The following is a 72089-nucleotide window of genomic DNA, read 5'->3' on the forward strand; positions in this document are numbered from 1 at the left end:
CTTAGTTCACCCAAAGACTCAGACAGGGTGGTGGAATGGTCACCCCCACAGAGGCAGCATGGATCTCTCCCCCAAAAATTTAGTTCAGATGTCAAGTCTGATGACTCCACGCATGCAACTGAGAGGGTATGAAAGGTTTATTATCCATAAATAAAAACTTTCTGAGGAGAGCACTACAGGCTCCCAAACTGGTCTGAAAATAGCCTGAGAGAGAGGAGAGGGGTCCCTAGCTTGGGTTTATGATGGGTGGGATTGGACTGGAATGAGGGTTCCTGCGTGTGAGCCAGGGATTGTGTGGTTTGAACACCGTCCACCCAAAACACCAAGGGAGGGAGCACCCAGGCTTGCTTATTTAGCTTGCCCAGGTAGGAAGGGTAAAGGGGATGGCTTGAAACAGATTCTTCATTACAAGTGGTTTTTTGCATGAAGGGTCAAGAACCTCATGGAAAATAACTCATCCTAAGGGAAGTGAAGGTGGCTATGTTCCAGGTGTCAATAGCTGACGTGAAGGATGATTGTGAGTACCGCATGCTGACTGATATTTGTACAATCTTTCTCAGCTGTTTGAACTGTAGAGAGAGCAAGTAAAAATTTTCAGAGCTCTTTCTTCAAAAAATCTCCATTAGCCCCAAAAGGCAAAGGGGATAGTATCTCTGCTTTGTAAAATAGCTCTTTAAGCCCCCTTAGCTCACCTACACACTGTTTATTCATGAGCCCTGTGTCCCTCTATTTTCTCAGTCCCTTCCTAGTTTCATTTCCTAGTCTCTCCAGACTAGATGCTATAACTTACCTAGGGACTTGGGCCATGATTACTTTCCCCTAAAAGAATAAGAGCATTACAATGAACATTGACCTTTCTCCTCTCTTATAATGTATTTGTCCTACTTAACCTTCAACAAGTTTCTCAATTATAAATACTAATTGAGTGCCCAGCATTTGAGGTAGTGTGCCTAGGGGGTTGTGCCTTCCTCTGTCTTTCTTCTTCCTCTTTACTGTAAGATTAAAGAGCCCAGGTTCTGTGGTCACTATCCTTGATTCAAAACGTTCCCAAACTATCAAATCCACTTTCTCATTTGCATTTGTCACAGTGAGACAATTCACAAGAAAATGCATCAGACTCTGAAAACAATTCTTCAAATAATTCTGGCATCTCTTCTAGAATATTTCCTTCACCTTCTTGCTCTTCTTCCCTTGCATCTCTCTTACGTAAGCAGACATAACTGGGTCTGGATGTGAGGTAGGTGTCCTTCTTGCTCCTCATTGCCACTTGCAGTCTTTTTCTGCCTCCTCCCAAGGACGCCCCCAGCTCCACTGAGACATCAGCCATCAAACTAGACCACTCACTACTCCTTTTCTACTGGTCCCAAATCACTCCCTCACTCACTGGAGATAATAGCACCTGCCTCACTTGCCATGACTGCTCAGATCGTTACAGTACTTGGTGATTTTAATATGTATATAGTCGATCCATCCAGTGACCCAGGCTACCAGATCTTTGGCTTCCTCTCCTCCAATGATCCAGTTCTCTCTTCCTCCTCAGACATCTACACCCACAGTCACACAGTATATCTTGTGTCATTACCAGTAAGTACAGTCCTCCAAACCTCAATTTCAAGCATCCCACTTCCTGACTACCATCTTCTATCTTTTCAACATCCTCCCTATCTAGTATTGCATTTTAATTTTTTTCAATCGAAACAAAACCTAAAATAGTAAGACCTGTGGACTTATTTTTGCTTCCCTCACTCCCATCCTGCCTCCCCCTACCCCACTTTAGCCTTTACTTTCATTTCCTCCCAGCTTAAATTTCACAGGATGTTATTAAAATTTGGCTCTCACAAACACCCTTGCTCTCTTACTCCTCTCTCTTGGGTGATATACTCCTTAAAAAATCCTGGTTAAGTCCAATGATCAGCTTATTCCATTGCCACCTCCAGTTTTCACCTTCAGTTTTGCAGCTGAACACAGCTAAAGAAAGCTCAAAGATGATGATTGGTCTCGTTTAAAACTCATGGCCAAATACCTCAAAGGGACTGTCAGTGCTGCCTTCCAATCTTGTCTTTCCTTAGTCAATTCATTCTCCTGCTCTGTAGGAAGTAACTATTCTATGCCTTGTCTGCTCTCATTAAACTTCTAACAGCTCTTCACAATTTCTCATTCTCAGCTGATGACCCATTTTCTACGAAAAAAATAGAAGCAATCAGAAGTGAACTTCCACATCCATCCTCCACCAACCTACCTGCAACCACAGCCAAATACTCTATGTTCCCTCCTGTTTTAACAGCCATACCATTTGTACTCCTATTTCAAGGTCAACCCTTCCACGTGTGCACTGAAGCTCACTACATCTTGGTCTCTAAAGGCTCAGTCTTGGACATGGAAACATCCAAAGATACATATGAAAATACTAGAGTTTTTTGGTAAATAGTAGGAAATTCTTTGCCTCATCAAGAACTTTCTGGCTTTATTGGTTATTTCTGAGATCCTTTTATTTCTGAACAGTTTCACAATGGCTGTTAAACCTCTAAGATAAACTGAATCCTTTTGCTATTCTTCTGGACTAATTATAACCTCAAGGAAAAACCTATTAACTTCTAACTTGCAATTCTCCCCTTTAAATTTTAATTTTGCTCTACTCTTTCAGTATGATAAATGTTAAGGAAGTAATGTTAGTGTTATACTAACATTAGGTATTATACTAACATAGGCGTTTATGGCATATAAATGACAAAATTAAGAGAAAAAAAAACTAAGAAACTTAAAATAACTTTCTCTCTCTGCTCTTAAAGTAGGGGTAAGAAGGGAAGGTAAGTACATAGCTAAGAGACATGTCACGTGATAAAGGACAAAACCTTAGATCACCACAGTGTATAAGTAGATTGGTACATCTGAGAAAGAACAGCAATTGCAAATCCATCTACTCTGAGAAAACTCTGGGATAGCTAGCAGAGATGTTTCTGAGCTACTCAAAAAGTAGTTATAGAAACCAAGATCATGCTAAGTTCTGGAACATCACCACCTATCCCTTCTCCAGGCCTGTATTATTTGGGAGTGGTTAGCACACATCCAAAGTCTGGGAATATAAAGAAAATAAAATGAAAAATCAGATTTTTTTTTTAATAAAAGAGGAATTAAGTTAGGCAGTGATCACACATTCTTGGTGCTCTGGGTTTGATCTGACAGTGTCTATGAACAGATCAAATTAATAGAGCAAAGTAGGATCTTCCAGAGTTAATGGCAAATTCCCAAATAAATTCTGTTCCCTCATACAGGAATCATAATGGCAAAAGGACAAGAGTCTTCTCGTCCATTCCAGACAGACTCTGGTGTTTTCTATTTTGGGAATCTCCTTTGAAACAGGAGGACCCTTCATCTGGATATAGAAACTTCATTTCCTTATACTGTGGGAGTAGTTCAGATTCCAACCAAAGCATATCCTATAACCTGAGATCCATTCCTCTCTGCTAGTGTCCACCTCTCTGCTATGGGATAAATAAAATTCCTATGTAATGGAAGCCTTAGAAATTAAGAAATACCAACAGGAGTATTGATATTTCTTCATAGATGTTTTATAACTACTTACAACAGAAAAATGTCCTGAGATTTAAATGGCTACTTTATTTCCTGAATTCTGTTCTTCACTGTCTGGCATCTTCATTTAAGGAGGTGACAAAATTCTGGTTTAGGTCACTGGCACTTATATAAGCAAAAGTGACTGCAGTTTTTTCACTTGAAGAAAGCTGCAGTACCCACTCCCACAAAACTCCTTTGTGGGAGGAGTCTAGAACCCCTTTTATGTGAATAACGGTCAACTTCTGTGCTACCTTCTGTTCTCAGAGCTCTCCATTCTCAAGGCCAGGCTAGGAAATTGTCAATTGCTCTTTAAAGAGCTGACTTGATAATTAGACTGTATCTGGAGAAAATATAAGGGCCCATCTCCTTATGGGTAGATCCATATTTATTTCTGGCTCAAATGTTATCTTTTTTTTTCTTTTAAAGGTGGTTTTTTTTTGGGGGGGGGGGGGATGTGGAACATTTTTTAAAGTCTTTATTGAATTTGTTACAATATTGCTTCTGTTTTATGTTCTGTTTTTTTGGCCACGAGGCATGTGGGATCTTAGCTCCCCAACCAGGGATCAAACCCACACACCCTGCATTGGAAGGTGAAGTCTTAACCACTGGAGCACCAAGGAAGTCCCTCAAATGTTACCTTGACCAGGGTGGCCAAAAATGGCTGTGCATGCTGTTGGCTGCCCATCTTCAGGGGTGTCATTCACAATGTTATCTGCTTATGATATCAGGTGGCCAAGGAAAAGCAAGTAAAATGACCATTATTTCATACAGCTGTTTAATTTCTGCACTTTGGTAAGGAAATAAATTTGACCTTACCTCTCAAAGTTTATGAGAAACCAATTTACAAAACAAGGTAACAGTCAAAATTACATTATGTGTACTGGACAGCTAATCTATGAGCTTTTAGGAGGAGCCACAAGAAGTTACTCAGGAAGTGAGTACTGACATCTAATCCAGTTGTTCTCTACTAATGTACTAATAGACATTAGTAGTTTATAAAAAGATACTGAAGCCTGGATTCCACTCCCTAGGCCAATTAGTCACTGGGAGTAGGGTCTTGGCAATAGAAATTTATAAAGTTCCTGAAGTGATTCCACTATGTAACTAGGGTTAAATAACACAGGTTTAAGCTTCAGTAAAAGATCTATGCAGTTGTGATAAACTTCTAGAATGTTAAAACATACTAGAAGAGAAAATAATAGGAAGGCTCAATACTTGTGCTGACTTAAGCCACTATATGCTACTGAATTATTAATTTCAGGGTATTTTACAATTCTTTTTATTAGAAACCAGTTACTTAAAGAACTTAAACGTGTTAGAACAGGAGCACAATAGATCTCCAGTCTAGTTGCTGAAACATAAATGCTTTCTATTGGCAAAACATGCATAAATACATACACTCTAAATGCAACACAGCAAAATGCTGATGTATAATAATCCTATTCAAGAATATACTGTGAATATACAAAACTGAATATAAAACTCCAAACGACCTTTGAAATTACCTACTCCAAATCCCTCATTTCACAGAGGAAACTGAAGCTTACAATGGCTGAATTTGCCAAGGTCACAAAGTTGCTTAACAACATAATTGAATTACTTCAGCCCAATGTACTTTCCATTCCACAACATGACAGTGAAAAGTAAAAATATTTTCAGCCATTTCTCAATCCACCCTGATTCTTCTGTACTTAACAAAAGGACAAACTAGAGTAAATGCATCCCCTATGCTTACGATGTTCCTCGAAGAGTCATATGTCAGGGTGCAGTCTCTGATGTTTGTTGAGAGCAGAACGATATCTGAAGGCTTTTCCACAATCATTACATCCAAAAGGCTTCTCTCCTGAATGAATTCTCTGATGCTGAATGAGGTAAGTGCTCTGGCTGAAAGTCTTCCTGCATTCATTACAGTTGTAAGGTTTCTCTCCAGTATGAGTATTCTGATGTTCAGTCAGGTGAGTGCTACGGCTAAAGGATTTGTCACATTCATTGCACTTATAGGGTTTCTCTCCAGTGTGAATTCGTTGATGCTGAGCCAGATGGGAGCTCTGGCTAAAAGCCTTTTCGCACTTATTACACTGGTAGGGTTTTTCTTCTGTATGAGTTTTTTGATGTTGAGCAAGAGATGAACAATGTCGAAAGGCTTTGCCACACTCGGCACACTCATAAGGCTTTGCTCCTGTGTGAATTCTCTTATGTTGTGTAAGGTGTATGTTCTGGTTGAAGGCTCGCCCACATTCACTACACTTGTAAGGTCTTTCTCCAGTATGTATCTTCCTATGCTGAATAAGGGATGAGCCATAACTGAAGGTTTTCCCACATTCGTGACACTGATAGGGTTTCTCACCAGTATGAATTCTTTCGTGTTTAGCAAGAGATGAACTCCGAATAAAGGCTTTCCCACATTCCTTACATTCATAAGCTTTCTCTTGGGTATGAGTTTTCTGATGTTGATTAAGGTTTGAGAGATAACTGAAAGCCTTTCCACATTCATTGCATTCAAAGGGCTTTTCTCTGGTGTGAATTCTCCGATGTTGAGTAAGGGATGAGCAGTAACTGAAGGCCTTTCCACATTCATTGCATTTGTAAGGTTTTTCTCCAGTATGAATTTTTAGATGTTGAGCAAGGGATGACCAGTAACTAAAGGATTTCCCACATTCAGCACAATCATAAGGTTTCTCCCCAGTATGTGTTTTCTGATGTTGAGTGAGGTTTGAGTGCTGACTGAAGGCTTTCCCACATTCATTGCATTCATATGGTTTTTCACCAGTATGAATCATATGATGACGAATAAATGTTGAGGGTCCATTGAAAGCCTTCCCACATTCATTACATTTATAGGTTTTCTCTCCAGTATGAATTTTTTGATGTTGAGTAAGATGTGTGCTCCTGGTAAAGGTTTTATCACATTCGTCACATTTAAAAGGTTTTTCTCCTGTATGAATTTTCTGATGTTCCATAAAGTGGCCTCTCTGGCTAAAGGCTTTTCCACACTCATTACAAGTATATGGTTTCTCACCAGTGTGAATTCTCTGATGCTGAACAAGATGGGTCCTCTGACTAAAGGCTTTCCCACATTCATCACATTTATAGGGTTTTTCTCCAGTGTGAATTCTCTGATGTTGAGTAAGAGATGGACCCTCAATGAAGCCTTTTCCACACTGATCACATTTATATGGTTTATCTCCAGTATGAATTCTTTGATGGTTTATAAGGTTTTCACTCCGGCTGAAGGCTTTTTCACATTCATTACATTTGTAGGGTTTTTCTCCAGTATGTGTTCTCTGATGGCGAATAAGAGCTGAACAATAACTAAAAGCTTTTCCACATTCATTACACTTACAAGACTTCTCTTTTTTAACTGGGTTTACACTATGTTTCATGCTTGTTTTAGTAGAGGTCTCTTTTGGAGATATTTCTTTTTGTGTTAAAAGGTCTGAACTCACATTGATGCTTTTTTCAAAGTTAGTATTTACATGTGCTTGGCCCAAAATAGGAATTGTCTTGTCAGTTATTTTTATTTCGCTTGGCAGGGTCTGTTCATTTGCCTGCTGCCTCTCTGGACTGCCTTCGGATTCCCAAGTTTCTAAGAAGTTGGTATTCCAAGGATCATCCCTTTTGTGCTTTTCCACTATTGCCTCTGGAGGTGGCTCTTCTTCAGAAATAACCAGCTCTGAGACGCTATTTTCTGGCCTTGTCTCCCAGTCTGAAAGCAAAAGAAAATGTCAGTATTCTCTGAATTGAGGGGAAAAAAAACAAACACAACAACAAAAGTGTTATAGGAATGACCTGATGAAACTAAAAAAACTGAAAATTCTGAGAATTTTCAAATATAGTCCTATTATCTGGGGAGAAATTTGGAAAGAGCTAAGGAGAATGATAAATAAAATATGAGAGTAACAAGAGAATGTCTAATTTGATGTCACAGACAATCTCTGAGAACCAGTAAGGGAATTCCATTTAAGGTGGTAGTAAATTTAGAAAGTGACCAAAGAGATAACTGAGAGGAGACAGAGATGGACTGAATCTAAAAGAGGCAGTCTGAACTGAGATTCCTTGCTAATGAACAACAACAACAAAAATCTAAGAACCATGATTTCAAGACAGGACAAACAGAAGACACTGACTAAGCCTCCATGGTTTTTATCCTGGAAAACTGAAAAAACAGTCATATCACTGCTAGAAATTAGAAAGTTGTAAATACTACAGGAAATAATTTAGGTGGAGGAAGATAAGTTCAACACTAGGCATTTTGAGAATTAGGAAGTGAAATGGAGGACTAGATTAGAATGGTGTCTATGGGAGTGGAAGATGCCAAAGTAGCAGGATAACTAAAATGTTCAAATGTAGGATAGAAAATATCAGCTCAAAAGAGGAAGAAAAAGAACAGCTAAAGCCATAAGAATGTATGTGAAAAAAAAGCAGTGATGGGGGAAGGTCCTTAAGGGTGTTTAGGGTAATGGGATGAATAAAATATACTAATGAAAGAAAGCAGTTTTTCAGCAAACAAAATATAAGGAAGAAAGAACCAGAAAAGTACATAATCAGGAAACAGAGTTACACGGCTCTACTGTCTACTGTGGGATAGTCTGTCTTGTGCCAAGACCAGAAAGATGACAGGGTAGTCAATGCTGGCAGATTCAGTAAAGAAAAAAAGGCTGTGTTTAAAACAGCATTTCTTTGGTTCCACTGCTAACTGGAAGGTACAGCAGACCCCCAGAGAACCCTGAATCTCCTGTGCTGCCATTCTAGTCACTGTCACCACCATTATCACTGTAAGCATGAGGAGCAAGGCAGGGACCCAGAACTGCCTACCATCCCCTCCATACCTGGTACCGTGGGAAATGGTGCAGCATACACGAGCATGCGAAAGTACAGAGAGTCTCATAACAGCAGTGCTTCCCCAGCAGGGATGAGAAGATGAATGCAACACAAGTTTTGCAGAACAGCCAATCAATATAAGAAATGGATATGTTTTCATCAACAAAAATGACACTAAGAAGGATATACTTGTACAGCAGATAGCCATAAAAAATATCTCCTGGAAGTGCTTCACAGGGAAGGATATGGAGACCACGGAGCCGGATGAGGTTAAAGGCAAAAAAAAGTGTGGAAGTGACTGATCTCTAGCCCAGGCTGGCGTTCCAGTTGAAAGCAATAAACATGCAAAAGACTGTGACCAATGATATCCATTGTCATACTGTCCACGCACTAACCAAAAGAGTTACCAGAATATCAGGGGTGGGGTAATGAATGAAGGACTGGAGGAAATTCCAGAAAGCTAGACTGAACAGCACCATTCCTACTGTGGAAAGCAATTCTCACTTTACTATATGCAAAGTCAAAAGGCACTGACCACAGTATTCTGACATCCCTGTGCATAGAGAGATAATAGAGGGTGCTGACATCCAGGTTGCAAAAGAACAACATAGACCAGTAAGAAAGAATATACATATCAGAATACAATCACAATTCTGCAGAGGCCAAGTCACCAAGACAGCCTAGGGAAGAGCACAGGAAAATGACACAGATAAGGCCCAGGGCCAGTGGCCTCCTCAATGTAACTTTCCAAAAGTTAACAAACTGTAAGCACAAGTTAATAAAGCTCTTATCTTTAAAAAATTAGTTTTCTAAATTGCGTTCCATGAAAACACCTTTTTATTTTTTTAGCCGCACCACACAGCATGTTCCCTGACCAGGGATCAAACCCATGCCCCCTGCATTAGAAGTCTGGAGTTTTAACCACTGGACTGCAAGGGAAGTCCCATGAAACCATCTTTTAAAAGAAAGATTTTAAAGGTACAGTATAAAAAACATGGAATCACAGTTAGGAGGATGGGGGAGAGAAATGTTACACACTATGCAGCCCTGTTGGAAATTCATAATTCCCAACTACATATTAAAAAAAAAAAAATCTCTGAGTGGTCCTCCAGTAAGAAACCTGCTAAAATGTCAGCTAATCCAGCACTTGCCAAATTTGAACACCGCATGCTTTGTTTCTCCCCACAAAAAAGGACCCCCCTACTCCCACCTCATTAAATCTGGAGATATATTCCTTACCTAGAGTGACTTAAGTTTGTACATTATTGCAGGGTCAGATCTTTGAAGAAGTCTCTCTGTGCAGTTTTGGAATTGATGGTTTACAAGAAAGTTATTCATAATTTCGAGGACAGTCCAATAAAGTGATACAATCAGAAGCTACACAATGAGATTAAGACAGAAATAGGTGATGAAGAATTGAAGGCTACAGGTATGGAACTCACTTTTGCAGAGTTTGGGAAAGCAAGAAGGCAGACTGGATGGTGGTCAGAAAGATTAACAGTGTTAAGTATTTGGAATTTAGGTTACCTATTTCTGTTTGAAGGTACTCAGGGTAGAGGCTATAGATCCCAAAAGAAAACTGTAAGAGCTGAAAAATGGGGTAAAAATTATGGGACCAGGGTCCCGAAGGACGTTGGGAAAGGATGGAATCCAGATTCCATGTCAATAAGTTGCCTTTAGAAAAAAGCAGGAAGGATACCTCCTTTGAAAGGAATATAAAAATAGAATACATGTTGAGACATTTAGTATTTTGACAAAGCATAAGAGAGTTCAGATGTCTTCCCATTCTCCATAGGAGACACTTTAAAGAGAAGCAAGTACATCTATATTTCAGACATAAAATCCTCTCATCTGGCTGGTGGTTAGAGTTTATAACACTCATCCTCTGGGTAACCATTACTTACCTCCAAGTGTACCTACTGGAATGCTGGGCTCCACGATCCATGGCTCCGTCCCTTGCTCTAACTGGGAAATCACATCAGGTTTGGAAACTTGGAGTCCTGCTCATAGGGGTAAAAAGAATGTTACCTGTCTGCAGTGAGAGAAAAGTGCCACATCAGAGTTCAGTCTCACCACTTTGTCTTTAGAGGAAAGGATATATGGACAAATCAGATGGGAGTAAAGCATGCAAAGCATATACAGCTTCCATGCTATACATTCCCAGATGTGGTATAACTTGGGAACTGTTCTGGGTTCAGAAAAATTATTAGTTTGTCCTCCTACTTGCTAGAGAGTAGAAAACTTTTCAAAACCTTTCAAAGTATAGGAATCTTTGGTTCCTTAACTTAAAGGCAAAACTCACTTAAGCATAAGAGCACCGTCCTCCCCTACACCCCTAGATATTAACTTAGAGAAGTCATCCTTACCTATAGAGACCAGATGTGTATAATTTTCCAATGTCACATCCCTGAATAAATCTCTCTGTACAGGATCCAGCTGTTTCCATTCTTCCTGGGTAAAATCCACTACCACATCCTTGAAGGTCACAGATTCCTGGAATACCAAACATATTTCTGCTTAGCCAAAAAGCATTTACCTTGTAAAGGGGTAAAGTTAGCAATACTGACAGAAGTAAGGCAAGCTCTGGGCTGTCTGAAAAATGATTCTGATATTTTGTAAAATATCATTCCTTTGTAAAAATGAATATAAAAACAGAACATGACTCACAGGATTATTGCAAGAATTAAATAAGAAACATTCAATATTAAATGCTTAATTTAGGGTCTAGCATATAACAAGTACTCAGGCACTGTTGGCCACTGCTGTTGTAATTGATCTTCATCACCATCACCACCATCATCTCTATGTTCCAAGATATATCAAGTATTAAGAGTATACCTGCTGAACTGGGAGACTGGGATTGCCATTTATACATTACTAATAAGAAAAAAAAATACCAAATTGTACACTCTAAATACATGCAGTTTATTGTATGTCAACTGTATCTCAGTAAAGTTCTTAAAAAAAAAAAAAAAAGAGTATACCTTCTAACATCAATAATATGTTTTACTCCCTACAAATGCAAGAACAGCCAAAAATGTTTTTGAAAGAATTTGGGGAGGAGACGTCCCTACCACATTTCAAAATATACTAAGTAACATACTAAAATATACCAAAAGATAAATTCAAACGGAGTGCTCTAGTATGGAAAAATACTCAATGAAAAATAGAGAACCCCAAAATACAGTCATATTTATAAGAACTAAATGGGATTAAGCAACTTTCAAATTAGTTTTAAAAAGCTGGATTATTCACTAAATGGTATCATAACAAATGTCTAAGAAAAAAATTAAGGGGAGTTCCCTACTACATGGCATACACAAAAATATCTGCTGGATTAGAGATTAAGTTTTAAAGAAAAAGCAAAAATAAAATAGTAGAATAAAAGACAGAAAAATAGTTTTATGAGCTTGATATGTGGAAGACAAACATTATAAGACAGAGAGACTGACAGATAAAGACAAAAATTATAAGACAGAGAGACTACATATGTGGAAGACAAAAATTATAAGACAGAGAGACTACAGAAAAATGTAAAACTTCTGTAAAAAACCATAAACAGCATGCAATATTCTGAGTTCCTACAAATACTTAGCAAATAAGATGAAAGATGAACAACCCACAACAACAACAAAAGGTCAACAACCCAAACAGGCAGTTCACCCAAGGCATTGTTAATAAACCATGAAAAGATCCTCCATTCCAAGAAAAACATAATAAAACAATGAGACATCAGATTAGCTAACTAATGCTGCTTAAAGTGCTCATGTGTATTACTGTGGGAACAGAACCCTAATGCAATCCATCCGGGGGCACTCTGCCAGGAGCTATCAAAACTTTAAATGCATATAACACTCAATCCACATTTATAGCTTATAGGAATTTATTCTTCAGAAACACCTCAGGGTGCAAAGACATATGTAAAAATATGCTTGCAACATTGTGAGGGGAAAAAAAGCAAACTTAAATGTATATGTACTGATTAGGAAATATATATATTATATTAAAAATAGCATACATGCTATTATCCCATTTTTATTTTTATGAATAAAAAAGTTTGTATGTAAATGCCCAGAGAAAAAGCTAAAAGAATACACTACCAAATATTATCACTGCGACTGTTTAGTGGAACTCAGAGGCAATGCAGGGGAACTTCCTACTTTTTCTTTATTTATTATGTATTTGAAACTGGGCAAGTGAGTTAATTTTGTCTTAAAATAGATAAATAAATTACTGGGACTTCCACTTCTAACCACGACAGAGTAACTGGACTGGCTCTCCCAGTGTAAACAACTAACAAACTCAACAATACAACTGAAACAAGTGTTTTTATATTTTGAACAGCAAACAGAACAGAACTGTTATTACGGAGACAAGGGAGACAATCACATGAGCCCCACAGACCCTTCACTTTCCTGTCTGGAGGTGGAACAGGCAGGCAGAACCCGAGCAAGACACAGTGGTCTTACTGAACTAAGGAGACAAAGGTGGCAGCTCAGGACTACTAATGCAGGGAATTTGCATGATAGATAGTAGAGAGAAGGGAGATACACAGAGGAGGAGCTCCAAAAATCTGGTGTAAATACAATCTCCATAAGCAATAACGAGTTACCAATATGACATAACTGAACCGAGAGCTAAGAAGACATGCATAATCAGTCCCCACAAATAGTTTCAGCGCACTTTAGGAGCAGGACAAGTTTAGCCTGTGAGGAAAGAGTTAAAGCAGCAGGTCGGGCTTGCCCAATCCTCGCTAATCTCCAGGGACACTTGGATCCATGTGTCTGAACCTTAAACAAGTTCTGAAAACCAATGTTTATATAGTCACGGATTGACAATGTTATTGTGTGCCTGGAGCACTAGGGCAGGATGTACCAGACTGTCAGCATTGTTTAAAGAATACATGAAGATTTATGATGCACACATGGTACCTAGTTTGAGGTCTGCACCACGGCTGGCCAATAGCAAGTACACACCAATGTGATCAGCTCCCTTTAAGAACTCTGCACCGAGAGACTCAAGCAGACTTCCCGGGGTAGAGACATTTCTCATGTCTCTGTGGACAACAGCTAGAGAAGTGCATCTATGTGATCATCACAGAAGAAGGACTTGGAAGCCTGCATCTGATTTCTTTGGATTCTTATAAATAACTTTTTCTTTCTGATCCTGTATTGTAACCTTTGTTGTAATGATCTCTATCCCTGAGTTATGCTGCTGGGTTGGGTGAGTCATCCTCGTGAATCACTTGACTAAAGTGTAGTCACAGACCCCCCGAAACACAGTTCAGGAGTAAGGCTACACTAGATCAGCCTTAACAAAGCTTACAGTTCAAAACCAAACCTCAAAAGGATCAAGCTGTGGCCAAGATGGGATTAACAAGCATTGGATTCACCCTCCTGCATTAAATAACCAAAAAATTCCAGACAAAATACATGAAACAACAGTTTCCAAGGCACTGAATCTCAGATAACAAAGAATAGTGATCCCTAAGAATCAGGAAACAAATGAAATGAGCCCTACAACTGCTCCAGCTTATTGCCTTGAGAGTTTCCAGGCAGGGGTGCAGGGAATGGGAACCCAGGAGCTACCCAGCAGACTTCCTGAACTGAAGAGATAACGCTGAGAGTTTGGGGAAGTCAAGGTGACTAGAGTTCACAGGACAGAGTACTGCAGGGAAGGGAACTACACAAGAAAGAAGCAGGAACTGCAGAAACTCTCCTAACCCCTCCAGACCACATACATTTTTGTTGATTCTCTACTTCCCATGGTACTTATTTCACCTTTTTAATATTTATCTGTATTATTTTTTAGGAGTCATTTAGTCTATTCAGGTAAAGTATCAAGTTGTGTACTTCTTTTGCTTTCTCATCGCTGGCACATGGCAGGATGTAAGCAAGAAGTTAAGATGTGAATATATTAGTTAAGCTGGAGAGGCAGAGCTAGGAAGAAAGTGGTTGGCAGATGGGGGCCTAGAATGAATTGCCAACACTGGTTTTTAAATAAACATAATCCACAGCAAAAGAATACACAATCCCACTCTAAGGACTGAAATGACATTTCAGGAAATCTTAACTTACCTGAAAACTAGCTGATGGGAATGAAGTATGTCTCCCTTGGAGAAGGGCAGACTCTGGAGAAGACAGATCTAGGGGAGGAAAAAGAAACCACTATGAATCCTGTCCAAGTTAGCTGTTCCCAGCAATCCACAAAATCCACTTATTTTTCTACATGAAAACAGCAGGAACTATGCCATTTTCTTCTCAAAATCCAATAAAAGAAACAACATAATTGCTGACTAGGACCCTGGTACTCTCATCCATAGGCTTAGGAAGTAAAGCCTTACTTTAAGATTCACAATTTTGCTCCTAGATACTTATAGTCACACAGATCATACAACTCAATCTACATTCCTCCTTAAGGGAGGCAAAATATTCCTGCTGCCTTCTCTGCTACATATAAAATATGAATTAATAATCAGATTACTTTCCAAAACTCTTCCCACACCCTTTGAAACTTTGCTATTAATACAAATTAAATATCACAAAAATATACACTTATCTATACTACCTACCCATCAGAGTGTCTAAAATTAAGTAGACAAGGTCAGTACTAACTACTGGCAAGAATACAGAGAGATTAGAACTTTTGTACATTGCTGTGGGGGTAAGCATTTACCAATCATTTAGAAAAAGTGTTTGGCAGTATATACTAAAGTTATACATATTCATGCCCTGTGACTCAGCAATTCCACTCCTGTGCATATACCCAGAGAAATGAGGGGTTATGTCTACCAAAAGACTTGTATGAGACTGTTCATAGCAGGTTTATTTATGATATGCCTAAATTAGAAACAATTCAAATGTCTTTCAGCAGAATGGATAAATAAACTGTGATATATTCATCCAGTAGAATTATTCCACAATATAAAAGAACGAGCCATTGCTTTACCTAACAACATGGATGTATCTCGCAAAAAATGTTGAGCAAAATAAGCCAAACACAAAAGAATGCATACTATATGAGTACATTTACAGGCATGCCTTGTTTTATTGTGCTTCACTTTATTTGCATTTCGTTTTATTGTGCTTCACTGTATTTGCATTTCGTTTTTTCTTCTTTACAAATTGAAGGCTTGCGGCAACCCTCTGTCAAGCAAGTCTATCGGCACCATTTTTCCAACAGCATTTGCTGACTTCATGTCTCTGTGTTACATTCTGGTAATTCTCACAATATTTCAAACTTTATTATTACTATATTTGTTAACAGTAATCTGTGATCAGTAATTTTTGATGCTACTGCTATAACTTGCTGAAGGCTCAGATGATATTTCGCATTTTTTAGCAATAATGTATATTTTTAGATTAAGGTATATACACTTGTTTTTTACACACAGTGCTATTGCACACTTAACAGACTACGATATAGTGTAAGCATAACTTTTATATGCACTGGGAAACCAAGAAATTCATGGGATTCAGTTTATTTCGATATTTGATTTACTGCAGTGGTTAGAACTGAACCCACAATATTTCTGAGGTGTGCCTATATATTAAGTACAAAAACTTAGAACAGTGGTTACCTCTGGAGGGTTACTGACTGGACAGGCACAAGGCACACAAGAGAGACTTCTGGGCATTAGAAACATTCCCTATCTCAGTGTGGGTAGTGGTTACACTGGTATATAACATACAAAAATTAATCAACTGGTATGCTTAAGGTTTGTGCACTTAATGTAGTAACTTTATACATCAATAAACAAAACAGAAACAAACTCTGCTCTTGGGGAGGTCTATTCAGAGTAATGGTTGACAGGAAAGTCCACTTCTCAGAAAGTAAAGGAAGCAATAAAAGGAATTATTATTTCAGACTTAATTTTGACCAGTAACAGAAAACTGTTTTGTAAAAGAAATCTTGAGAAGAAAATTAAGATGTTAGTTGGAATTCTTAACAGTAAGAGGAAATGCTGTACATCAACAGATATGTACCTAAGACTTTAGGAAAATAAAGAGGAATGTCTTAGGTAGGATGATTTTGATTCCAAGTAGCAGAAAACCAACAAAATCAACAACAGTAACAGCTAAAGAAACCAACTATGTGCCTGGCAATAGTAAATGCTCAGTAAGTGTTACAAGTATAAACCATGACCATAAGGGACAGAGGCTCATGAAAGTTAATCCTAACTATATAATTGTGAAAAATCCCAAAAAGAAAGAAAAGGCAAAGACTTAAAATGAAACCATTTTGCCTGATTTAATTCTGAGGAACATAGAATTAAGAAGAATATTTATAAAAGATATAAGGGGCAAAGAGCTGAGGAAGGGAGAAGAGATGTCATCAACATGGTGGAATAAGAATTTTCTATCATCTTCCCCACAAAGAGCACTGATTTAGACAATCATCCACGGATGAGAGTGTCTTCGTGGAAGTCCAGGAGTCTAGCGGAGAAGTTCCAGCACACCACTGGAACAACAACAACAAAATCCAAGATGGATGCATTGAAGAGGGTAAGAGGAACAGTTTCATTTTACCCGCATCACCCTCAAGGAGGCACAGCTCAGTGCCAAGAAGGCCTTCTTGTCCGGGAAAACATTCAGAAGTCTTTCTGAAACCTTGAAAATGTTACTGAAAGTAATTAAAGTATGTGGGCCGAGCAACTGGATGCGGGATGTCCTGCTTGAGCAGCGGAGGAACTAAGGGTGCTGGGCGTGGAGACCATGGGGGCATAAGCTACCATGGAAACAGAAAATTGACCCTCTCTGGGGGCGCAGCCCCTTCCTCACTTGCGCACCTCATATCACCCTGTTTGGCCCTGGAGGATGGCTGGTTAGCCAGAGACGGGTAAGATTCCTCAGGGGAGGAACAACCTAAGACAGGCACAGTCGCAGAGGGGCTAACAGGGGTGGGGCACAGACCCTTACTCCTTCTGAGAGGTCTCCTGCCCCTAGGGCTGCTTTGCTCTCCACACCCAGCTCAAATCCACACCCAGCTCAAATCCACGCCCAGCTCAAATCGGGACCCAGGAGGCAAACAAAGATCATTGCCCCCAGTCATGTGAGGCCTTTGTTTACTTCAAAGATAACCTAGATTGTGGGATGAAACTGGGCGTGTTAGACCTTTAGGCTATGCCGAGAGCTCAATAAAAGCAATGTGGGATCAATCAGCGAGGCTCTTGATCCTAGAGGTCTTGAGTCCCCCAGTCCCATCTTTCTCTTAAATCTGTGTCTGCGTTTCTTTAAGCTTGCGGCACCAGTCACTCGCCCAAGTCGCTGAGCTGGTCTCGGCATTCTTGGTCTTTGATTTCTCTCATGGGAAAAAGTGAAAGTGTGTGAGCGCCCAGGATCCCCAGCAGTGTGGGACACCACCAAAGAGACCCACTTCTTTCTCACCTCATCAAGAATACTGAGGTGTCCTAAGAGAATGAAGGGAAGAAAGCAGCTGGGAGAACAGCAGTCAGGGTGCTCGGAGGTCACATCAAAGGAACATGGATCCTACCAACTACTTCAGACTCCATCAGGAAGCCTGCCAAAGAGCCACTGGGGATGCTTCACTGTGGATCCCCACAACTGACCCACGGGCACCCCCAATGCTCCATGCACCTCTCCTACAGACCCTCTCCCCCAATCTATGGCCAGCTCTCTGTGCACACCCTAATGGTGGCAATAGTAAGCTTTTATAGATAGCTATGAACACATGTAGAAAGCCAGCCTGACCCTGCATGATTTGGAGAAAGCACAAAAATCTGAGCATTCAGCACCACCAAGGGAAAACAAATGTGAAGCTGTCAGCACCCAGCCTGGCTTTCCAGGATTAAGAGAAGGCATACAATTTTAGGAGTCCCCCTCAAGAGGGAACAAAAAGTATGGAGCAGGTGTATCCATGGAAGATCTGAGAAAGAAAGTCTCAGAATCCCTAACAGAACTGCTGATGGAGGGTATTTCTCTCCCAAAGCCAATGAGTAAAGTCAGGAGGAGGTGACTGCATCAGTGGTGTTTCTATACATTAAAAAGGAAATATCTGCCAAAGAAATAAAGAAAATAATCCCATTTAGAACAGCATCAAAAACAAACAAAACAAAGCTTAGAAATAAATTTAACCAAAGAAGTGAAATATCTGTGGAATAAAAACTGTAAGATATTGATGAAAGAATTTGAACACACAAATAAATGGAAAGACATCCTGTGTTCATGGATATGAAGAATTTCTATTGTTAAAATGTCCATACTACTCAGTTATCTATAGATTAAATGTAATCCCTATCAAAATTCCAATGGCATTTTTCACAGAAATAGAAAAAAAATTCTAAAATTTGTATGGAATCACAAAAGACCCCCCAAAACCAAAGAAATCCTGACAAAGAAGAACAAGGCTGGAGGCATCACACTTCCTGGTTTCAAACTATTTATAAAGCTACAGCAATCAAAACAATATGGTATTGTCATAAAAACAGACACACAGACCAATGGAACAGAATTGAGAGCCCAGAAATAAAGCCTCCTATATATGATCAACTAATATTTGACAAGGGAGTCAAAAATACTTAATGGGGAAAGGATAGTCTCTTCAACAAATGGTGGTGGGAAAACTGGATAATCACATACAAAAGAAGGAAACAGAACCCCTGTCTTACACCAATCATGAAAACTAACTTGAAACTGGACAGCTACATGTAAAAGAATGAAATTAGAACGCTTCCTAAAACCATACACAAAAATAAACTCAAAATGGATTAAAGACCTAAATGTAATAAGGCCAGGCACTATAAAACTCCTAGAAGAAAACATAGGAAGAACACTCTTTGATGTAAATAACAGCAAGATCTTTTTTGATCCACCCCCTAGAATAATGGAAATAAAAACAAAAATAAATAAGTGGGACCTAATGAAACTTCAAAGCTTCTGCACAGCAAAGGAAATTATAAACAAGACAAAAAGACAACCCTCAGAATGGGAGAAAATATTTGCAAACGAATCAACAGACAAAGGATTAATCTCCAAAATATATAAATAGTTTATCCAGCTCAATATCAAAAAAACAAACAACCCAATCAAAAAATGGGCAGAAGACCTAAATAGGCATTTCTCCAAAGAAGACATACAGATGGCCAAGAGGCACATGAAAAGCTGCTCAACATCACTAATTATTAAAGAAATGCAAATCAAAACTACAATGAGGTATCACCTCACACTGGTGAGAATGGGCATCATCAGAAAATCGACAAACAGCAAATGCTGGAGAGGGTGTGGAGAAAAGGGAACACTCTTGCACTGCTGGTGGGAATGTAAATTGATACAGCCACTATGGAAAACAGTATGGAGGTTCCTTGCAAAACTAAAATTAGAACTACCATATGACCCAGCAATCCCACTACTGGGCATATACCCAGAGAACACCATAATTCAAAAAGACACATGCACTCCAACGTTCATGGCAGCACTATTTACAATAGCCAGGACATGAAAGCAACCTAAATGTCCATCAACAGATGAATGGATGAAGAAGATGTGGTACATATATACAATGGAATATTACTCAGCTGTAAAAAGCAATGAAACTGGGACATCTGTAGAGACATGGATGGACCTAGAGACTGTCATACACAGTGAAGTGAGTCAGAAAGAGAAAAACAAATATCGTATATCAACACATATATGTGGACTACAGAAAAATGGTACAAATCAACCGGTCTGCAAGGCAGAAATAGAGACACAGATGTAGAGAACAAACATATGGACACCAAGTGGGGAAAGGGGGGAGGGTTGGCGGGGAATGAATTGGGAGATTGGGATACCAAATTGTCCGCTCTAAATATATGTAGTTTATTGTAAAAAATAAAAAAAAAAGAAAAAAGAAAGTTAACTTGAAATGCATTAAAGATTTAAACAAAACCTAAAACTGTAAAACTCCTAGAAAACAGAAGGAAAAAGCTCCTTGACGTTGGTCTTGGCAATGATCTTTTCAATATGACACCAAACCCACAAGCAACAAAAGGAAAAATCAACAAGTGGGACTACATCAAGCTAAAAAGCTTCTGCACAGCTAAAGAAAGCATCAACAGAATAAAAAGACAAGCTGTGGAATGGGAGAAAATATTTGCAAATCATATATCTGATAAGGGGTTAATATTCAAAGTATATAAGGAACTCATACAACTCAATGGCATAAAAACAAATAATCCAATTTAAAAATGGGCAGAGAATCTGAATAGATATTTTTCCAAAGAAGACATACAAACGGCCAATGTATATGAAAGCGTCCTTGATATCACTAATCATCAGGAAAATGCAAATCAAAACCACAATAAGATATCACCTAAGACCTGTTAGAATGAATATTATCAAAAAGACAAGAGAGAAGTGCTGGTGAGCATGTGGAGAAAAATGAACCTTTGTCCACTGTTGGTAAGAATGTAAATTGGTATAGCCATTATGGAAATATAAATATATACCACATTTTCTTTATCCATTCATCCACTGATGGACACTTAGCTTGCTTGCATGTCTTGGCTATTGTAAATAATGCTGCAGTGAACATGAGGGTGCAGATATCTCTCTGAGATAGTGATTTCATTTCCTTTGGATACATACTCAGAAGTGGGATTGCTGGATCACATGGTAGTTCTATTCTTAATTTCTTAAGGAATCTCTATATTGTTTTTTATAGTGGATAAACCAATTTACATTCCTACCAACAGTGGGAATGTACACATACAAATGACAAATTTGTCTCCACATACAAGATCATGCAGTATTTTTTTAATTAAACTTTTGTTTTGAGATAATTGTAGGTATACATGCAGTTGTAAGAAATAAAACAGAGATTCTTTGCACCTTTAGAAAAAAAAAGAGCTGAGGACAAATATAAGGTATAGCTCAAACCTAAATAAATATAAATAATGTTAAGATTTCTAATGATATTAAACAAATCCAAGAAAAAGGACTGTATGATAGCAGTTAGGTTAAACCAAACCTGACTGCACAGCCATACCTAAAAAATGTAAAGACAATGCCAATGCAGAAAGAAGTCTACAGTGACATATACAGGGCTCTGTCCTTACCCTGACCTGTTGAATGACATGTAGCAAGAAATATAAGCAATATTCATTAAATATGCTAGTGACATAAAGTTGGAAAGGGCAGTTAAAACACTGAATAACCAAGTTAATATTAATTATTAATTATTCTGATGAGCTGGAACACTTGGCCAAAAAATTTGAACAATCATAATAACTGTGAAGTCCTAACACTAAGGATAAAAAACAATTCTATTATACAAGGATGACATAAATCTAGTTCCCTGCAGTTTATGTAAAAAAAGATCTACGACTAACAGCATAATATTGCTGATTTTTTAAAAAGCAAATACAATCCAATACTAAACAGCAGAAATATCCAAATCAAAACACTGAGTACATCACACTTTAAGGTATTTTTCAAAGTACATCTAAATAACTATGTTTAGTTATAGGCAACGCATTTTAAGAAGCATGCTGTCATGAAGTAGAGTTTTTATAAAAGATGTCTAGATATATCACATGGAAACTCGTCAAAGGCACTGAGGCTATTTTGCTTTGAAAATTAAAAGAATCCGTGAGTAGGAGTTGTTAACAGCTGAATTCACATATTTGAAGGGCAGCAATGTTAAAGAGAGAGCAGTCTCTTGCTTTTGGGGACTAAGAACTAAGATCATCACAGAAGTTACAGGGAAAGGCACTTTTGCCTAATATAAGAAACTAAAAAAAGAAAAAAACCAACAAGGGAATAGTCTGCACCCAAAATGGAGTTTAATTCCACACTTGTTCAGGCATAGGCTTAAGAAACGGCCATCCACCAGAGATATTTCAGAACTGATTCTTGCACTGAAGAGATGATTACCAAGATTTTTTCTGAAAGATCAGCATTCCATTTTTAATAAATAGAAACCATGTGAGGATCACAGACATTCTGAATCATTACCGCTTTTCATTCCCCAACCCCAAAGCCAAGCATAATTAACTCTTCCTCCAAGTCTCTCCCTATAATGTAAGTCTCTCCCTAAGATATAATTGTTTCTTTTCTCGATCCTCATGTATATAATGTTCCCTCCTTCCACTTATTCCAGTTCTGTCAAGTATTTAGTCTTCATGTCATGACTGTTCTTTCGCCCCCATCATCCCACTCTCCCCCAAGTCGTCCCCACTACCTTCCATCTCAGGTGCTCATCCCGTTCCTCTTGGAATCTGGACACCGGGATTTCCCAAGCAGCGTACCTCCAGCTGGGTCCTCTCTCTGGAGCCCAGATGTCCAGCAGGAGTCTGAGCCCTTACACACGCTGAAGTTGGCTGCCCTAAGAGACACAGGACGGGGTCAGCGGCAACCGTCACACAATCACACCTCAAGAGTTTGCACAGTGGCCAAGAGGACCTTGGAAAAGAGAAGTGCCCGGAGAGAGCACTAAAGAGGCATGTGGCACTCCCGCTGAACAAAAACAGAATGGAGATCGAGTACGCAGGTTCGGCCCCACATTCCAAAAAACCCCTCGCGCCTACCCTAGAATCTAGCCAGAGGCGCCCACGTACTCGGACGGTTACCTCGGTGCACACTTGAGGGCTCACACTCCCGCGGGCTCAAAAAGACACACCTGTTGCGGAGCGGAAAAGCTGGAAGGTGGACAAACAGGGCGGGGCCCGGCTCCCGTCCTTCCTCCTAGGCCGGAACAAAAGAACAAAGCCCTCCCAGGGATCGGGGCGGAACAGCCCCACACTAAACGAGGCAGGGGGCTCCCCCTTCGAGGACTCCCCAGCTCCCTCCCGCAGAGGCCGCTTCTAGCGGAGAGAGGGGTGACGTAACGCGGCCGCAGGGCTGGCGGTTGCCATAGTGATACCTGGGCTTCCCTCCCTCTAGAGCGATTCTCACACTCCGATCCCGGGTTCGGAAGCTCTGGGACAATCACCAAACCTAGTGAAGGGAGCCAAGCAGCTAGACTTGCCCCGGGCCAACCTCTTTTCAAGCCTACAGCCGGCTTCAACTGCCACTTCCGGTCCTGGGGCGAGAACCCCACCCCCAGCTTGCCAGCCTTAAACCGCTCCCGGCGGACACGCAGGACTACGATTCCCAGAATGCTCCACGACGCCAAACTCCATTTCCCAGAGGCCTCAGCTAACGTATGCGATCTTGTTGAGCGGGGCCGAGTGTTCTCTCAGCCACTCGTTTGTTCCTAAATGTCTCAGGTAAAAGTATACATTTGAGTGGTGACTTTCAAGCGTGTGTGACCGGACTGATTGTAAGAGTACACATTTACACACACGTATAATTTTAAAAGGCAAACAAACATTTCACAATGCATTACTTGCCTTTATTACCTGTCCTGCATTGTATTTAGTGTTCTGTTCCTTTGTTTAAAAAATTCTGGTCGTAACCCATTGTACTGCTTTCATGACTCTCAAATAGGTTGCGACCCACGTTTTAAACCTTGAGGTGGTCTTACCATGTTTTGCCCTACGGTAGTGAATTGTCTGTGCCCACTTCAGCCAGCAGTTAGCTGCGAATGGAGTCCAACGCCAGACCGTCGGTGTGTCCTTGGCAGAAAAGAACCCAACAGAAATAGGTAGGTTTCTATATTTTTAAATGTGTGGCCCAACCAATTTACTGTGCTCCTGTGCATCTTCATATTTGTATAGTTGCGCTAAGGTCAAGTCACTCAGCCTGTTGACTGACAAAACACTAAACTTGGGAGTCCCAACACTGAGTATATGAAAAACAAAGTTACAGTCAAAGGAAAGGGAACAATATCTAAAAGCAGACTTCGCAAAAGATCTTCTGTGAGAACTTGAAAATGTCAGGAAACGATTCTCAGTAGATTGCAAGAAGACATGGCCTAAATGAAACAGGAATGAAAGCTGTGGGAGAACAGGCTGAAATAAAAACACTAGGTGAAAAGGGATTAAAACACGTGTAAGCATATTTAAAATGCAGGAACATAATTAAAATCTTCCTGGAGGAGAACTGAATTGATGCTATGGAAAAGTGAATCAGTTATGTATAGGATATTCCTTTAAAGCTTCGTAGTCAAAAGTAAAAGATGAATGAAACAGAAGAAAGTGATAGATACAAAGGACAGAGGATGGAAAGCCAGCATGTGGGTGATTGCCCATCAGGAAGGAGAGACCACATGAAATCAGCTATCATTTAACACTTTCTATGTGCCAGGCAGTGTTCTAAATGCTTTACACCTGACTTATTTAATCCTTAAAACAGTCTAGTGAAGTTGTTCATTATTATTCCTTCTTTACTGCAAAGAAAACCTAAGGCACAGATAAATTGAGTAACCTACTCGAGGTGACATAGCCAATAGATGGGGAAGCTAAGACTTGAATTTAGTGATTTGGTCCCAAGCTCCCACTTTTAATCCCTAACACTAGACTCCCTAGTAAAGAGATGAACAATTTCCTAAGTTTAAGAAAGAATGCATCTCTCATTCATTGCTAGTGGGAGTGCAAGATGGTACAGCTACTTTGGAAGACATTTTAGCAGTTTCTTTCAAAACTAAGCACGTTCCTGCAATATGAACCAGCAATTGTACTCCTTGGTATTTACCTACATGAGTTGAAAACATGCGCACACAAAAAACTAATTGCTGAAACTTGGAAGCAACCAAGATGTTCTTCAATAGGTGAATGCCTAAATAAACTGCAGTACATCCATACAGTGTAATAGTATTCAGCAATGAAAAGAAATGAGCAATCAAGCTACCAAAAAAAACACAAAGGAATGTGAAATGCAAATTTCTGAGGGAAAGAAGCTAATGTGAAAAGGCTACATACTGTATGATTCAAACTATATAACATTCTGGAAAAGTCAAAACTATGGAGGCAGCAAAGATCAGTGGTTGCTAGGTGTTTGGGGAAGGGAAGGAGGGATGAATGAATGTAGCACGGGATTTTCAGGGCAGCGAAATTATTTTGTATGATATTGTAATGCTGGCTATATGTCCTTATACATTTGTCAAACCCCATAGAATGTCAAATACACGGAGTGAACCCTTAATATAAACTATGGTCTTTAGTCAATAATAATTTATCAGTATTTGTTCATCAGTTGTAACAAAGGTAACTAATGCAAGAATGTTAATAGGGAAAACTGGGGGCGGGGGGCCGTGGTGAGAGTATATGGGATTTTTCTGTAAACCTAAAAATCTTTTTTTTTAAATGTGCTAATTTTTAAAATATATAAATGTTAAAGGTGCTTCTGGTAAGGTCTCAGCGGGAAATGAGGGACGTGTAGTTAGAAACTGGAAGAAAACTGATTCTTGTTGTAAAGTGGCAGAACTTGGCTGAACTATGTCCTGTAGTTGGGTGAAAAACAACTTGTAAGCAATGCACTTGAATATTTAGCTGAGGAGATTTCCAAGCAAAATGTGGGCGGTGCATCCTGGTTTCTCTGTGCTATTTAAAGCAAAGTATGTGAGGAAAGAGACAAATTGAGGAAAGAACTGTTAAGCAAAAAGCAGCCATTTTTTGATGGTTTGGAAAATTTTCAGCTACACCTTATAAAAACGAGGCTTTCAAAACAAATTGAAATATATATGTATTGAAAAAATATATATGTAAAATTTCTGTCCTCAGTGACTTCTCTTTGTAGTTTTAGCAACTGGGTATACACATAAAAAAGTGAGCAATCAGGTAAATTGCCCAAGTGGACACATTGGTATTTGTGACCATTGACAACAGAATGTCCTTAGGAATACAAATTGAAACATTTTCAAGCACCAGTACTTTGTTTATGGTGTATTTTTACCTGTCATATATTTAGGTTGAGTCATCAAGGCACAAAGTTCTGTCCACAGAGGCATAAACAGCGTTTTCTTTAAAACCGTGTCCTGCTTTGGGTCTGATTACCCAGCTGTCAGTAGCAGCCAGCCCGTCCTGTGTCCGTTCCTTCCTGCTCTCTTTCCCTCTCTCTGTCCCTTAATTGTGGTAATATACAAAATATGAAATTCACCATCTTCACCATTTCTAAGTGTACGTTGCATTGGCTTTCAGTACGTTCACATTGTGGCCGTCACCACCATCCACCTCCCCAACTGCTTTCATGGTGTGAAACTGAAACCCTGTCTCCATTAAACACTAGTTCCCCAGCCCTGGCACCTGTCCTTCTCCTTTCTGTCTGTATGAACTTGAATGCTCCGTGTACCTGATAGAAGTACAGTCTTACAGGATTTGTCCATTTCTTTTTTTATATATATATAAATTTATTTATTAAAAAAAAAGTGAGCAATCATGGCAAGCAGCATACATATAGATACTCCCTGAGTGTAGATGAAAAATATTGAGTACATACTATGTGTCAAACACTAATAAGAAACACTGTCTGCATATAAGGTATAATTTAGTGAATAAAAGCCAGAGTTTCTTGAGTTTTTACAAGGGTGAGTCAAAAATTATCTGCATTCTAGCAGTAGAATTTATTTTAATTAACTTTTAAAGAGACAAATACATCATTTTTCGACATAATCTCCTTGCTTTTCAATACACTTTGTCTATCTGTCAACAAGCTTTTGTACTCCCTCATTAAAAATGTTTTAGGCTGAGTTGCGAGCCACGAATGCACCACTGTCTTCACTTCTTCATCAGAAGTGAATCTTTGTCCTAGTTGGGCTGCTTTCAGGGGACCAAACAGGTGAAAGTCTGATGGAGGAAGATCAGGACTATAGGGAGGATGCTTTTAACACCTCCAAATGAAGTTTTTGCAGAGTGTTGACAATGTGGGCAGAGGTGTGTGAATGTGCATTGTCACGCAAGATCACAATGCTCTTGGATAGCAGTCCTCTGCGTTTAATCCGAAGTTGAGGCTTCTGCTCTTTAATAAGCATCTCACTGTAACGAACACTGTTGATTGTTGAACCTTTTCCTTATAATGTTCCAATACTGGCCCTTGAGAATCCCAGAAAATTGTAAGCATCAATTTTCCAGCTGATGGTTGACTTTTGAACTTTTTCTTGGTCGGAGATTGAGGATGTTTCCATTCCATACTCAGCTGTTTACTCTCAGGCTCATAGTGATGAATCCATGTCTCGTCACCAGTAATGATACTCTTTAAGAAATTTTCACCTTCCTTAGAGTATCGGTCCAAATTTTGTTTGCAGATATCCAAATGCTTCTGTTTATGCTCTTCTGTGAGTTGTTTTGGTACCTATCTTACACCAACTTTTCAAAACCTAAGTCTGTCATGGATTACTTCCTTCACTCTCTTTGTGATGTGGTATTACGTTGGAAAAAACCTCTCATTGTGTCTTTTCTACTGTAGATGGATATTTTGGTTGTTTCCAGTTTCAGCATAAAATAATAACCAGACTACTTTTTGTGCCTTACAACTCATTCCTGGCTCTTTACTGAGATCCATTCTGATACATGTAAAAAAAATTTTTTCAGTCCCATAAAACAAAAGTTGCAGCTGTGTCCAGTCCTTGTTCCTTGTTACCCTAAAACAAACAACCTGTTGATTACTAATTTTGGTTCAAATGCATCACTAATTGCTTTCTGTTTTGCATTTTTTTTTAAGCACAAAAGATTTTTTTTGGTATCTAACTTCAGACAAAGCTAGTGTTCCAGATCACTTCAGGGAAAACAAACATACATACTTGATAAAAATCTGTACACCAAAGAAAGTGATATGTATAAATTATGGACAGCAATCTTTTATAGCATCATTTCTATCAAAACTGCTTCATGCCTATCCTGTCACAGCAGGTTGTCTCCCATAAAACCACTGAACATCTTACATTTCTCTCTCTCTCCTTCTCTTTCTCCCTTTTCATCCCTCGACCTCACTTCTCTGTTTAGGTGACATGATTTCTCTGTTTGCAATTGTTTTCCTCTTCTCTTATTAGTAAATGATACCAAGAAGTAGACAAAAGCCAATTACAGTAATGTTTGCACTGGAAAACATGTGACCCGCAGCTTTTGACTCAGATGGAAAAGTGAGAAAGGGGAAAGAAAACTTATTTGCATTGGTTAAATTTCGAGAAAATGAACTCCTGTCTTGGCCAAAAAGCAAAGTAGGATCTTCCTTTTAGAAAGTAGCCAGGTTCCAGGGGCGACAGGAACTCATGAACAATCTATAAATTTTGTTCTTAACGTGATGGGAGTGTGGAAGCACATTGCAAAATACCAAGGCACAGTGCAAACACAATGGGATTGATGTTCCCTTAAGATTGATGTGGGCTGAAGCACTTAGGGACACCAGAGAAAGGAGATGCAAGGAGCCTTTTCTGCGTCATTTCCCTTGCCCTTTACTCAGGACACATATCAGAGAACTAAGTCCGTCCCTGAAAGCCACTAGCGTTCTTCAAGGAGCCTCTGTGACTGAAAATTACAAACAAAACCTACATGTATCAGGCTTAAAACTAGGGTAACAGTCTGATTCCACTTCGTTGAGAGGTTAGTTTGGTTCCAGTGAGGAGAGTACAGAGGCCTCAAGTTGTCTGGAAAAGCTGTTAGTTGCGGTGAGGACACCCCTTTTAGTGCTCTCGACTCCCGCAGTTGCCTAGAGGGGCTGACCTCTGTGCCAAACTTGCACCTCACCTGAGGGTTTCTATCCAATTTGCAGAATACAGTTTCTTACACTCTAGCTCATTTTTATCCTTTCTTCTTTTGCCGTTACATCAGCAGGTAAAATTTCTACTTAAGGATTTAAACAGCTGCTACTCCCATTCGTGTAGTCCTGGCCGAGTGGTTATAGGCGATAGACTAGATAACCCATTGGGGTCTCCCCGGGCAGGTTCAAATCCTGCCGACTACGAAGCACATGCTCTGGGGTTGGCGAGGAAATACAAACCTTATCATTGCAAAGCACACGTGCTTACCTTTCTTCTGTAGCCTTCCAGGTAACCCTTTTCTTCACCTCTGCATTTTCTGCCTTGGAAATTCTTAAGTCTTTCTGGAGTCAACGGATACCCCTTTTAGGTTTTAGCAACTACCTCCCGTGTTCACTAGATTCAAATCATGGCCGTGAGTGTGGATAGGAACCAGTACACAAACAAAGGCAGCTAGCGAGAGCTTTTTTTATTTTTCCTCTTTGTCTTTTATCGTAAGGTTCTGACATAGCGCCATCGGCGGCCGTCCCACTGTGCTCCTGTTCTGGGAAGTGAGGGAGGGACTGGAGTGGACTCAAGGCTAGACGTGGACATGTTCGGCTCGGCAGCTGAACCGCATAATGTATGGCTCATAGCAGGGAGCGTAGCCTACACAGTGAAGTAATAAAGACAACAGCGAGCAACCGCATGAAAATTCCTCCAGAGGAGCATACTGTCTCTTTCCACGTTAATGCTGTAGGGTATATCTCTACCTGTCATGCTGGAGACCGTGGTTCGATTCCCCTACACGTTGGCCATTGTCTCTTCTAGTTAACCACCAAGGAATGGGGTTCAGGAAGTAATATCAAGAGAGGATGGCCTCTCCACAATTATCAAGTGATCCAGCCGGTTTGGTGACAGGTGAAAATTACATCTTGATGTGATGTAAATATATACTATTATGTGTATATATGTTATATATATATATACACTTCTAAAAGTATTTTAAAAGTATATATATATGTGTGTGTATGTGTGTGTGTGTGTGTGTGTACTTTTCTCTCGTATATGACAGAGAGAGAAAAGGAAAAGAAAATACAGTAATATGCTAAATATGCTAACATTTATGGACTGGGGTAGCCAGGAATTCTCTATTTTCTTGTAATTTTTCTGTCAGCCTGAAATTATTTCAAAGTTATTTTAAAATAAAAAGTAAAAAGAAAAAAAACTAATAAAACCATAAATGAAAAATATATTCATTGACATTTAAAAGCACAGAAGTGCAATTTGAACCATAGATATGATAGAGATAAGAAGTAAATAATGAATAAGAATTCAGAACTGATGAAGGAATGGGATGCAAACTGCTATAGAGGGCAAGGAAATTCATAACGTGAGGAAAGCTAAATAGAGATTGCAGGCCTTAAAACAACATTGTTTAATAATGACTACATTTTAGGATATGAAAATAAGATGGTACTATAATTCAAAAGAGCAATGAGAAATGCAAGTCAAAGCCACAATGAGGTATCACCTCACACCTGTCAGAATGGCCATCATCACAAAATCTGGAAACAACAAATGTTGGAGAGGGTGTGGAGAAAAGGGAACTCTCCTGCACTGTTGGTGGGAATGTAAGTTGGTACAGCCACTATGGAAAACAATTTCGAGGTTCCTTAAAAAACTACAAATAGAACTACCATATGATCCAGTAATCCCACTCCTGGGCATATACCCAAAGAAAACCATTATCCCAAAAGAAACATGTACCATAATGTTCACTGCAGCACTATTCACAATAGCCAGGACATGGAAGCAACTGAAATGCCCATCAACAAATGAATGGATAAAGAAGATGTGGCATATATATACAATGGAATATTACTCAGATGTAAAAAGGGATGAGATGGAGCTATATGTAATGAGGTGGATAGACCTACAGTCTGTCATACAGAGTGAAGTAAGTCAGAAAGAGAAAGACAAATATTGTATGCTAACTCACACATACAGAATCTAAAAATGGTACTGATGAACTCAGTGACAAGAACAAGGACGCAGATGCAGAGAATGGACTGGAGAACTCGAGGTTTGGGGGGCAGGGGGTGAAGGGGAAGCTGAGATGAAGCGAGAGAGTAGCACATATATATACTACCAACTGTAAATAGATAGCTAGTGGGAAGTTGTTGTATAACAAAGGGAGTTCAACTCGAGGATGGAAGATGCCTTAGAGGACTGGGACGGGGAGGGTGGGGGGGAGTCAAGGGAGGGAGGGAATATGGGGATATGTGTATAAAAACAGATGATTGAACTTAGTGTACCCCCCAAAAAATAATAAATAAATAAATAAAATTAAAAAAATATATATATTAAAAAAAAAAAAAAGCAATAACATGTATGATGAGAAGATGTGACCAAATCCGAATTGTTCTTTGCTCCCTTATAACGATGAATAAGGTTAGAATTAGATGTACACTCAAAACATGATACATATTTTGGACCAACTGCTGAATGGATGAATGTTAAAGTCAGTATTTCTGTGAGCCATGTTCAAAGCCAAACAACTTTTGTTGTTTTAATGAAGGAACATCCTTCTAAGATATAAGAATAAATCTGAAATTTTAATTTAAAATTAATTTTTAACATTTTGTCATCAAACTTTGATGGTCAAATTTAAAAGTTAATATTATTGTGCAGCACTGTCAGACACTAGATTATTTCATCAGTAATTCTGTTGCTCAGTTGAGTGATCAAAGTCCATTCCTTTTCACCTATTATTGAATCTCATTTGTCTCTATTACTTCTTTTCATCATAGACAAAATATTCTTTTTTTATTTTTTTACAGAGGAAAAAATGATTGATCATAGATAAGAACTATAAAGGCATTGATGAGCAATCAACACAGCCAGGGCTTGAAGGGTCACATCCTTGAGAGAAGGGAAACACATGACATGGGTTTATTTTGCAGCATTTTAGAATAGACTTCAAGTGGAAAGAAGCAGTTGCACTGGACTGAGGAGACATTCATCAGTGTTTGGCTACCAAAATCCATAGGACCTGAGGGTCAAAATTCAGATGATGAGGGAACCACAGAGAAGGAGCTCAAATTTCTATGTATAAATTCTCCTTACATCATTGGCTAATTCCTAAATTGCACACACACAGGAAGATATTCCAAATCTCTATAGGAAAGTGCAGCTGGAAGGCTAATGATCTGTAGAGATTCAGCAGCTGCTTAGTTCTGGAAAAACAGAGGTTAAAGTTCATGCCTCTCCCAGTTGGAGGGAACCTGATAAACACTATCAGCTGTCACTTGAGACTTCAGAAGCATATCTCTTAGCAGTAAGTGACAAACCCAGCCATAAGGACCAAACAAAAAAGGTAAGGGTTATGTAAAGAAAAGCTGACATAGACCGACCGTAACAAAGGCCCAATCTTTGTATATAACAGAAAGACTACCAGAAAACTCTGAATGTTTGGAAAGAAAGCAATACATATCTATATAATCCATGGGTCAAAGAATAAAACAATAGAAATTTTAAAATACTTTGAGCTGAATGATAATGAAAATATAATACATCATATTTTGAAGTAGCTAAAGCTATTTTTAGAGGGAAATTTTTATTTTTAATTGCATGTATTAGAACAAGGGAAAGGTTGAAAATCAGTGATATAACTCAAGAAGCTATAAAAAGCTGGGAACTTGAATGCAAAAAGTAGAAGGAACTATTAAAATAAGTGCAGAAATCAATAAATGGAAAACATACATCAGAGAAAATCAACAAAGTAAAAGGTTGGTTCTTTGAAAAGACTGATAAAATAGATAAACCAAACAAGACTAGCCAAGAAAAAAAGAGAGTAAGATAAGACACAAAATACCACATCAGGAAGGAAATAGATGATATTCATATATATCCTAAATATATTTTAAAAACAAGAAAGGTATTATAAACATCTTTATGTCATTATACATGAAGCACTTGATAAAACGGATACATTCTTTGAAAAATACAACATACCACAACAGACACAGAAAGCAATAGGAAATCTGAATTGTCCTATGCCTGTTAAAGAAATTAAATCCATAATTTAAAAAGTCACTCATATAAACTTCCAGGCCTAGGTAGAATCTTTTGTGAATTCTTCTATACAAATAAGAGATAATATCAATCTTACAGAAACCCTTTCAGAGAAAAGAAAATATTCTCTATCTTGATTGTGGTGATTATTACACAAGTATATGCAAAAATTTATCAAACTGTATAATTAAGATTTTCGGTCTCTTCAGTGTGCAAATTGCACCTAAATTTAGAAAATGAGAAAAATTAAGGCAAAGTAAGGATGGTTTAACTCAAACAAAAGTAATGAGAATTCTTCACTAGTAGATGTGCATTATAAGACATAATAAAAGATATTCTTGAGGTTAAAGAAATAAAGAATTTGAAAATTGGAATTGATAGGTGAATTAACATGGTAGCTAGTTTCATGGTCAATATACAATACATCAAGGGTATTCATGTGTACCAACAACAAACAATTGGAAATTAAAAATTTTAAAGTTCCAATTTCAATAGCATCAAAAATGACAATTGCTTAGGAGTAAATCTAATAAAAGATGTGAAGCTAGCTACACTAAAATCTTTTATGTATAAGTAAAAATCAATCCAAAGAGAAGAAATAAAATAATATAAATACTTTCAATCTAAAAGGAGTCAAGGAAGCAGAAATTAGAGAACAAGAACACACTGGCAAAATTAAAAGAAGAGTAAGATGGTAGACTAAAACAACTAAATAAATATTTATCGTGAATATAAGTAGACTAAATATTTCAATTAAAAAACAGAGGTTGTCAAAATGGAAAAAAATTTATCCTAAACTATATGTTTTTTACAAGGTATACAGTTTAACATATGGGTTTTAAAGAAGGATTAAAGTAAAAGAATGTAAAAGACATATCAGAACAAGTAACCAAAAAAGACAGACCAAAACCATTTTAGCAATAATAATTTGGTGTTTGTAGACTCTCAAGAAAGTAGCATTACTAGAAATAATGAGGCTATTTCATAACCTCAAGGGTCAATTTAGTAAGAAGATATGGCAATCTTATATTTGTATGCAAATAATAACAGCTTCAAAGTATAGAAAACAAAAGATTGGTAGAATGAAGCAACTGACAAAGGATTAATCTCCAAAATATATAAGCAGCTCATGCAGCTCAACATCAAAAAACAAACAACCCCATCCAAAAATGGGCAGCAGACCTAAACAGACACTTCTCCAAAGAAGACATACAGATGGCCAACAAACACATGAAAAGATGCTCAATATCACTAATCATTAGAGAAATGCAAATCAAAACCACAATGAGGTATCACCTCACACCAGTCAGAATGGCCATCATCAAAAAATCTAGGAACAATAAATGCTGGAGAGGGTGTGGAGAAAAGGGAACCCTCCTGCACTGTTGGTGGGAATGTAAATTGGTACAGCCACTGTGGAAAACAGTATGGAGGTTCCTTAAAAAACTAAAAATGGAACTACCATATGACCTAGCAATCCCACTACTGGGCATATACCCAGAGAAAACCACAATTCAAAAAGATACATGTGTGCCACATCTTCTTTATCCATTCATCTGTTGATGGGCATTTAGGTTGCTTCCATGTCCTGGCTATTGTAAATAGTGCTGCAATGAACATTGTGGTACATGATGTAGAGAATGGACTTGAGGACACGGGACTGGGGTGGGGGCGAAGGGGAAGTAGGGACAAAGTGAGAGAGTAGCATAGACATTTACACTACCAACTGTAAAAGAGATAGCTAGTGGGAAGTTGCTGTATAACAAAAGGAGATCAACTTGATGATGGGTGATTCATTAGAGGGCCAGGACAGGGATGGGGGGAGGGAGTCGCGGGAGGGAGGGGATATGGGGATATATGTATAAATACAGCTGACTCATTTTGGTGTACCTCAAAAACTGGTACAAGAGTGTAAAGCAAATATATTCCAATAAAGAGCTTAAAAAATAAAATAAACAGGAAAAAAAAAAAGATACATGTACCACAATGCTCATTGCAGCATTACTTACAATAGCCAGGGCATGGAAGCAACCTAAATGTCCATCAACAGATGAATGGATAAAGAAGATGTGGCACATATATACAATGGAATATTACTCACCCATAAAAAGGAATGAAATTGAGTTATTTGTAGTGAGGTGGATGGATCTAGAGTCTGTCATACAGAGTGAAGTAAGTCAGAAAGAGAAAAACAAATACCGTATGCTAACACATACACATGAAATAAAAAAAAATGGTATTGATGAACTCAGTGGCAGAGGAAGAATAAAGACGCAGGTGTAGAGAACAGACTTGAGGACATGGGGAGGTGGGGAAGGAGAAGCTGGAACAAAGTGAAAGAGTAGTATTGACATTTATATACTACCAAATGTAAAATAGATGGCTAGTGAGAAGCAACTGCCTAACACAGGGACATCAACTCGATTTGTGATGACCTAGAGGGGTGGGATAGGGAGGGTGGGAGAGAGGCTCAAGAGGGAGGGGATGTGGGGATATATGTATAAATACAGCTGATTCGCTTTGTTGTACAGTGGAAACTGGTGCAACAGTGTAAAGCTATTATACTACAGTAAATATTGGGAAAGAAAAGATTGGCAGAGCTAAATGGAGAAATAGAAAAATCCATAATCATAGTTGAATATTTTAACACTTCTATAGAAATAACTAATGGGACAAACAGACAAAAATTTAGTCAGAAGATTTTAAGCAGTAGGATTAATACTGTACCCAACTGAAGAATATCTTTGTTTTTGAGATATACATGAAATATATAACAAAATCACTAAATGCTAAGCATAATGCAGGTCTCAATAAATTTCAAAAGATTGAGGTCACACAGAATATGTTCTCTGAGCACAGTATAACCAAATAAAGATCAATATCAATAACAGATAAATAGAGAATTCCCAAATGTTGCAAAATTAAGTATTACAGTGCTAAATAATCCCATGGGTCAAATAAATTTTTTTAAACTATAAAATATTTTTAACTGAATGATAATGAAAATAGGATATATCACAGCTTGTGACACGAAGCTAAAACAGCACTTAAAGTCAAATTTTTAGCTCCAGAATCACATACTAAAAAGAAGAAAAACTGAGATTTAATGATCTAAGCTTTCATCTTAAGAACCTAAGCTAAAAAATCTAGCAAGGTTTTAGAGTTTAAAAAAATTAAACTCTAAAAATTAGAAGGAAAGAAACAATGAGAATAAGAGCTGCAATCACTGAAAAAGAAAGGAAAAATGGACAAAAATCAACAAAGCAAAAATTCACTTTTTAGTTAGTAAAATTGCTACCCCAAATCAAGACTGATTTTTTTAAAGAAAAAAAGAAAAATTTATCATGGCTAAAAGGAGGACAACATTAAACATCTTGCTGGTATCAAGATTAGAATCAGAGGATAAAATGAATAGTTTTGGGGAATAATTTGACAATAGAAGGTAAATTACAGGTTTTTATATAAAAACAACTTACCAAAGCAGACACAAAAAGAAATGAAGTTTATTTAGAGAAGAGCTAACACCCATCCTTCTCAAACTCTTTCAAAAAATTGCAGAGGAAGGAACACTCCCAAACTCATTTTATGAGGCCACCATCACCCTGATACCAAAACCAGACAAAGATACTACAAAAAAAGAAAATTACACACCAATATCACTGATGAATTTAGATGCAAAAATCCTCAACAAAATACTAGCCAACAGAATCCAGCAACACATTAAAAGGATCATACACCATGATCAAGTGGGGTTTATCCCTGGAATGCAAGGATTCAATATACGCAAATCAATCAATGTGATACACCATATTAATAAATTGAAGGATAAAAATCACATGATCATCTCAATAGATGCAGAAAAAGCTTTTGACAAAATTCAACACCCATTTATGATAAAAACTCTCCAGACGGTGGGCATAGAAGGATCCTACCTCAACATAATAAAGACCATATACGACAAACCCACAGCAAACATCATTCTCAATGGTGAAAAACTGAAAGCATTCCCTCTAAGATCAGGAACAAGACAAGGATGCCCACTCTCTCCACTACTATTCAACATAGTTTTGGAAGTCCTTGCCACAGCAATCAGAGAAGAAAAAGAAATAAAAGGAATCTAAATTGGAAAAGACGTAAAACTGTCACTGTTCTCAGATGACATGATACTATACATAGAAAATCCTAAAGATGCTACCAGAAAACTACACTGTTAGTGGGAATGTAAATTGATACAGCCACTATGGAAACCAGTATGGAGGTTCCTTGCAAAACTAAAATTAGAGTTACCATATGACCCAGCAATCCCACTACTGGGCATATACCCAGAGAACACCATAATTCAGAAAGACACATGCACTCCAATGTTCATGGCAGCACTATTTACAATAGCCAGGACATGAAAGCAACCTAAATGTCCATCAACAGATGAATGGATAAAAAAGATGTGCTACATATATACAATGGAATATTACTCAGCTGTAAAAAGCAATGAAACTGGGACATTTGTAGAGACATGGATGGACCTAGAGACTGTCATACAGAGTGAAGTGACTCAGAAAAAGAAAAACAAATATCATATATTAACACATATATGTGGACTATAGAAAAATGGTACAAATCAACTGGTTTGCAAGGCAGAAATAGAGACACAGATGTAGAGAACAAACATATGGACACCAAGTGGGGAAAGTGGGGAGGGTTGGCGGGGAATGAATTGGGAGATTGGGATTGCCATATATACATTACTAATAAGAAAAAAAATACCAAATTGTACACTAAATATATGCAGTTTATTGTATGTTAACTGTATCTCAATAAAAGTTCTTAAAAAAAAAAGAAATGAAAAGTTTAAATAATCTGAAGTTCAAAAAGAAATTAAAAGCATAATTACCTTCTAGATTACTCAATCTAAACATCATAGATTGAGTGGCCTAAGCAACAGAAATTAATTTTCTCACAGTTCTGGAGGCTGGAAGTCCGAGATCAAGGTGTCAACAGGTTTAGTTTCTCCTGAGGCCTCTTCCCTTGGCTTTTAGACAGTTACCTTCTCTCTCTGTCCTCACCTAGTCTTTCCTCTGGGCATGCTTTTCCCTGGCATCTCTTTGTGCCCAAATTTCCTCTTCTTATAACGATACTAGTCAGGTTAAATTAGTGCTCATTTTGAAGCCTCATTTTAACTTAATTCCCAACTCTTTTTATGAGACCAGGATAATCTTCATACTGAAATCTGACAACGATATTACTAGAGAAGAAATTACAGGTCAAACTTTGTGTTAAACATTCTAGATGCAAAACCAGTAAACAAAATAATAGCAATCAGAACCAGTAATATATAGAGAAAAGAGTCCAACTAAAAAGGTAATGCTTGTTTTAGTAATATGAAATTTGTTTAACATATTGAAAAATCAGTCACTTTAAATTTATTACAAAATGTAAGAGAAAACAAATGATCATATTAGTAGATGCAGGAAAAACATTTGAAGAAATTCAATGCAAATCATTAAGAATCTTCAGCAGTCTAGGAATAGGAAGGAGATTTTTTTAAATTTATTTATTTATTTATTTATTTGGCTGCTATGAGTCTTAGTTGTGACATGTGGGATCTTCGTTGTTACATGCAGAATCTTTAGTTGTGGCATACGGGATCTAGTTCCTTGACCAGGGATCGAAGCCAGGCCCCCTGCATTGGGAGCAAGGAGTCTTAACCACTGGAACACCAGGGAAGTCCCTAGAAAGGAGATTTCTTAATCTCATAATGCATATATACAAAATTCTACATCTAATATCCCAATTGTGGGAAATATTTGATACTTTTGCCCAGTTATTGGGACCAGGACACACAGGACCACTATCACCACTGCTATTGAACATTGTATTGGGGGTCTTAGGCCATGAAATAAGACAAAGAAAAGATATTAAGATTGGAAATGAAGAAATAGGACTGTCATCATTTGCCGATGATATGATTAAGTGCTTGGAAAATCCTTCCAGATCTACAGATTATTAGAATTAATAAGTAAAAATAGTAAATTTACTGAATACTCAAATATATGTTATATTCAAAAATAGACAATTTTTTGTCATTTACAATAAGAAAACTATCAATATCCTAATAATAAATACAGTAATAATGTAACAGACATGTGCAAGAGTGCTATATTAAAAGCTCCAAATTACTGTGCAGAAAATTTTTAATAATATCTAAATAAATGAAAAGATACATCATATTTATTGATTGAAAGACTCAGATTCAATATATTTGAAATAAAATGCTCATAGAGGACTAATGACAGAATTGACAAACTGTCTCTAAAATATACATTCAGGTGGAAAGGACCTAGAATAGTCAAGGAAATCTTGCAAAGGAAGAACAAATCTGGGGGTCTTTTACTACCACATAACAAGACTTATTCTAAAGCTATACTGATTAATAGAATATACTATTGCGTAAAGATAAAGAGATCATTGGAAGAAAACAGATGTGCTGATACAAAACCACATACATATAACAAAGTGTCACCACAATTCAAAGGGGAAAATGATAGATTTTTCAAAAGGTGGTGCTCGGTCAACTGGATATACAAAGGAAAACAATATAGATGTTGGTCTCTTCTGTAAACTATTCCCTAAACTAATTTAAGATGGTTTAAACACCTAAATGTGCAAGGTAAAATAATAAAATTTGCAGAGAAAACAGGAAGCTATCTTAATGAACTTTGGGTTGCCAAGGATTTCCCGTTTAATAAGCACAAAAAGCAATAAACATAAAAGATAGATAAATTAGACTTCTTTAAACTTAAGGACTTCTGTATACCCAAAGATACCTTTAACAATGTGAAAAGGAGCAGAGTGGAAGATGTTTTTAAATGTATATCTGACAAAAATTATGTCTGGACTATATATAGAATTCCTTAAAATTAACAATAAAAAGGACAATATGTAATAAATCAGAGAGTGGGAATCTGGGTAGTATCTCTTGGGATGATGGCTGATAAGCTGGTCACTAACTGTGGGGGTCCTCTTTCAAGGACAGTGTCAATCAACTTCCTCTCAATGACACATTGTTTTTAATCCTCTGGGAAGGGCCTCCGTTTTTAACAGAACATTTCAGCTTCAATGTCTGTACAGTAGATTGCCAGTAATCATCTATTTCCATCTCTTCCAAGTGACCTTCCTGTACTACAGGGGCTAAAAGGTTAAAACTATATTTCCCTAGCTCCCTTGCAGCTAGGTGTGATTTAAGCTTTTTCTCAGAGTTTTCTAAGGTGGAAATAAGGCACTTTATAGTTTAGTTTGTTTTGTGCTAACAAGCGTTGCCATGGACACAGTGGGATTTTTCTGCAGAGGAATACAGAGTGAGGGGCATCAGTGGTTTTGCTAACTCACATCTAGGAGCATGGCATACTCCAGAACATGTAGTTCTTATAGTGTGGTCCCCAGACCAACACTAGCAGCAGCATTTGGCAACTTGCCTAGAAATGTAAATTGCTTTCTGATTGTTCTGTGTTTGTCTATTTGTTACCCATTAATCACAGGGCCAAATTAACCACCAGAGTTGTTTACATTTTCTGCTATCTGGAGCCCACACCCTGAACCACCTCCTTTATCTATCTCTCACACATCAAGCCAATATTTCTCCTGCCCTAAATAAGCCCAGGGCCAGGTACCAGACAACTAGGGACAGGCCCTATGTCCCCAAACTCCCCAGATTATTAAAATGATCTGATCCTAAACCGTGTACTCTGACCTGCCTTTCCTTTCCTATGGAAATCCCAATAAAGTCTGTAACTTGTGCCTTTCTGTTGCTCTTTTTTGCCTCCTGACCAACACTGGTGCTTCCCCCTGTGGCCCTGAGTGGTTTCTAGAGGAACTGTTTCTAGGGAAACTGTGAGTAACATTAAACTTCTCTTCAATGGCATTGCCCTCTCCCTGTCATCTCTCAAGTCACCTTTGTAAATTAAGACCTGGTTAACTTGCTTTCTGTCATGATAGCTTTTGTACTAAATTTTGAGAGCCACTGCCCTACAGAGAGAACTGCTGTTGCAGAAGCCTAGAGATCTCTGCACTACAGTTCAGGCAACAGATGCTTGAAGTCAATGATTCCAGTAGCAGCATCTTGATTTCCTATTTTCTTCATTGTAGACAGAATGACAGCCTCTGGGACTAAGAAACTAAGGTCGAAATATAAGGAGAAAAACAAAAACGCAACAACCTGTTGCTTGGTTAACTTTAGAAAGAAATAACCCCTGTGCCGGCCAAAAATCAAACCAGATTATGAGCCTAAAGGTTTAGCAATGTCATGGCGAGGGAATACCAAGGCAGCTTTCCATGTCATTTTTCGCGCGGTCCACCTGGGGCACAAATCAGGGGAAGCAGTTTTCTGGCTGGAACCCACCTTGCGTCCTTCATCCAGGAGCCTTGGGCTCCAGGAAGCCAGAACATCCTGGACTAGAAGACGGTTAGGTCCTGACTCCTCCTCGACACGGGCTGGGTTTTGTGCGAGTGGTGGGGATTGCAGAAGCTCCCCAGAGTAGGCAGCTCTGTCTCTTTTCAGTGTTGTTGGTTCCAGGGGGTGTCCGAGAGGTTGGCCTTTCTTCCTAATTCTCGTTTCTCCTCAGCGTTTCCGCCTGTTTGTACGGGTCGTTTCTCAGCCTGCCACGTGATTCCTGTCACTCCCTGCTAAACCTACAGATGTAGTCGTGGCCGAGTGGTTAAGGCGATGGACTAGAAATCCATTGGGGTCTCCCCGCGCAGGTTCGAATCCTGCCGACTACGGGAAGGTTTTTCAAAAACCTGCCTGAATTTATATTTACCTCTTCACCTGATCGGTTTGACAATCTGAAAGGAACTCGCTAACCATTTCTCACCACTATACCGCAGACTTTTAGACTAAATTTGTCCTGCTCCGGCCCGGCCCTCACACAAAACGCACGCAGCTCCTGTCCTGGGATGATTTAAAACGACAATAACAACAACAAAAACCCCAAGCCTTTTTTTGAGCCAAACGCTCAAACCCCGATCTCATATTTTCTTGTCCACGAAATTACGCCCTTTTTGAGAGAAACACACAAAAATATATCTCGCTTAGAAAAGCACACTTCATGAAATCCTGACACTGCCCCGTTTGCAGGGAGTCGAATCTGAGATATTCCATTTAAGATTCTAGTAAGAATCGTCACACCAGCAAGCAAACCAACATTGTCTCGCTGCATTACCCAGCCCAGGAGCCTGTGATACAGGCGACACGAGAAGGACTCCTCACGAGGTGCTTTTTCTTTATTACGATGGTGTGTACGTTTGTATGTTACCTGCAATTCAGGGGCTCGGTTCCCAGACAGGATATTTAAATCTTGCTGAATTTTGTGGCTCTGACGAACTGTTCTTGTTCCTCCACTCAAAGTTAAGTTTCCTCTTCTTTTAACTTATTTTTTTCAAGACAACCAAATGTAATGGAAAAGAAGCGAGCAGAATAAATCATGTGATGAGTAACAAAGGAAAATCGTAACTTGACGGGAGAAACTTGACAGACAGACATCTCCTTAATCAATTGATCATAGCTAGTATTTCGACTATTAGGACATTCAACATCATGTGCCTCTGTATATGATGAAGTGCAAAGGACACAACCTCACTAGTATGGTATTTATGCTAAAAACGCATTATCTGAATTTAACTTTCAGGAAACATCAGGTAAATTCAAATTGAGAGGGCATTCTACAAAATATCTGAGCTGATTTTTCAAAACGTCAATGAAATGAAAAACAAAGTAAGACTGAGGAACTCAATCCAGATTAAAGGACTAAAGAGACATACATGTCAACTGAATGCAACGTATGTTCCTTGTAAAGGATTTGCACAATTGGCAAAACATTAACAAGGTCTGTAGACTGAGTTTCAACGCTGATTTTATAATTATTCCATGGTTAGGAAAGAGAAAGTCCCTGTTTTTAGAAAACACATAATGAAGTATTTAAGAGTAAAGGGACACCTTGTCTAAAATTCACTGTTAATTGTTAAGAAAAAAGTTATACATATGTAAATCTGTCTATATTTATCTATCAAGAAAAATAAAGCACGTGGTATGTTTTTAACACTTGGTGAATCTAGGTAAATGATTTTTGAAAATTCTTTGTACTACCCTTGCAATTTTTTCCATAAATTTGAAATTACATCAAAATACAAAGTTAAAAAAAGGAAAAGAAATATATAGAACAATAATAAAAATACACTCATGGAAATTAAAGCCCAAATGCAATTTGAACATTAGCTGTAACATAAGTGATAAGGAAATTATTAAATATAATATTAGACCTGATGGAAGAACAGTATGCAAAATTATATAGTAAGCAAGGCAATAAACATTATTTTTAATAATGACTGATATTTAAGATATAGGTACAAGATGGAAGTATTACACAGCAGTATTGTGCATGGTTGGAGGATGTGAATATAATAAAATCATTTTGGAGTCTAATGATTTTGTATCAGGTGAAAATGAAAAGTGCATTTAACAGCTGAGTGTTACATCAGCTTTTCTGTGACATCACCATCAGAGTTCATAATTAAGAAACACCTGTCTAGACTATAAAAAAAACCCTAAAAATTTAGTCAACGGTTTAATTTAAATATTATTACTGTTATGTTATTTAAATGTTAGTGTTTAGTACAAACTATTAGGTATAAAATAAGCTACAAGGATATATCATACATCATTGGGAATATAGCCAATGTTTTATAATAAGTATAAATGGAGTATAACCTTTAAAAATTGTGAATCACTCTGTTTTATATCTATAACATATAATATTGTACAGCAAGTATACTTCAATTTAAAAAAAATTAAATTAAAAAACAAAACAAAACATTAGTGGTTAAAATACTAAAAAGTGATACTGTGTAACAGAGTTAGTCACTAAATTATTTCTTCAGTCACTCTACTTCACATTTGAAATAATATGTAGATGTCCAGTTTCAGCTAAGCTTAAATATTATTTATCTGTGTTTCTTCTTTTCATTATAGACTATATACAAAATGTATGTATGTATAACAAGTGGAAATTAAAATTCATATATTCCGTTTGCAGCAAAAATGTAAAAGTCTAAGAATAAATCTAACAGAAGATGTGCAAGAAATCTATGTTAAAAACCACAAAATATGTGGGTGGAAATTAAATGGAGGAAAATACTACGTTTATTTTTCTGGAAGACTCAATTTTGTCAAAATGACAACTATTTCCAAATTGATCAATAGGTTCCATGAAATCCCAATCAGCCTCCAAACATGTATTTTATGGAAGTTAATTCAGAGTTTCAAAAACACATTTGGAAATGTAGAACAACTTGAAAAACAAGAAAATATTGATGATAGCAAAATTGAAGGAATTACACAATAAATATACATCAAGAGATATGTAATTGCTTATAAATGTACAGTAATTAAAATGGTAAGTTATTGGTTATTATATATAAGTAAATACCAAAACATTATCTTCATCTCTGTATCAACTTGCCAGGTTGAACTGCATTCCCCAGAATTCCTTTTTCTGTGTGTTTCTGGTAGGATGGTCCCCAAGGGATAGTTTTGTAGGAAATTTGGAGGTAGAAAGTCAAGTAGAAGCCATTTTGTGGCTCACATTAACTCATCTGCTGACTTGTCATGGTGCGGCAGTTGGGCCTGCAGCTGCCCCACCTTCCCCTGGATCCTCCTTCACCCTCCTCCTTTCCTGAACCAAATGTGTGTGTTTAGCTCCAAATGAAGGGCTCTGGCTTCCACAGAACGCCTGCACCACCAAGATCAGGGGCAACCAGAGCTGACACAGATATCAGTCCATTGCATGGGGCTCCAGTTCATGCATGTGGGTTCCAGCTTGTTCTAAGCTTCCCCACCTTACAGTCATCTTCCCTTCTTGACAACCTTCTCTGTGGATTTCCAGCTTCAGCACTATAGAGACTATTTAACCAATCACTACAAACCTCATACATATACGAAAAGTATATATCCACCCCAGTGGTTCTGCTTGTCTTATTGAACCCTGACTGAGATTTTTACTTTCATTTTTTTTGCTATTACAAACAATGCTGCAGTGGACATTGAAATCATGTAAATCACCAGCTATTTCTGCCGTTTCCAAGTAGGTCAAAGTGGTGATCTCGCACAAGCTATCTAATCTCCCACTCTCTTCAATGTGCTTATGAGTGTCCAGGACTATTGGAAGACGAGCTGTTCAAAGGCAAGTGCTCAGTGGGGGCTGGAAGTTAAGATCTGACTCCATCTCAGAGTAAGCAAAGTTTGGTTCTAGTTGCAGACACTGGTAAGAGCCCAAGGTCAGACCACAGCCTAGTCTCCAGGTCCGGCAGACACTCGTTCAGAGTTTACTGAATTGACTTGATTGAAACACTGATGACCATGCACTGAGGACTCTCACACAAGCGTTCTCGATTGAGTAGGCGGCATGAGAGGTTGGCCTTAAATTTTTTAAATCAAACGCTTGTTTTACCTGAAGGCTTGTATTCAACTCTCAAAATCTACTTTCTTGTATGCTAGGCAATAGTTTTGCTGGTTTCCCTCCTTGTCTATAATTTGGAGAAGATCAAAAAGAAGCGTGAGAGACTTATGTAGTCGTGGCCGAGTGGTTAAGGCGATGAACTAGAAATCCATTGGGGTCCCCCCGCGCAGGTTCGAATCCTGCCGACTACGAAAGTTACGTTATTTTTCCGCCTTAAAGTAGTTGGGAATTGCTCCGCGGAGAGAAATTTGAAACAAAACCACAGCCTTGCGAGATCTTAACTAAACTTGTTCTGTTCTTTGCCCAGGCCAAAACTCCACGGCTATGGGGGATGGAAGTTATTATTACTTCATTACTTTTTTATTAAAATTAAAGGTGCCTTAATAAGTAGAGCCCTAATCATTTTCCCGCCAGCAGAGGCCCCGCACCTTGAGTTCGGGGACACGTTGAGTTTCCCTGCCCTCCAAACTCTCTGGAAGGCTATATTTTTATGACAACTCTTTGTAGTTTTTCTTCCCCTATGGAAAAGAGCCCAGTTTCCTAGGTCACAGTCTCCGGTCAGTTAGCAGGGAGATTCCGGGGAATCAATGGTTCAACTGCTTTGGTCGCCTGGATTCGTTGTTTACATATCTAGCACGAGAAACCGTCAAAGAAACCGACGCCATCACTGTCAAAAGAGCAGGCTGTCCTGCTGGGCCTGCCGTTTCAGCTCCGGGGCGGAGGCGGGTGGAGCGAGAGGGCTGAGAGAAGGGCTGGAGCGACACTTGGTTGGTCGCGGAGGAGTCCAAGGTAATTCAGACTCAGATTTGCGGAAGGTAATGAACATAGTAGAACACAAAATCTGTCAGCTAAAAGAACACCTACAAGAGTACTTACATTTATTATATATCTTTGAGGGCGGAGACTCGATGTCTTCCTAGTTAGTATACTGGTGAGTATGCTTGTCTGTCACGCAGGAGACTGGGGTTCTATTCCCGCACGGGGAGATGGTGTCTTTATGTATCTCGTCACCTATTTTAGAATTCCCAGCGATAGTGTTGTCACTGCTTCGAATCAAGTATTACACTCCCTCCTTTAATATGACAGCTGCACAACTCACTCTGGTTAGCGATCTTCAGCAGGGGACCTCAGACTCTGCGGCAGTTGATGCGGGTTCTTCTGAATTCTAGAATGTTCTGCAATGGCCACTACTGGGCTCTGGGACTGAGAACTGAACTACACGGGGACCCTCCTGCCAGTTCTCAACTACCGCACCCTCCCAGCTTTCGTCGCTTCTAGTCCCGGCTGCTCTAATCAGAAAAACATTTCAGCGCAAGTATCAAAGCTACTTTAAGGCCCAGAGGGGAATCTAGCATTAAGTGACACAGGACTTAGAATGCCCATTGAGATTAATGAGATTATGGTTGTCTGGCACCTGCCTTCCATTTCCATGCAGGAAGAACTACTGAGGCCAAATGCCAAGGTCAAAAATCTCATGTTCAAGTCCTCCGGCCTCCGAGACATCAAACCCTGGAATGGTAATACGGACATGGCACAGCTGGGGGCTCATGTGTGCTCCATCCAGCAGAGCTGGCTGGCCTAGACAACTCCAGACTGGTACCCCTGGAAGCATATAAAATGTGTGGAGGAAGATGACAAAAAGTGAACACAGACTTGTGGGAAGAGGAGATTCCCAAGTTCCAGAAGCATGTGAAGAGTGTCAATATTGCTGCTTTCAACAAGATTTGAAGCGCCAGGTAATGTGCTTGTAATGCGCATCAGACTTTAGGAATTAAAGCTTTCTGAAAGGAAGGGGTGGGGAAAACTCAGGGATGGATAAGTAAACTAATGAAACAGAAGAATGCATCCTAAACAGACTCACTTATACTGTCACTTGATTTAAAACAAAGGCTATCCTGAAGTGCACTAGGGAAACACCATTCTTTTTTTTTTTTTTTTTTTTTTTTTTGATTTATCTAACTGAACTTTATTCCAAGATTGTCATGAATTTTTACTTTATAACAAATCATCCTACTTTGTTTTTTCTTGGTAGAGAATTCACATTTGCTAATTATTATTGATACAAAAATTTCAAAATTGCAATAGACTTTCTACTCTCAATTCTTGAAAGCTCTTTCTTTATGTGACAGGAAATGTTCAAAGGAAAAAAGATTAGTATGACAGGATGATATAGACTTTAGGAAGATGGAAAAATTGATTATTCATAATGACAACTACTTGGAGAAAAGATAAAATTGTTAATTACATTGTACAAAAGAACATTTGGTGAGCAGGGTTCATTATTTTTTAATGTTAAGCAACCTTTAGAGATATTATCCATGTAAGAATGTCAACTCTTCAAACCAATGGTGTTATGACAATTCTCACCAAATATACAAGGAGGAAGTCAAAAGTGATTTGCTTTTTAAGAAAGTTGTTGATAGAAGTTCACTGTATAAAGCTAAATGTTGCATTTGGAATTTTGATCACATCCCAGAGGATACTGCCTTAAAACAAAAAGTGTCACTAAACACTGAAATATATTATTTTTGGAATATGTGAAAGAACTTTCCTGATTATTTGGCATCAGAAGATTTCAAGTCCTATGATGTTACATCTAAAACTGTCATTCTCATAAATAAATCTTCATTGAGCATTGCTCTGTGCCAGCATACTGATGGAAACTGGCAACGTAAGATCCCTACCTTCAAGGAGTTTAATCTGATTCAAGGGGTAAAATATATAAATCAAAATTCAAATAAATTTCAATTATACTTATGCAAAGTGCCCAATGAATACTACAGGTAAGAAGTGCTATTGGGATTCAGTGAAGAGAGAAATTATTATCCTGTGGCAGTCAAAAAAGAATTTATAGGAAAAGGGAGAAATTTATCTGGACTGTAGGGAATGATAGGATGGCTAATAAATTAGGGAGTGCTACAGACTGTTTGTGTCCTCCCAAAAATCGTATGTTGAGGTCTAATGATGATATTTGGAGGTGGGACATTTAGGAGATAATTAGGTCATGAGGGCAAAACCCTCATTAATGGGATTAGCACCCCTATAAAAGAGACCCCTGAGCACTCCCTCGCTGCTACTGCCATGTGAGGACAGAGCCATCAATAGACCACAAAGCAAGCCCTCACCAGCACAGAATCTGACAGCACCTTGATCTTGGACTTCCCAGCCACCAGAACTGTGAGAAATATATTTGTGTTGTTTATAAGTCACTCAGTATATGGTATTCCATTGTAATAGCCCAAACTAAGACAGGGAGCATGACCAGGGGAGGATAGCATGAAGGGAGATACAAAGGAGAGGTTGTGTGTGGTGTGCTGGGGAGTGAGGCAGAAACACCATTCTTTTTAATAAATTGAAATTCAATAAATTGGTGGCTCAATTGCATATTATGGAAATAAATGAATCACAATGTACACAAAACTCAATCAGATGAAATGTATATTTAAACATGAAATAATGCTTCTGAAAGATAACAGGATAATATCTTCATGACTTTGCAGTATGCAAGAATTTGGAAAACAGAGCAAAAAGAGCAGTCACCACAAAAGAAAAGATATATTTATATATTAGACTTAAGCATTGGAAACTATTGTTCATTACTAGCCACCAATAAGCAAGTATGAGACAAGTCTTAGAGAAGATATTTGTCTTACATATGCCTAACAAAAAACTGTGTCCAGACTATAGATGCAGCTATAGATGCATTATTATGACTTTGTTAAATTAGCAATTGTTAAGTAGAGCACAGGGTGTCGGATGGTGAGTCAGTCAAGGTTCAACAACAGACCACAAGAGAAATTGAAATAAAGAAGTTTATTATTCACAGGTCCTGGAGGAAGTTCACTGAACTCTTCAAGGGGCCACATGGGGAGGTCAAGGCAGAGCACAGACAAGACAGAGCAATGGGACCTGGGGCACATGTTTTCATTAGGGTCCATGGGTGGAGTGCTTTGGGGTTCCCTGGCTAAGGCCAAATTGGTCAATTCAAACCAAAAGAGAGAGGTTTTGGTTAGCTCCAAAGGGGTCTAATCTAAGGGGTGCACAAGGGAATGGTCCTAGGAGGCAGGGGTGACTGTTGATCCCCAGGGCTGTTGGGGACATCATAACAGAAACTTACATTTTCTTGTGATTCTGTAGGCTGCTATCTAGGGCAAGGGCTTGCATGATGAGGCTAGTATCAGTTCAAGGTCCCTGCAGACCACTTGGCCAGGCAAATTGATGCTAAGGCAGTACCATGGAGCAGGTTAGTTAAACTCTTTGCAAGTATAAATATAGATAAACTGGAATAAGGAAAATAAATACAGAAAGGATAGATGATCCATTAGAAAAATGGGTAAAAGAGTTCCGCAGGTCCTTCACATAAAAATATATCAAAATAACCAATAAACATATGAAAGGGTGGTCATCATTAGCCATCAGAAAAAGTGAAAAGTAAAACAGATTCCACTACTTTCTTAGTTAGAGTTTATGAGAGAAACAAAACCAATAGAATGTGTGAAGGAGAATTATTTTGAGGAATTGGCTCATGTGATTGTGGAGTCTGGCAAGTCTAAAATCTGCACAGTGGGCAGCAAGCTGGTGACCCAGGAAGAGCTGATGCTGCAGTTCAAGTCTGAAGGCTGACTTGCGGCAGAATTCCCTGTTACCAGTGAGGCCAGTCTTTTTATTTTTGCAGTTGAATGAGGCCCACCCATGTTATGGAGGGCAATGTGCTTTACTCAGAGTTCACTAACTTAAATGTTAATCTCATCCAAAACACCCTCATGGAAACATCACAGAAACGCAGAATAATGGTTGACTACATATCTGGGCACTGTGGCCCAACAGGTTGACACATAAAATTAACCATCACAAATGTTTACCTAATAGAGGGGTTTTAAAAAAGTAACAAAAGACAGATAGTATCAAGCATTATCAAGGATGTGGAACAACTGGACTCTCTCATTCATGGGAATGTAAATTGCTTCAATCACTTGCAAAAGTGTTTTGGCATCATATATCATATACTAAAGCATGAACATACATGATTACTGTGACTCTGCAATTTCATCCATAAGTGTCTCCATCCAGCAAAAATCCTTATTTGTATTCACTGAAAAACATATATATAAGAATATTCATGGCAACTCTATTTATAATAGGCAAAACTGGAAACAATCCAAGTGCTTTTGTAGAGGAGGTGGACTTCAGAAACTCCTTGACATCTGGGACTGATTTTGAAGAGTGGAGATGGTACAAAGATGCCTGTCACAACAAGGGCTTCCGTGACCAAGGAAGCTCAGAATAAAAGTGTCCAGGAGGGGTGAGGACATTCCTGTATTTGGCACCCTGCTGGCTTCTCTTCTGCTCCATCCCTTCCATCTCCTAGCCTTCTTCCTTCTCCTCTTCCTCCCTACCCCCTCTTTTTTCTCCTTCTTTTTGTTTTTCCACATATTCTCTGCTCCTACCTGGACCTTTTCTTTCCCCCTTTTCTGCATGGGATTCAGTTTCTGAATTCATATTTTATTTCTTGAATTGACTGTAAAGCCCAGATAAATGTTCACAACCACATTTAAGAAAGTGGCTAAAAAAAGAAAAAATAAATAAAAAATAAAAAAAAAACAGGCAGAAGATCTAAGTAGACATTTCTTCAAAGAAGACATACAGATGGCCAAAAAGCACATGAAAAGATGCTCAATGTCACTAATTATCAGAGAAATGCAATCAAAACTGCAATGAGGTATCACCCCACATGGGTCAGAATGGCTATCATCAAAAAGTCTACGAATAAATGCTGGAGGGGGTATGGAGAAAAAGGAACCTCCTACACTGTTGGTGGGAATGTAAATTGGTATAGCCACTATGGAGAACAGTATGGAGGTTCCTTTCAAAACTAAAAATAGAACTACCATATGATCCAGCAATCCCACTCCTGGGCACATATCTGGAGAAACCCATAATCCGAAAGGTTACATGCACCCCAATGTTCATTGCAGCACCATTTACAATAGCCAAGACATGGAAACAACTTAAATGTCCATTGACAGATGAATGGATAAAGAAGATATGGTACATATATACAACAGAACATTACTCAGCCATAAAAAAGAATGAAATACCATTTGCAGCAACATAGATGGACCTAGAGATTATTATACTAAATTATCATACTAAATGAAGTCAGACAAAGACAAATATTATATCGCTTATATGTGGAATATTAAAAGGTACAGAGGAATTATTTACAAAACAAATAGAGGCACAGATGTAGAAAACAGACTTATGGTTACCAGGGGGGAAGGGGGAGGGATACATTGGGAGATTGGGATTGACATATACACTATTATATATAAAATAGATAACTAATAAGGATCTACTGTATAGCACAGGGAACTCTACTCACTTTGCTGTACAGCAGAAACTAACAACATTGTGAATCAACTATACTCCAATGAAAGTTTTTTTAAAAGTCGGTGGTTCAGATATCATTTTACTGTGCAGTGTTAAGTCAATCCTCAGTTTCTTCATGTTTAAAATGGTGCTAATATTGGCTACCTGATAGGATTATATTGGTGATTAAGTGAGATAATCCATGCAATGCCAATTCAGTGCCTGGGGCTTAGTAAGGGTTCAAAAATCGTAGCTGGTAGAATAGATACTGTTTTTATAAATTTTTAGTTCCCTGAGATAGTAGCAGTGAAAGCACCTCCACTCTAGGAGAGGATGGAATCTGATTTTGATGCTGAAAGAATCCAAGTTGGCATGACCTGTAAATGAGGAAAAAGGAGTGGCCTTCCCCAAATCAGGATTTGATATTATGTTCACACCTTAGCAGATTTACTCCTTTCGAGACTGATTATCAACATTTCCGGAGGGCGGGTTATTTGCCCCAAGGGAAATAGGCTACTGGCAACTGAGGGTGAACAAGATTACAGAGCAGTTTCTGTTGATTTTGGCATGAAACTGTGCAAAGCAGCTTGGAGAACCCTTTCGGGGTGCCGCTAAAACCGTAGTCGGCAGGACTCGAACCTGCGCGGGGAACCCCCAATGGATTTCAAGTCCATCGCCTTAACCACTCGGCCACGACTACCTGCAATCTCTCAATAACGACTTTGAAGGTACTGCCAGCGGCGTGCCATTTAATCACTGAACCAAAACATAGTGAAAACTGTTTTGGTATATAACTATTAGGTCGGGTAACAAAGAATTTCCTGTGTCCATTCAGGCCTTCTCCTGCTTGGATGAAATAAATTATTCACGACAAATTGAAATTCAGCAGAGGAAGATGGAATTCAAAGAATCATTCTGAGACAAGAGATTCGAATTTTCAATGAGCTAGAACTGAGGGTGGTCCTAGTAGCCTCACACCTGTAAGTGCCGATGGGACTGGAAACAAGCTGAAAGAAATTTGGGGAAATCTGAAATCGTGGATTCAGTCGCGTTTGCTTTCTGCGTTAAACACTAAAACAGAAATATCTTCAATGGCCTTCAACTGCTTTGACCTTTCCCTGCCTTTAAAGAACTATTTAAAACCGAACTGAACCAGGTGCGGGGTGGGAGAGGTGGGAAGAGTCCAGGAGCTGAAGAAAAAGATGCTGGGAAGATCTCCAGCCCCTCAGGAAAAGTTCACTCCTTTTCGCCTTCCCCAGAGAGGAAAGCCCGTAGCTCAGGAGCCTCATGAATAGGGAGAAGCAGCCTGAGAACTTTCTCTATCTCTCTTAACACCCAAGATCGTGAATGCCAGACTAAATCTAGTTGTAATAGTAGGATTGTTTCTGGGTTTAGAGACTTGATTCAGTGAAACATTGTAAAACTGGGTTCTTCACCCCCCCCCCTCTTTTTTAATGGGGAATTTAGGACTATAGGATTGAGCTCTGAGAATTGAAATACTTTGCCAAAAGCACCATCAGGTAGATTCAGACAGACTTTCAGATACAAACAGGAGAATGCCTTTCATGGCTGAGGCCCTCAAACTCTCTCACAGGTAAAGTTCTTCCATATCTGTTGTCATTTAGGGCAAGCAAATAGACACTTGTTCCTGTAGTGGGGCGAATTGTGTCACCCAATAAGATATGTTGAAATCCTAATTCGAAATACCTGTGATTGCCAATGCAATCAAGTTAAGATGAGGTCATACTGGATTAGGGTGGGCCCTAAATCCAATGATAGTGTCCTTGTAAGGAGAGGGAGATTTGAAACATACAGAAAAACAGACACACAGGGACAAAGGCCATGTGAGAGGGAGGCAGAGATTGGAAACATGCAGCTGCAAACCAAGGAACTACAAGGATTTTCAGCAACCAACAGAAGCTAGGGAGAGCCATGAAACAGATCTGCCTGCAGACCCTCTAGAACCAAACTTGCAGACACCTTGAATTTGGATTTCTGGCCTCTGGAACTGTGAAAGAATGTTACTGCTGTTTTAAGCCACCCACTTTATGGTAATTTGTTCAGACAGCCCTAGGACACTAACACTGCTTTCCTCCCCTTATGCTTGGAACAAGATCCTTCCTTCCACCTTAGCACTTCTAAATACCACAGAGAGGCTCAAGCAAATAGTTACTCCCTTTCATATGGTAAACTCATTTTGGAGAAGACTCTCCTAGAGAGGTAATCCATCTAAAGGAAATCATTTATGTGCAAAGACATTTATGATACTTTTTGTTACAATAAAATAAACATTTTCAACAATGGGAAGGGGGATGATTATATAACTTGGGTTATATACACCGAAGAATATTACCAAGCCATTAAAAACAGTATTTTGTAAGAAATTTTGAATAGCTCAGGGAAGAAGCCCAAGATATAATGTTAAATGAAAAGTGTAGGATAAAAAAAAGTATGTGCTATATGACCTTAATTACGTAAAAATTTTGAGGGTGGGAGAAAATACACCAAAGTGTTGCTAGTGTGGTTTCTGGGTTGTGCAATTGTGGGTTATTTTTTTTTCCTTTGTTTTTCTATGATGTGAAGCAGACATCATTACTCAAGTTTTAAAAGTAAAGAAGCAGAAATAGTGATTTAATTGCTGGAACAAGAAAAATGTAGCCTCTAGTTATGACTTTCATATTATTCTGCAATCAAACATTTAGCTCAAGTGGGCATTTTCCAAAGGGACTACTGTTTTCTATGGTGGTAAAACTCAGGACTTTATCTTTGCTTTCTTATGGTGCTTGTAAGTTAACAATAAAAGTAATTAAAAGAGGTGTAATCCCATGGTGATGAAAAGAGCATGAGAGAAAATGACAGATGGTAAGAAATATTGTTTGCTTCCCAAATTTCAGTAGCTTGATGCAGTTGAAATTTATTCCTTACCATATCAGTCAATTGATTTTTGAGTCAGCAAAGAAAAGGGAACCCATTTTTGCATTTGTGGTGATTCAGGGACCCAGGCTTCTTCCACCTTAAGGATCTGCTATCCCCTAAGGCTTGAGAAAGTCATGCTTCTTAAAAGTCTAGAGGAAAACATTACTTTTGCATTCATAATCCATTTATTATGACTAATCACACAGCCACACTGAGATGTAAGTTGTCTTGATAGATACAGATGCTCCCTGGGTAGCTTATTCCCATCAACAACTCTGTACTATGGCAGATGGAACATGAATTTAGGTGAATACTACAATTACCAACAATATTTGGGAGGCAGAAAGAAGTTGGATAAATAGTAATTGAATTAGCAGAGTGAATAAACCTGAAACCTTACTGTCTGCAAGGTGGACAGCTAAAAATTATAACATTATTAAAGTTATTAACATCCGTAAAGGATATTACAGATCCATGGAAAGGCTATTAGGAATTGAAAAAACCATGTAACCTTAGGCTTATTAGTCTGGGTTGCCCCTCCCTCACAGAGATCAAACACAAGACTTTTATTTTAGGGCAAAAATGCTTTAAGATGCTCTTGACTTACAGAGACTAGGCACAGCTGAAGGTGGAGGTGAGCAGCCATACTGAATACTGGGGGATTGAATGAAAGGCTCTCTGGGAGACCCCCAGCTCCCTTTCTGTATTCGTTTCAGAAAGCATGGAGAGCTAACCTTACATAACCTCTGATTCTAAACATTTAGAAGGTTAAAGGATTACTCTCTGAGAAAACTGTCATGGAAAAACTGAACCACAGATATGAACATATCAGGTGTTCGGATTGCAATGGTCTGTCATATACAATCATTCTAGAATGCGTCCATCTATTGCTATATCAGGCTCATAGTACCAATTAGGTTTTTGGGTCTACTTCTTAAATAGGATTGGACTGCTAAGGGCCATCAGAAATCTGAGTAAAGATATATACCAAAGCAAAAAAAAAAAAAAAGGAGAGAGAGAAGAACCTGGTGGAAATAGAGATCAGTAAGTAACAGAAGGGAAAAAAGTATTATTAATTTTTTTCAGAGAAATAAGAGATCATTTTGCATCTATGGGATAGTAACAGGAAGCTATTATTCTTGAAAGAGCATCAAGAGAACAAGAACTTTTGAAATTTAAAAAAAAACCATGATGATAGGAAAAAATTTAATAGAAGCGTTGGAAGATAAAGTTGGAATTTTTTTCCCATAAAAAGGAAGAGAAAAGAAAGATGGAAAATAGGAGAATAGAAGATAAGAAAATTAAAAGGTCATTCTAGGAAGTCTAACAACATTTCCAGAAAAGACAACAGAGAAAATAAAGGGGTGACAATTACTTATGAATGAAAAAAAAATTCCCCGAACATAAAAGATCCACCTGTTGTTCCACACAATAAACAAAAAAGACCAAGAGTATACTCGAGCGTCTATTTAAAAATGGCGTTTAACTTCATCATCACAGTGATATCTAGGAGTCATGCTCACCAAATTCTAAGATAAAATGATTTCCACTCTAGAAATCTCTACCTGACCAAACTAAACCATTTATGTAGTTAGAATAAATATCTTTTCAAAAATGCATTATATTTGGTGGTGGGAGGGGATAACCAGGAAACAAAAACCTCATGAGGACTTAAATCTGAGTGTCTCTAATGCAGGGAAATCAGAACCCAGGGGGTGAGATCACATTCTGGCAAGCAGGCCTGTCTGGCAGGATCTGGAGTCGTGGAAGAGACACAACTGCTGTTGCCAGGTGGTGTTACATGAGGCAGTGAGGCAGTTACGGTGCGGCCTCTTCAAAGTGGAAGTATTGCCTTCCATATATCAGACATCTTTATGCAACACAGATTGTCTTGGCTGAATGCTGATATTTCTCCAGGGCTCTTGTTAGGAAGGTTGAAATCCGGACAGCTACGATTATTTACCCTTAGTAAAGACGTTTGCTTTTCTCCTCAACCCTTCTGGTTGACCATCTGGAACCTTCCGTCTCCTGCCTTTTCCCTACCCTGTTGGGGAGGCAATGAACAGCCCTGGACACGTCACGTCCCCTGCTTGACATCAGGAAAAGTTCACTGCTTAGGAGTTTGGGAGCGTCTCATAGCTGCTTCTGGTAAAAGAGGCAGGTCGCAGCTTTTTCCAGTGAGAACCGTTACAAAACCCTGCTTTAAAAAGATTCACGCTTTTTTATCGTGCTTTACCCTTTGGTCTCCACGAGGTGGAAGCTTTCCGAGAAGCAGAAGCATCTCTTTGCATCCCGCTTTCCGCCCCCTGGGCAACGCCCCACAGGGCCAGGACTGGTTGGTACACCACGTCAAATGAAGTCATCCACAATTTCTATGTCACAAAATTCCAAGAGCGTCCCTTGTGTTTGAAGAAGAGAACTCGGGATAAACACTCGGGAAGCAGCGGGCCCCGCCGTTTCTCCAAAAACGCAAGCGGGAGCGCGGCTCGGCGGATGCGGTGTTGGAGCCGCCGGCCTCTGCCTCTGGGCTGCTTGGCCGACTGCGGCCGAGCGGAGAGCGTCCCCGCGAGCTGCAGAAAAGGCAGAGGGGTGCGAAAAAGCACGGACCTACCGTATCTATCTCTAGAAACCGATTTGCTCTTGGGTTTTGCACTAGGAGCCCTGTGCGCTCAAGAAAAGGGACGTGTGCAATGGAGACAGATAGCGAAAACAAGGATGCGAATTTCGGCTTTTCATAGGACTTCTTAATTTCAGAACTGAAGCTATACCGTATCAGGAAGCAGTGCTGTAGCAGATAAGAATTGTGGGGTTCCATGGTGTAATGGTTAGCACTCTGGACTCTGAATCCAGCGATCCGAGTTCAAATCTCGGTGGAACCTAGGTGCTTTTACTTTCTAACTTTTAATTTATTTACTTATCTTTCCAGTTTTCCTTTTAGGAGTGGCTGGCAGGGAATCCGCGATTCACGTTTCGCCTTTTCTTTATAGACTTTAATATACGTGAATAAATGGATATTTATCATGATGTAATACATAACTTCGGAGTTTTTCTTACTTGTGAAAGTTTAAAATGGCCAACTATACATTCTGCTTTTGAATTATCTTGACCAGATGGGGAGAATCCTCAAATAGAACTTTAAAGACTCAAAGCCAAAATAGAAAATAGTTTTTAAAATATTCTAGAAGTGAAGAATTAAGATACAATCACATCCAAGGAAGGGAGGGAATACGGGAATATGTGTATAAAAACAGATGATTGAACTTGGTGTACCCCCCCCCAAAAAAAAAGATACAATCACATCCTTATTATTCCTCATTGTATTTTAATGAAAATATTAATAAACATTTGTTGGGAATAAGTGTGTGATGTTCTTTCTACTGCTATTAGCTAAAGAATACTCTCATTATACTAATTTCCTTATATTAACTCAATTTTTATTGATTATTAATATTACATAAAATATACATAAAATAAAGTTTTTCCAAATTATTAATTATTGAAGCCCTTGAAATAGTGAAAATCGGTTCACACTTTAACTGATTCACAGTATTTCAACATATAAAACACATTAGGGAGATTTTCACTCAATGCTTAATAGCTGGAATTTTTATTCTCATTGTATCTATCTCTCTAGATATTTTTTTTCTTTACTTGAATTTCCAGTTACTAACAGATGTTATTGAGCAATCTGGAAAAGCAGATTGCTAAAATAAAGGGGAAAAAACACCTGCTCGCACCTTTTCTTTCATTGCTGTGTTCTTCTGGTTGCTAATACGTCAGCCTAACTGACACTGTGTTTTATGAAGACATCAACTGCCTGATTGTAATTTGAAATCTTAATGCCTTGGGAGTTTGGGAAAAGGCCATATTTTTTCATTTCTACAATGATACAATTTGTGCAAAGCCCTGCATGGATGCTATTATCAGAGACTGCTTCCTGGTCGATGTATATCACTGGGGCCCCAGACCCTTTATTATAGGTACACATTTTCTCACCTTCCCTGAGGGTATTTACTCGTAAAGCCATGAACATTTGATAGGTACAAAGAACCTCAGTACCAATTTCTAATAAGGATGTCCACAACGCTACTTTTAAAAATAGGACTCCATAATAAAACATTTACTAATTCACCTCCAGTACTTGAACTCAAAAAATGGAGAAACAACCTAACTTAACGTCAACAATTGCTGTAGGCAGTGGGGTCCTCAGGGAGCCACTTCATGCTTCTCTTGGCACAGTGGGATCAGCATAATAGGACGGGAAACGGACACACTCTGGAACTGAATTCTTACTCTTTGAATGCCTAACTGTAATTTTTAAGATATAGAACTACTCTGTATCTCAGTCTCTTTATATGTAAAAGAATGTAAGACTTTCTTTACTATGTTTTACCATAGTAAGTACCTTCCTTAAGGAAGACACTCCACAAATACTAGAGCTCTCTTCCCCCCTTTTTCTTTTCTTTTTTTTTCTCTCCTCCTCCCTCTCCCCCTCTTCCTTCTTCTCCCCCTCCGCCTCCTCCTTCTCCTCCTCCTCCGCATCCTCTCCTCCTCCCCTTCTCCTCTTTCTCTTCCTCCTCTTCCTCCTCTCCCTCCTCCTCCTGCTTCGAAAGAAAGAAAGGAAGGAAGGAGGGAAGGAGGAAGAAATGGAAAGGGGATATTTTGGTCTATTTGGGTAAATTCAAGTACAGTGATGTGTCCTTCCTAAAGATATTCTTCTTGCCAGCAGAAGGAGCTCATCCTCTATTCCAAAATACTAGCCTATCCTTGCTTTAAAACCAGATAAAGATCTCACCTGAAGCAGTTACCTTGCATGGGGATATTGATTTTTCTTAAGACACACCTGCACCACTCTGCTCTGCCTACAGGACTCAGGGAATTAGTATATATTTTACATACTGAAAGTATTGCAAGATCATGCTAATTCATATCAAAAGAAAGCAGAGTAATATGTGTGGGAGTGCTAGATCAGGAAAAAAGAAACGTAATGTAGAATTGGATTAAATTTATTGATATGGGTACATTTAATGGAGATTCTAAATTTAGTGTTAGCTAGAATAGCTGAGAGTTATTATAACACTGTGCTTGGTAGGTTGCCTGCAACCTGAAATCAGTGGAACTACAGCAAATGAAGAAGCCAAAACTTCTTTGGTATAAGGTAGAGAAAGATATCCAATGTCTTAAATGATGTAGGGAACTTGCAATGGATTTATCACGTGTGACACCCACTCATGCTCCCTCTGTTATCTCCCTAGAGGGTTCAAAGGACACTTCCCTCACAAAAACCCCTGAGAAACAGATTGGCGAAGGCAGTGCCAGGGTCCTTGGGAAGCTCTCTAGTACCTATCCTCTGTAGAAAGGTTTGATGGTAGTAGCTGTATCCCTAATTTATTTTTTTAATTTATTTACCTTTTTGATCCCCTTCCTCCATTTCTCCCACTTCCCCTGGCCCCACCCTCACCACTGGCAACCACTCATCTGTTCTCTGTATCTATAAGCTTGTTATTTTTTCTTTTTTAGATTCCACATATAAAAGGCATTTCTCTTTCCTGTTTGGCTTATTTCCCTTAGCACCATGCCCTCAAGGTCCATCCATGTTGTCACAGATGGCAAGGTTTTATTCTTTTTTATGGCTGAATAATATTCCTCTGAATCAGATACTGCAATCTCTTTATTCCTTCATCCATCGATGGACACAGGTTGTTTTCATACCTTGGCTCTTGTAAACAGTGCTGCGATGAACATGGGGGTGCACATAACTTTTCAAGTTAATGTTTTCATTTTCTTCAGATAAATATTCAGAAGTGAAATTGCTAGATCATATGGTAGTTCTATTTTCAACTTTTTGAGAAACCTCCATACATTTTCCATAGTGGCTGCACCAACTTATATTCCCACCAACAGTGCACAAGTCTCTTTTCTCCCCACCTTTGCCAACACATATTATTTCTTGTTTTCTGGATAATAGCCATACTAACAGGTGTGAGACGATATCTCATTGTGGTTTTGATTTGCATTTGCCTGATGATTAATGATGTTGAGCATCTTTTCATGTACCTGTTGGCCATATGTATGACTTCTTTGGAAGACAAAGATCTATTCAGATCTTCTACCCATTTTAAAATCAGATTGTTTTCTTGCCTTTTAGTTGTATGAGTTCTTTATATATTTTGGATATTAACCTCATCAAATATATGATTTGCAAATATTTTCTCCCATTCCAATGGTTTTATGGCTTTAGATTTTTCATTCAAGTCTTTAATTCATTTTGAGCCCCTTGACATAGGTCTTGGTGATGATTTTTTGGATTTGACACCAAAAGTAAAAGCAACAAAGGCAACAATAAACAAGTGGGACTATATCGAATTAAAAGCTTCTGCACAGCAAAGGAAACAATAAAAAATAAATAAAAAGCCTTAGTCTCCTTCCATCAGACCATCAGAATGAGGGGTCCTTCCAGTCTGAGGAGGAAGTGTTACTTGCCAATTTGCCACAACTGCATATTTGTCTAAATGATGTGAAAGAGTAAGGAACTTTGCTTAATACAAATATACTTCCTGATAGAAAAGTTGACCGTTTAAAGAGGGCTGAAGTTCTCTACAGGTACTTAACACTAAGTACTCTTCAGCACCCAAGTAGTCGTGGCCGAGTGGTTAAGGCGATGGACTAGAAATCCATTGGGGTCTCCCCGCGCAGGTTCGAATCCTGCCGACTACGACATCCCTCCCTATTAAAGCATAGCCAGTTGGGGAAGAATGCTGTTACCTTAAACAGAGAAACTGGATTGTTCTCCAACCTGGCTCTTTATGGTTGTCTCCAAAACCCTCCACGAAGCACCCTGATCGCACTCAAGATAGCATGGGGTCTTCTATATTACTATTATTATTGTTAAGTAATTACTCTTTTATTTTTAAGTAATTCTCCCTAGAACAGCCAAGGCTTTGGTGATGCCTTCCTGTTTCCCACAAGCAAAACTCTGCTTACAAGGCAGCCTTTGCTAAAGAAAAACTTGGCAGAAGTTATCAGATTCCTTCCTCTTTCAAGTGTGTGTTCAGAGGAATGAAAAACAGTAAAAAGCGTTGAGTCACAAAGTCACATGGATCAGTGATGCTGAGCTGTGACAAGTCCTCTTTGCTGAGCAGTGCCCACCTGATCAACATGACTTGGTTTTGTCTCCTAAGACCTGGGCTTCTAGAGGATGAGCTTCATCTTTCTTTGCAACACTCATCATCTCTCATGAATCCCTCTCACATTCAGCACACGGGTTGCTTTGACTTTGAGAAACTAATAGAATTTTAGAATGTCAAAGCTAATGAAATGTTATGGCCCTTCCGTGGAAACAATTCCTAACATTAGATTGAGGAAATTGACTCACATGACATCAATATACAGAATTTTAAAATGAAAACGTGTTCAAAAAGATACCTTAGAGAAGAGTATTGGTAGTATAAGCAGAAATTCCTCTTATTCTGGATACTCCTTTCTGAAGGAGCCCATGGAGAATGAAGCTCTGGCTCTGGGGGCTGGAATAGAGGTCCTGAGCCAGGACTGACCATTACACAGAATCTTGCTTTGTAGATCAGCATATGATCTGGTTTCCGAATACTGCTGTTAGGATTCTAGAAGGAGTTCTTTTCTCTTTACTTTTAAATCGCTGGAATTTCTTATAAACTGGGAATAAAACCAAAACCAAAACACAATAGTGAATAGTGTAACAAAAACAAAAGTTACAGCAATTGAAACAGAGAATGTAAGTAAGGAAGTACATTTCCAATAGAAATAAATATGAACCACTGATATAATTTAAATTTTTTCTAGTAGCCGTATTAAAAGTAAAAAGAGCCAAGCATAATTCCTTTTAATAATATATTTTATTTAACCCAATATATCCAAAATGTCATTTCAACATGTAAGCAATTTGATATTTAACGTTTTTTTCATACAAAATCTTCAAAGTCTGATTTGTATTTTGCAGTTAGAGCTCATCCCAAGTAGGACCAAGTGCTCAATAGTCACATGTTGCAAGTGGCTAAAGTATTGGACATCTCAGATCTGGAGTGTGCAGAGAGCATACAACTGAGTTGGTAGAAGATTGAAACAAAGGGAGGGTCTACACTGAAAACAATAGGCTATGGTCCAAGATAGAAGTCTTCTTGGCATGCACTTCTCAGTGCTTTGGGACTAGTGCTGTAACACCCCATAACGAAACTTGCTATTTCAAGGTGCTCTTTCTTAACTCCCTCAGGAGTGTCTGCAAAATCCCAGTGAGTGCTGCTCCCAGTTCCTGTTCCAACGTGGTAGGCAGCACCTGTCCCAACATGGTGGACAGCTTCTGTCTGAGCATCATAAGCAGCTCCTGTTTCAGCACCATGGACGCTGTCCAGCCCACCAAAGGTTCTATCTCCAGGAAGGCATAGGCCAGGAAGTCCATGAGCCTCCTTCACTCATGTCTCTTTTCTTCTCATTTGATTCAGTTGTGGGGATATTCATCTCTGATTGGCTGATTTGCTGTCCTTAAAGCTAAGGTAGTGTTCCTCAACTGTGAAATTGAATATTAGCTTCTCCAATGTTGTCACTCCTAGGTTCTTCACCTCCTGAAATCCTGTGCATTCTTAAAAATTGCCTCCCCATGTCTCCTACTTTGAAAAGTCCTCAAGTTCATTCTTTATTCTCCTTCTTCTGTGCCCCTTATGGTTTCTTTGCCGTAACATTGTTTAAGAAAATGCAACAATAATATTAGTGCTTCCATAGCTCTTTGTTAAAATGTCTCATATGAAACGACTTCTATATTTATCATTCATTCTGCCTGCTAGCATGTGTGTTTTTGAAGACACGAACTGTTTGTCATATCTTAATCCTTGAAGCCCAAGCAGTCAGTTATTAAATCACTTTAAATGATGTAAACTAATGTATTAGAAACTAACCCCACTTATGAATCTAACTGCTGTGTGTCCTTTACATAGTATATTCCTTTAGTGCATCCTTTCATCTCTCTCTCTCTTTTTTTTTTTTTTTTTGGCACCATTTAAAAGTCTCAGTAAAGTAAATGGTTTATGAATCTTTGATATTTCCTTTGTTACATCTGTTAGTCTTTCCGAAGCAACAAAACATCCTAAATGAAATGCTATTTATGAGATATCTATGACTTTGAAATGGAAAGTGCCACCTCTACATGGCAATTGCAGTAAACACTCAGTAAAAACACAGAATTCAGAATATTCATTAAGACTTAAGAGAACTAATGTTGTCTAGCATCTGTCTCCCTTTTGCATGCTACCTTCTTCAACAAGAAAGGGAGGATGTCACAAATCAAGGGCTTCTTCTCAGTGGAGATCTTAGAGTAAGGGTCGAAAAGGAAATGAAATAGAGTTTCCAATAACCTCTGGTTGAAAAAGAACAACGTTCCATTCCACTCTGTTGGACATACATATGTTTCATTCTAGTGTCCCAAATGTGTACTGTGAAAAACCCACACCCATGATCCCTCTGAAAAAGGAGAGAGACACTCTAGGAACTGGTTTGACTGGGATTTTAGCTTCAGGCATGGGTGAACTATGGCCTCCTAATTACAAAATTGAGGTTAATGACTCACATTGCCATATTTCAAAGATGATATTTCTTCCACAACTCTGTACTTATTTACAGTTTAGTAATGATTAAGCTTGTAAGTTAAACTTAGGTTTTGTAACATAAAGGACACTCTTCAATGCAGAGGATTCTCAGCCTCATGTCTATCTTCTCCTGCGGTATTTGCGAATCCCTGACATGGTTTCTACAGTTGTTAGCTTTGTGTCAGGGCCATCTCTCTGTGAGGAGGTGAACAAGTTTTATTTTACATACCATGGGATTTTGAACCAAAAATAATCTGAGTCTCTGTCTTAATAACTTTATGACCATTGGATGAGAAGAATTTGTTAGCTCTATTTTGTTGTTTTGGGAAACACATAAAATGACTGAGAAGATATGTGGGCTCCAAACAAATTTCTTCTAACTGTTGTAATAGATTTGTCTGACGTGAACCCAACATATATGTTCCCAATGATGAATTCACACTTACCACTATACCAGGGAAGAAAGTTTTACTGAAAATCACTATGCTCACTGCCATGCCTTTATATATTTCTGATGTTCACAGACCAAAACAGGCACATGTCCACCTAAAGCAAATAACTTTCAAAGCCTTGACTGACCCTTGCTGCTGATAGCATTGACAAACTTTCTTTTTCTCTTACATTTCACTATCATGCTGCTCCTGAGAACAAATAGGCAGTACCTTAAGGATCTAGTTCACAGGCTACCTCTTGTGTATAGAAAAGACATGGACTGGTACTCTCTTCCAATCAGCACCTTCAAGTCCCATTCACTGAAAATTACACATTTCAATTTTACTCATGCTTTCCACCTTCTCTGCCATTATGCTGTCAGTCTTAAGCAGTTTCTTCAAACTCTCCCTGTGTGGACTATATTTATTTGCCCTGGTTTTGGAGTATCCTGCCTAATGGACATTAATCACAAGAGCAGGGGTCATGCTCTTTGCCTTGTTAACTTTGTGTTATTATGCCTCAGTCAATAAGACTAATTCCATTCAGAAATGGGGTTTTATCATATCACAAATCATATGAAAGAGACTTTTTAATTAAGATGGCTCCAAGATGTAATGATTAGCACTCTGGTCTCTGAATCCAGCGATCTGAGTTTAAAGAAACTGTTTATTTCACAGCTTTGTTTCCCTGTTGCCAGTTTGTTGTCTACAAAAGCCGAACTACGCAATTTTATTCTTGATCTCTCTCAGCACTTAATATCTGCATCTAGGAGGCTTCAGACAGTCTCATCATGTTTCATAGGGAAGGAAAAAGGGGTCAAAAGTAAATACATTCATTTAAAATAGCATCAAAAAGAATAAAATACTCAGGAATAAATTTAACAAAAGAAGTGCAAAACTTACACTCTGAAAACTACAAAGCATTGCTGAAATGAATGGACATCTAAATAAAGAGGAATATATCTCATGTTCGTAGACTGGATCTTAACATTGTTAAGATGGCAATTTTCCTCGAAATTGATCTACAGATTCAATCCAATTCCCATCAGAATCCCAGCTGAATTGCTTGTGGAAATTGATGAGTTGATTCTAAAATTCACATGGAATTTCAAGGGACCCAGAATATCCAGAACGATCTTGAAAAGAAGAAAAAACTAAGAGGACTCGTACTTCCCAATTTCAAAACTAACTACAAGGCAATGATCATCAAGACAGTGTTATAATAGTATAAGGATACACGTATAGATCAATGGTATAGAACTGAGAGTCCAGATATAAAGTCATATGTCTATGGTTAACTGATTTTTTTTAAGGGTACCAAGACCATTCAGTGGTGAAAAATAGTCTTTTCAACAAATGGTACTGGGAAAACTATATAACAACATGCAAAAGAATGAAGTTAGATCCTTACCTCACACAACATACATACATTAACTCAAAATGAATCAAAGACATAATGCAAGAGCTAATATTATAAAACTCTTAGAAGGAAATATAGGAGTAACTCTTCATAACCTCAGATTGGCAATGGATTCTTAGATATGACAGCAAAAGCACAAGTAACAAAAAATAATTGATAAATTAGACTTCTTAAAAATTAAAAACTTTTGTGCTTCAAAAGGCACTGTCAGGAAAGTGAGAAGACAACACAAAGAATGGAAGAAAATATTTTCAAATCATATATCTGATAAGGGACTTGCATCTAGATTATATAAAGAACTCTTACAACTCAAGACAAATAACCCATTTGGGCAAAGGACATGAATAGACATTTCTCCAAGAAAGATATACAAATAGCCAATAACCACATGAAACATATATATAATTAGTCATCTGGGAAATGCAAATTAAAACCACAATGAAATACCACTTCCCACTTTCTAGGATGGCTTGAATGAAAATGACATATAATAGCAAGCGTTGGGGAAGAATGGAGAAATCAGAACTGTCATACACTGCTGGTCGGAAGGAAAATCATACATCCACATTGGAAAACAGTCTAGCAGTTCTTGGAACAAACATAGAGTTACCATATGACCCAACAATTCCACTCCTAGGTATATAAACCAGATAAATGAAAGTATATATAGTGAAAACTAAAATCTCTCTTCGATCTACGTGCTCAGCTATTTAATTTCTATCCACAATAGCAAACTGAAACCAGGGCTCATATAATCTTCCAGAGTTAAAATATATGCACGCACTTAAGCTCTATTTTTTTTTTAAATCGTTGCTATTACATGTAATTCTGAAGTGAATGTTAAAGTTTGTTCCAGTTTGTGGGGTGTATCTCATGAATCTCTTCCAGAGGCTGGCAGAGCAGAAGCTGATCTCATTCCAACAATCCATCAGATAAGGAGTCCTTCCAGTTCTGAGGATAAAGTGTTACTTGACAACATGGTGTAACAGCGTGATAGTCACTCAAATGACGTCAGAGAGTAGGAAACATTGCAAATACTCTTTCTGATCCATGATTCAATCTTTCTGGTATGTGATTTGCTTTGAGAAATAAGTTTCAGCGCAGCTGTTTACTTTTATAAGCCACCGTCTTCTCGTGTAGTCGTGGCCGAGCGGTTAAGGCGATGGACTAGAAATCCATTGGGGTCTCCCCGCGCAGGTTCGAATCCTGCCGACTACGTGGTAGCTAGCTGTATGGTAGTTGGTCCTCAAAGCTGCTGTGTATTTTGACAAATCTTGGAGTTGCAAGTCCAAAGACAAACATGAATTCTTGCCAGTTTATGATCCTTCAATTAACTCACCTGTGATGGAGCTCCCTCATACTGGCCAGAAAAAAGAAGTCATAATGACTGTATTTTCCAGCATGTTTGACATGAATCCTAATATATTTTCTTTTCTCCCAAGAAGAGTCCTAGCTTCAGAGATACCTTGGTGTTTCCTGCTATCAAAATCCTACTTGGGGAGTAGGAAGTGGTGATTCATGGGATGGAGATGGCCGCTTGCTCCTCTGCCTCCGCTGCCCCCGCTGCCCCCACAGTTTAAGGACTGCTCAGGAGCATGACAAGCGGGACCCGGTGGTGGCCTATTACTGTCGTTTGTATGTGATGCAAACTGGAATGAAGATTGACAGTAAAACTCCTGAATGTCATAAATTTTTATCAAAGCTAATAGATCAGAAGCTCTTAAGAAGCAGTGGGTGATAATGAAGCTTTACTCAAGACATAGTTGGTTCTGCCCATTTGGAGAATTATGCTTCGAAAGTGTTTTTGTATGCAGATAACGGAGATCATGCTGGGCAATTTCACAAAAACATGATCAAGTCCTTCCATACTGTGAGTCTTTTAATAGATGCCGTAACAGTGTTTGGAGAGCTCACTGATGAAGTGAGTGTACATTCTTTATCGTCTTGTTAGCTGGAGAGAAGTATTGTTGCTTTTTATCAGTTTTATTATTGCATTGTTTATTTAGAGCAGCGTGTCCATCAGAAATGTAGTATATGCAAAACGTGTAATTTTAAATTGTCTACTAGCCACATTTTAAAAAGTAAAAACAAAAGATGGAATTATTTTTTTAAAAAAATCCTACTTGCTTCTCCATGGAATTGTTGCCTTTTCAGGAATTTCCTTTCTCATACATAGCTGTATCCTTTATATCTCTGAACACACTCATTTTCATCTGAGTGAGGTTGATCTACAGCTCCATGGTTGCTTCACACAACTCCAGCCTGTTTATGTGGTAAAGTGCCAGAAGTAAATGCTATCAGAAGACAGCAAAATTCTTTGCTTCCATGTGCCTGGAAAACTATCTACTGAAAAGCTGTAATCAACAGATATATAAAGTTTATTTTCTTCCTATCAAGAATATTAATATTTACAATAATTAAGTATAATAATCATGATAAGCTCAAATGATATGCAGTGAATAAAATCTATCTTCTATCTGTGTGCTCTAGATGTTTAGTTTCTCTCCACAGTGGAATGAATTTTTGTATAATCTTCCAGAGTTATATGTGTGTGTAGTATTCAATCCACTCTTTATTTTTAAATGAAGGGTAGCAAACTTATATTCAGTGATTGTCTTGGTTATTTCTTTCCCTTAAACATATATTCTAACCTGTACAAAATATCCCCAACTGATTTTTTGACAACAATACAAAAAAAAATTCATTGGAGAAGAGATAGCCTTTCAAAAAGTGATAATGGAGGAATTGGACATCCATAGACAAAACAACAAACAAACAAACAAAAAAACCCCACATTGACCTAAACTTCATTCTCTACAGGAAAATTAAAATGTCACACACTGAAATCTAAAATGTAAAACTGTAAAACTTTTAGAGAATAACATAGGAAATCTTCAGGATCTTAGTCCTTAGACTTGATACCAAAGCCCAATCCTTAAAAGTAAAACAGATAAATTGGATCTCATCAAAATTAAAAACTTTTACTCTTCAAAAAAATACTATTAAGAGGTTGAAAAACTCTACAAATTGGGAGAACATATTTGCAAACCACATATCTGACAAAGAACATTCACAAAAATTCTCAAGACTCAGCGGATTAAAAAAACAACCCAACAATCCAATTAGAACATGGATAAAAGACATGAAGAGACATTTCTCTGATGGGGACACACAGATGGGAAGTCAGCACATGACTAGGAACATGTGCATAGAGTTTAGCTCAGCTTTATAAAATTGACTCTAGCAATGGTCCCTAACCATAACGATCTTACAGCTTTCCCATATACCCTTTTTCAGGTCTTGACTCGAACATTTTTGTTTCCTAGAAAGTGCCTGATGCACAGGTGCATAGGCCAAATGAACCTCTTTGGAGGTGGCGACTGTGTTCTGTTAATGCTCGCGGGAGAATTTTGGCTGTCCATACAGATGTAGAGGTGATGACCCCATCCTCCCCCTGCAAAGTTGTCTTGGGCTGTCAGCATGAGGTCTGCAGCTTCTGTGGCAGAGAATAGGGAAAAGAGCAGAAACTCTGAGAATCTACTGGAGAAGGAGAACGACCTGCAGAATCCATAAAAGAATCAAAAAGGGTGAAGGACAGCTCAAGAAGGAAACCAGTCAGTGTCTTCCGAGGTTTGACTTCTTGCTGCTATAACCATGCTTGCCTCAGGGGAAAATTGCCCTGAGGTTTCGGCAAAATCCTGATCTCAGAAAAGAGCCTTGTCCTTACCCTTGGGAGCTATCATTTCCAGTTCGGGGCCTTGGCAACCTGTTGAGTCTCTGGGGCCTTCTATCTTAATTCCTAAGTCTTTCTGTTTCCAAGCGATGAGACCACATTCAAACGAATCTGCCATATGACCAGACCTCTGAAAGTGGAAAGCAAAGCTTAGATGACTCCAGGTCGGGGTATTGAGGGGAGGAATCGCAGTTGGCGCTGAACCCCACAAGAAGGGAGAGCCTGGGGGAAAGGAGGCTTACTTTGGAGTCTCCAATAATCGAGAGTAACAGAGCAAGTGAAACCTGCACAGGCACAGAAGGAGGGGAATAACTAAAGCTGAAACAGAGATATTGGCCACCTTTGCCTGATAGATTGGAGTGCGTGTTTAGAAGGAGGGGAAAGAAGAAAGGTAGTCGGTTCCAGGACCAAGAAGAAATCCCAAGGCAAGGGCTTTGGTTTGGGAAGAGCCTGACTCTTGAGAGGTTTTAAAAGTCTTTCCTGGGTTCTTGTTCTGGAAAGCTGACATCCTAGCCATCGTTGCTCCCTACCTCTCTATCATAATTCCCAGTCCAAAGGGAATGATTGGCATCCTCTTGAAGAAAGGGCTGAAGATTCGCGAAGACTGCAAACTAGAGATTGTGCGGCATTAATATTTTGAGAATGACATGGACTGTAAGGGTGGGAAAGAAAGAGAAAAGTATAGAGAAAGCGGATGAAGAAAAAGAATAGTGAAAAGAAGCATTGAAGTGTTGGGCATGTGGATAAGACATCACGGCTGAGAAATATTTCCATTTCCTTCGTGGCGAGCAGAGTGGCGCAGCGGGAGCGTGCTGGGCCCATAACCCAGAGGTCGATGGATCGAAACCATCCTCTGCTACACCTGGGTTTTTCCCGTTCTCAAGTGCCAACATTTTTCCTGCTTCTTTCACCTACTGAAGCATACAAATGGTAGTCAAAAGAAGAAAGCCACAGGAGACAATTTCACAACCATTCGCAGCCTCTCATCTTCCTGGGACAAGAGTATCTCATTTTCTCCGCTCCAGCTATCTTCAAAGTGTACAGAATAATAGCAAATGCTACCCAGTTTTACTTGTCTTCCACCTCAACTGCCTACTCCCTCACTTCTTGCTTGGCTCTCACTTAGAGGTGCTCAAAAAATATATGTTGAATCAAAGAAGCCTTACCATGACCATGGCCACACACATTTCCTCAACTGCTGTTTGTTCTGGTCCTTGAATGGGATGAAGTCAAGATAAACTGTGGAAGGAAAGCATTAGAGAAAGACCGGAATGATGGGGAATCTCCAAGTGTTGGGCTTAGGCAGAGGTGGATTGATGTGATGCCACCTCCTCCTAGAGGAAGGGATATGGAGGAGAAGGTGTCCAGTTGGGAAATGCTGGGCAATGGCAGGAGAAGGAGAAGAGGAGCAGAGAGAAGAGGAAAAAGAATGGAAGATGATGAGAAAGGAGACCAGAGTGTGGTGGACAAAAGGGAAGACATAGAGAGAAGGGAAGGAGGAGCAGTTGAGAGGAAACTCAGGAAAGGAAGGAAAAGGTACAGGATTGGGGCAATGTGGAGTTTGAGGGAGATGGTCTTCACCAACTGAAACAAAAATAACTTCAGCCTCCATTTGTTTGGTTTCAGGTAAGGGACCAAGAGGAAACTTGACACTTGAGCCTAGGACTTCCTGACCTGCCACTACATACCTAAAAGGCATCAAGCAAATATACTATGCTTCAGTCCTCTTCGTCAGCTGGGTGCTGCTTCTTCCTCAAATGGCAGCTCGTTTCCCTCTACAAATTTTTGTATAATTCAGGCCTAGTGCTTTTCTCCTGACTACTCGGAGGTAAAACACACCCCCTTCATACAGGTGCAATCACTGATTTCAGGAATAAAGCACCCGAATCAATCTTACCCTAAGTATTCAGCCTGACTTTGATCTTTTCGCTTATTTATTAATCAATAATGCAGAGATCAATAATGATTTGCTCAGCTGCCACAGACTCCCCGATCCCCAAGGCCTGGGGTGAAATTAGGAAGTACCAAGACTTCGGAAAGACCCATATATTCCTTCACATTATGGACCACTGGGTTGATAGAGCC

At 38.7% G+C, this 72089-nt stretch overlaps 1 protein-coding gene and 7 non-coding genes across 8 annotated transcripts; 6 read left to right on the forward strand and 2 right to left on the reverse strand.

Moving 5' to 3' along the window:
• Positions 1 to 4921: 4921 nt before the first annotated feature.
• ZNF184 (zinc finger protein 184) lies at positions 4922 to 23397 on the reverse strand. Its single transcript, XM_057699969.1, has 5 exons — positions 22573 to 23397; positions 14472 to 14539; positions 10761 to 10887; positions 10299 to 10394; positions 4922 to 7279 (listed from the first exon to the last, which is right to left on the reverse strand). Exons 1-5 carry the CDS (start codon positions 22577 to 22579, stop codon positions 5325 to 5327), a joined length of 2253 nt encoding a protein of 750 aa, XP_057555952.1. The 5' UTR covers positions 22580 to 23397; the 3' UTR covers positions 4922 to 5324.
• An 18314-nt stretch (positions 23398 to 41711) lies between these two features.
• Positions 41712 to 41793, forward strand: TRNAS-AGA (transfer RNA serine (anticodon AGA)). The gene has a single exon. It is a non-coding gene; the product is annotated as a tRNA-Ser (tRNA).
• A 3840-nt stretch (positions 41794 to 45633) lies between these two features.
• TRNAS-AGA (transfer RNA serine (anticodon AGA)) lies at positions 45634 to 45715 on the forward strand. The gene has a single exon. It is a non-coding gene; the product is annotated as a tRNA-Ser (tRNA).
• A 6796-nt stretch (positions 45716 to 52511) lies between these two features.
• TRNAS-UGA (transfer RNA serine (anticodon UGA)) lies at positions 52512 to 52593 on the reverse strand. The gene has a single exon. It is a non-coding gene; the product is annotated as a tRNA-Ser (tRNA).
• Positions 52594 to 57616: 5023 nt separating this feature from the next.
• TRNAQ-CUG (transfer RNA glutamine (anticodon CUG)) lies at positions 57617 to 57688 on the forward strand. Its single transcript has one exon. It is a non-coding gene; the product is annotated as a tRNA-Gln (tRNA).
• Positions 57689 to 61444: 3756 nt separating this feature from the next.
• Positions 61445 to 61526, forward strand: TRNAS-AGA (transfer RNA serine (anticodon AGA)). Its single transcript has one exon. It is a non-coding gene; the product is annotated as a tRNA-Ser (tRNA).
• Positions 61527 to 67407: 5881 nt separating this feature from the next.
• Positions 67408 to 67489, forward strand: TRNAS-AGA (transfer RNA serine (anticodon AGA)). Its single transcript has one exon. It is a non-coding gene; the product is annotated as a tRNA-Ser (tRNA).
• A 3302-nt stretch (positions 67490 to 70791) lies between these two features.
• Positions 70792 to 70863, forward strand: TRNAM-CAU (transfer RNA methionine (anticodon CAU)). The gene has a single exon. It is a non-coding gene; the product is annotated as a tRNA-Met (tRNA).
• Positions 70864 to 72089: the final 1226 nt, after the last annotated feature.

This window comes from Hippopotamus amphibius, chromosome 11 (genome assembly GCF_030028045.1).
Source record: "Hippopotamus amphibius kiboko isolate mHipAmp2 chromosome 11, mHipAmp2.hap2, whole genome shotgun sequence".
NCBI lineage: Eukaryota > Metazoa > Chordata > Mammalia > Artiodactyla > Hippopotamidae > Hippopotamus > Hippopotamus amphibius.

Coding starts and splice junctions, on each gene's coding strand:
- ZNF184 (XM_057699969.1), bottom strand. Junction 10,888..14,471: donor TCCCATCAGCTAGTTTTCAG/GTAAGTTAAGAT, acceptor TTGGTATTCCAG/GAATCTGTGACCTTCAAGGA. Junction 7,280..10,298: donor TCCAGTAGGTACACTTGGAG/GTAAGTAATGGT, acceptor TTTTGCTTTCAG/ACTGGGAGACAAGGCCAGAA.